Source organism: Cryptomeria japonica, chromosome 8 (genome assembly GCF_030272615.1).
Source record: "Cryptomeria japonica chromosome 8, Sugi_1.0, whole genome shotgun sequence".
NCBI classification, from domain to species: domain Eukaryota; kingdom Viridiplantae; phylum Streptophyta; class Pinopsida; order Cupressales; family Cupressaceae; genus Cryptomeria; species Cryptomeria japonica.
The window spans coordinates 399,148,421-399,220,509 of record NC_081412.1 but is presented as its reverse complement, the minus strand read 5'-3'; the positions used below and the strand labels follow the sequence as shown (position 1 = coordinate 399,220,509).

The window sequence follows — 72,089 nt, the reverse complement described above, 5'->3', positions numbered from 1 at the left end:
ACTGCAAGTGTTTTGACATCACTTAGGGTTGCAACTCTTTGCCCGCGGATCAAGAAACCTATATCTGAAGGCATGGAGTTTATTAAAAAACATTTAAGATTGTCATCTGAGGGTTTCTGATTAACCGGAATTTTATTCACAATCTTATCATATTTTTCTACAAAGTCCCTCATGGACTCCAGGATCTCTTTCTTTAACTGGGCCAATTGAGCTGAAAGAGAGTGTTCATCCTCTGCTACTTTGAATCTTGCCTCAAACCTTGTTTTCAACCCCTGCCAATCTATTATTGCATTATTGGGCAGGTGATAGAACTAATCTGTTGCTACTCCAGTTAGTATTTGTACAAATAGCCTTACAGCAACATCCTCATGTTGAATAGCTATTATCCCATAGGAAACATTGACCACATTCAAGTTCTCATCAACAGTGGTCTTCCCATCACCACTAAATTTTGGCAAGTGATCCCTTGCTCCTTTGGGTAGGGGATTCAGATTTAAACCCAAGTTCAGTGGACCTACTACAACTCCCCAGGGATTATTTACTGTCATTGGGAGGATCATATTGAGAGGAGTTGGATTCATTATATTGGATAAAGCAATACCATGCAAGGTCAGAGCCTGACAAACTGAGGATACAAGAAGTGAAGGAGATGAAGAAGGAGGCCTACTTCTTTCTCATCTTTGAGGTGAAAAGATGGGCTGAAAATTTAGGTTATGCAACTCTTGGAAAACAGAATCAACTATTCCCTCCCGCCTTTGGGACCTAGTATATCTTCATGACTCCAGTCTGTCTAAAATACAAAGCTTTGATGGCACGCAAAAAGATTCTTTAAAACTGGCAATCCAATTCTTAATACTTTGTAACTAGGCAACCAGTCTTGTAATTCGACTTCCCCAACAAAGTCACCAAAAATTTGTTGGTTAACATATTTGCCCCCTTTCTTCAAATTATATTTTTGTTTTCTTTGAATTACAATATGACTCTTGTACACCCCTTAATGAAAGGAAAATAAATAAACCAATAGTTGGGTGAACTGATTATAGGCTCATCCTCTGCATTAGAGGGAAGCTCCTCATGAGATTTGCAATGAATTTTTATGCAGAAAACTTTGAAATGAATACACTTTTCACTAGAAAGCACGAAAGGCTTTTGCATTCATTCATCAACACAAAAGAATGCTTTCAAAACAAAACTGAAAGAATATTTTGAAGATCTATTCCAAATAAAGAGCTCACAGACTCCTACTTCCATGCATGTTCATTTCATAAACTCAAAGCAAAGAAAACTCATAGTAGTATGAGTACTAATCAATTCTTTCTCATGTCTCACGGGACAAGGGGGATTAGCACAACTCAATTCATGATAAATTTACTTGCAAATAAAGAAATCAATGAATTCACAAAACACAGAAATGACTGATAACAAAATGATATTCTACACTTTAGCAAGTATCTCAACAGAGATAGCCAATTCCTCAAATACACAGATTTAAATATTGCACACTACAACATTTCATTAATAAACTAATCATATTTGTCTTGAGAGATTCACGGAAAAATAGATTGTCCCTCCAAATCACAGTTTTTTGGACCTTTACATAAACTTACTTACTGGCATAAATAGCCTCCAGGCTCATAGTTTGTTATAACATAACTAAAACTTAACTTTAACCATAGGTTAAAGAAAACATTTTCTTAAAACAAAAGAAACTAAAACAACAGCCATAAATCAACTGACAACTCATCCCCTTGTTTATTTAGGACTCCACCGTGGTAGAGGAAGCCGCTGATTTATCTTGTTTTGCTACATAACTATGCATGCCACGCCACTCCAAATGTGTTGCCGAGAAGTTCAGGATGACCTGGAAATAGGGGTGTCCAATATGTAAAATGTGTTGCTTCCAGACCTCCTTGTCCATGTTTACCTGTGACACCTTTGCCTTGTGTGCCTCCAAATGATCAGAACAAACCGTGAGCATTGACTCTATCCTAGCCTCCTTCGAAAAATCATCTGTAGTCAAGGATTTTGTCTTCCTGATGAACTGTATCCTTTCTTGGAAGATTTTCGCCATATCTGTAGCAGCTTCGATTGTCTGGGCATCATCTTTCATAAGTTGGATGTCAATGCACTCAATATCTTTCTACATTATGTCGATTAGATATGTCAACCCTTTTAACAGTCTGGTGGATTCCTCGTGGCCCTATTTGATAATTGAATTTCGCCACTCTACGTTCTTCTTCGACACATATAATACATTGTCATCCAAACTCTCCACAGGTTTTTCAGCCAGGAACTTCATTACACCAAATTTTTGTATATCATTCATTTGTGCAAGTATTACCACCCACTTAGTCATTTCTTTCTCCCAGGCAATAGCTTCTAATTCCAATTCCTTGCTCACAGTCATAGCATCTTCATACACTTTTACCAGACTGACAATATAGTCTGATCCTTGTTGTATTATGAAATCAAGCCATTTATTGAACATCTCTGTCACCATTTTGTTCCTCTAAACCTGATCTAATATCTTTTGGTTCCTTGGAGACTTGGGATCGAAGGATACTGCCACTTGTGACAAAGGTTGGGGATTTGGATGGTGTATGGCATTAATGTATTCAGTCATTTGGGTGATGATTTGCTTCAACTCCTTTTTATCTTTTTCATCCTTCCATGATCTGGAAATCATCCTCTTTGTGGAGGACTCCAAGTGTTTGACATCAACCACTCGTGAAGCAACCCCCAAATCAATTTTATCCACTGTGAAGTTGTCTTCAATAGCTTTATCCAAGTATCTTCCTGGAATATGTTTAGCTATCTCGGTTGTCCAATGACCTGTTGTCTCATCTACCTCAAGCATTGTCTGTGTTTTGAGTCTCTTTGGCTTGGATACTTTTTCGAGACACTTGTTGATCATATCTTCCATAGGGATTGTGATTGGGACCACATTGTGTTTCTTCCCAATGGAAGCCTCTAACCATCGTGGAGTGTTTGAAGGTTCTTTGGGCAGGGGATTTATATGGGTACTCGATGAATTGACAATAATAAGGGTGTTCATTGGATCAGTTCACCCTCTGGTTCTTTACTTATGTCCACCTCTTGTACCGGGGGTTCATTCAATTCATGTTGATCCATTACTGTTTCAACTTCTTCACTTGGATCCAGGTCCACAACGATTTGGCTCAATGTTGGCTCTTTTCTCTTCTTCTTGCTTCTTGACCGAGTTACTCGGGCTGCTGAAGAACCTAACAAATACCTTTTTGATCTTCTGGGTTGGATTTTCCCAACAATTAACTTCGAATCACCTACAACATCAACAATTTCATTAGTGGGAAGAAATAGGAAGTTGAGTCATAGTATGTGAATCAACTCTTAGTTCATGGGTAGACATAAGCGACCCTTTCTTAAATTTATGGTCTCTTAACCATTTCTCAGTTCTCCTTATAACATTGAAAGTCCTAGTTTGAATGTTATCATCTTCCTTTTTATCCCAGTCAATCTAAGGGATTGGCTCTCCTTGAACTTTCTTATTGAATTCAGGGTCTAGAACATTCTCCCATGTTTCCTTCTGTACTCCAGACACATTGATGGGTAGCCTCATGGTGATTATTTGTTGCAGAGTAAATCTTGACCACAGTCTCCTCCTTACTTCATATTCATCACTACCATTTTCCCAGTAATCTTCCAACTGGGGTTCATGACATAAGTGGTCATCTATTTTCCACGGCATAGCCCCTGCTATCAAACTTATGTCTAGCAACATAAGGCTGCAGATTCATATTTTTAAATTCCAACTCCAAATTTAAAGCATCGGACACAGACTTACAGTTGTAGTATCCAAGTTCAATGGGAAAGACAACTCTAGATTCACCTTTTGCCCCTAATATTTTATCAATATGAGCTAGTTGTCTGCTCACTTCAATGAGTACATAGTTGTCATAGGCATACCTAGGTAGCTTGAATGGTTCACCCTCAAAACCACCTACCCGAAGATAGGTAAACCTAGGAAATTGAATGAAGAATCTACCATATATACTTATCAGTTCCATAGCTTCAGCCGACATCCTTTTGTTTACATCACCCTGCAGTTCAAAATAAAATCTTCCTGCAAATACACCATTCCACCTATAAACATGCTCCATATATTTCTGTTGTTGTAACAAAGAATAGTATTCATAGACTTTCATACCATCCACCCACGATTCATTGAGCAAGTCGTGTCAATCTCTGGTATAGGCTAATATGTAGAATAAATAAGAGGACATATAAAAGCTAGACATGCCGACAAAGTTTCTCAAACCTTCATGGAGTCTTTCTACAATTACCTATGCCCAGTCAAGATATCTCTCACCTGATAGAAGCACCTGAATATAAAAATACATCCAGTCCTCCCAGTAAAAGGAGTGTGAATTCCCTTTTAGCCTATTCAATAGTATAACAATGTCTCACACTTATGTGATGCAGTGATCTCTGGTAAGGGGTTTTGGCAGTCGTGACCCACCCTTTTGAACTCTCAGGAGACAGTTTCTTGCAATTACACTTCTATATGTACTTTTCTTCTCAAAGAAGAAAGCGTATGAGGTCCCAATTGACCAGTCCTCATATGACTCCTTGTGCGGGATTCCCATTGCTGCCATTAATGTTTCCCTGTTGATTCCAACTAACAACTCACCATTGTTGGTTCTTATGCACCTATTCCCAGCATCATACCTATTCATACAAGCTATTACCAAATCTGGGCATGGTGCAGCTAGTGAAAATGTGATGGCTTCAACGAGACCACTTTTTATAATTTTCTCCATCATTGAACCAGCTTCAGGGTTTTGGGCTCTTTCTAAGAAATCCCCTAGGTCGGCATGAGCTAGAGAAGTATCATCTAATTCTAGCAATATGCTCACCAAGCATGATATCCGACCAAGTTTCGGCAGTATCGGCCTCATAATGCCTACTTATACTTTAATCAAGCAATTCTAAAACAGGATGAAATTCTACTCCAACAAACCAAATATTTTCTTCTTACATTGACAAATCCTCTGAACTAAAGAAATACAGCATAGGGAAATTGTCTGAACCACCATGAATATGTGAAACCCTCTTAGGAAAGTAGAACTGAATTTACCTTCGACACCTCCAATTCGTTCAATTATAGCAACTACAACCCTTACAAATTATGAAAATGAATTCATATATCTTTTTGAACAAACAAGAAATAACCGAGAAAAACTACACACGCTTCATAATGATTCATTTAAACGTGTGAAGTAACTATGATATGATTGAAAACCTAACACTTTCTTAATTGTCCATCACCTTCGCACAAGTAGTTAGTCCTCATGATTACTTTCCAAATTTAGAATTTTAAACTGTTAGATGTTGGGAATATTCCTTCTTACCGTGTTGCCTCCAGTATTATCAAAGGGCTTAGAATCAGCTTGGAGTGAACCTCTTGAACCTTGAACCATCTCACAAAGATTTCAATGATTCAAGTTCATTCGATGAGAACAACAGTGAACTAGCGGCTCAAAACAATATCGGGAACGAGCAATAACCATGACTAACGGGCAAAGGACTTTGAACTTTGAACCGTTGAACCGAAAAATACAAATGGTTCAAGATTCAAGTTCAATACTGACTTAAACACATTTACACTTGCTCGTTAAATAACATTACATAGTCGCGACTCGCACAAAAGGACTTTTTGGACCTTGAACCAAAAAAGGTTCACGGGTTCAAAGCTCAAAACACATAACAGCAACATGCTTGCTTTAGTGAAGATAAAGGCCGCTAAAGACATTACCTAAAGCGTGCTTTGAACAATGAACCTTTTGAACTGTTTAAAGGTTCAACGACATGAGTTCAAAACGAGGAAATACAAAGACCAAAAAAGAAAAGAGAGACCATAAGGCAACCCGCAAGCTTGAAATTTTTAATGAAAATTTGAGGCTAACAAATAGAAATAAGTGAACTGAGGAAATTTGCATCTCCAAATGCATGAGGTCGATTGTAAGATAAGCTCAGATATCAAAAAAATAATTTACAATGGATCCGGTCAGGCATCTCTGCAACACTTTATCCAACCTGTCAACACAACTGCTTGCAGCAGATTTGGTAAGTGATTACCACAACTTTGTCTTTAATCTGCCAATCTAATTGTTTGTAGCAGATCCGATAAGGGATTATTGCAACACTATAACTGCACTCGCACTTTTCACATTTATACACCTTTTCTATTACACACATCACACTTTTGCTACTCACATATCTTTATCTCTCTTCTCTTGTTCACATACCACACACACTTCATCCACACATCCACATACATATGCATATATATTGGTAAGCACATATACGAAGATATTATGTCGGCCAAGCATAAAAGGTTAATGTAAATAATGAATTGCTCGAATCAACACTCTAGTCAAGCATGCCTCGACCAAAACCAAGTCAGTCTTCACAGATCATCTACATGCTTTCACTTTAATTACCAGAACACACGCTTCAATTACCAAAGTAAAATAAAAGTTTGCCAGACCCATAGACATGATTTCCAAGCATAACGACTTCCATCTTCAAGATATAGATGCCATATATTCTAGAGCATAGGATTCATAGATCATATTGCAATACAAATATTTGGATAGAAATTCAACTATCACAACTAATGCCAACACTTGATAATAAGAGAAACTCAACCATGACTAGTAAAACACTAGATTCTGAAGGAAAGGGTCTTTTAGACACAATGTACCACTAAGAGGGGGAGGGGGTGAATCAGTGGTTCTCAAAACTTTCCCCTTCAGCTCTCCTTTGTGAGCATACCCGTTTGTGAATCAAACACAATACAGACTAACTCAAATACACATACACACAAGGAGACATCACATAACACCAGCATATACGAGGAAAACCCAGGATGGGAAAAACCTTAGTGAGCAATGTTGCTGGTCTACTGCTCCAATCCAACCTCACAATAAACACAGTTACAAAGTTTAGGGCAGCAGTCCAAGGAGCACCAACCCCTGACTTTAGAGCACCAACCCAAGGAGCTACAACTCAGTGTTCACAATGTAAATATCAAATACATAAGTGGTTATCTTGTTACAATTGGATCTTGCAACCATTATATATATCTTTCTCTATCAATGAGATACCTTCTCTTCTTCACCAACTCACTTCTTTGTTGCTCTTCACCTATTGCTTCTCTATTGATAAGTGCCACCAGTTTGTCTCTCTTCAGCCTCCTTCACTTCTACTCTGTCAATATGAATACTACTGGCTTTTCTCTCCAACCAGTTGAATGCTTCAACTCGGTTCTCTCTTATTTCCACTCTCTTCACAGATGATCATTGAGCACTTGGTTGATTTGCTCTTGCTTGCAGAAGTCTTCAACTTCGCAATCACCTCGTATTCTTCTATTCAGTAGCCCTAAACATTCTCTTCGGCCACACACTTATAGTCTGGTTTTCCCTTCAAAAACCAATTCAAAATCTAGCTGGTTAGGGTTTCCTCACCATTCTTGAGGCAAACCAGATCCAATCAGATCTTGCACGATCTGATCTTTCTGACATCCGATTGCACAACTCTGCCATATTCGCATCTCCTAGATCCCGCCTTCCATCTCTAGTGACTTGCTTTTTATCCTAATAGTTGATCCCTTGGTCAATCATAAAAGATCTGTCGTGTTGTTTCCTCTGTCGCCTTGATCTTCTCAATCACTCTTGGCTAACTCATAGTTGTCATCCACACCTCGAGCCCCAAACCCCTGCAATTTCTCTACAGCATGTCTCGTGATTTGTGTGACCTTTCATTAAAGTCGACCAACCCTGCAACAACCCTGTCGATGTACATTCCATATTGATCCAAACACAGTTTTGCCACGTTGACCCCATGTGGCATCCATATCGACTAACTATCAGCTTGGTACTTCAAGTTAGTCCAAGTAGGATCATTGACCAACCACTCTACCGCTTCCTTACTTCTGTCGGTTTTCTAACCTTTCCTATCTCAACCATTCTACCAGTTACCTTATCATATTTGCTCTCATCTTGAACTGACGATGGAACTCTCAAACTGGTCTCCAAACTGGTAAATCCAAAGTATGTTCATTCCCACAAGTAGGAAATCTTCTGCAACTGCACCTTGCTTATATAACCGGTGGACTTATATACTGGTTACCACTCTTCATGACACCATGTCATCAACCTTCACAAGACTCCATCTTCTTTTAGTGAGGTCAGATTCCTATGTTTTCATCTACTCAGCCTTTCTTCCTAATCAATGTTGTTCCTTCCTCTACCGGTTTGTCAAGGTGACAAACACTTCACACTTCCTTTGTATTGGCATCTCAATCATGCCTTCCATCTCTTCACTCTTATCTCTCCAAACTACAATGCCCTTAATGCATAATAGGAGATAAGATCCACTTACTTGGTGGAGTAACACCATCTGCTTCCTTCCATATGCTCATGTGATTTCCCTGTTGTGCAATATCTCTCCAAACAGACACATGTGAATTGATGTGAGCACATTCATTGCCAGTCATTGCTTCCCATGATGATTGCATCTTCATCTGGTGGGAGTCATGTTGTTCTGCAACCTCACAGCATACCAGTTCATTCTTCTCTTCCAGTGTTGATGTGATTCAGGTAATATTTTGCCTCTTCATCACAAACAACTGCTCAAACACCTTTCTATCTCGTCACACAAGACAGACACTAACTTGTTGCACTGGTGACTCCTGAGGTCATCTTCCTTACCATTACCGGTGTTCTGCAACACAAGGGGATATGCAAGACTTCTTCATAGAAGTGTTGCATATACATCTCTACTACCGATGGTCGTCCCATACCGGTTGACATCAATGACAACACAATGCCAACAATCTCCCCCTTTGGCATTGATGTCAACATATGTAGTATCCAGCATACTACAGAATTATTCTCCCCCTTTGACAAAATGAGAAAGGGTACTGTCAAGATATTATTTCTCTTTGTATGTACCGGTCACTGACAGGAAAATTTTCTCCCCATTTGTCTTCATTGGATGTAACACTTCCTATGATGCCACTTGTTATCTTATCACCAGTTGTTACATCTTCTCAAGTCACAGCACTTGAGGTGGGGAACATAATCATCAACTGACACCAGTTGAGTATGCAAGTCTGATGCATACCAATTGTTGATGTGTCAGTGAAATACTACTCACCTGTCGGTCAACCTGCAACACCTCTGCAATTTCCATCTCCTATAGTTAGGGTAGTCAATATTCTTGCAAATTCAAGCAAGTCGACTCTTCATTATGAGACTCTTCATGATGAGCACTTGAACTCCCCCTGAGTCATACATCTCAGGTTCTTATCTTCGGTCAGGTACAGTACTGAGACTCCAATCTTCTCCATATATCGGTTTAGTTGTTTATGTGTGATCATCAAATGATCCTTCAACTCCATTGTATCCACCATAGCCTATGACATGATCCTGGACTTACGCAATGCCAGACAATGCTATCATCATGCCAAGAATCAAAACCGGTTATCCCAAAAGCATGCAAGCCTGCATGATCAACCACGGGGCCAACATATGTCAATCAAGGCATTTCCAATACCACCTGAGACATAAAATCAACATTCCATGCTACCAGGGTTATTGCAATGATTCCCAACGTCATTTTCTTACATAACCTGTTTTGCATTCATGTTGGTAACATCCTGCACATACCGGTTAACACCTGATACTGATCAGTAGGTGTGTAGACAAGGCAACTTCTACACACACTTGTCATCTTCTTCCTTCATACCGGCAACAACATGGTTTTTTATGTTGCCTTCATTACTGAGGGGGTGAATGATAAATTTGATGTGCTACTCCCCCTAAGATCCTGCATCTCTTTTAGACTTTAGGAGATATCACCTGTACATTAAATGCACAAAGCCGGTCCATGGTCTTCTTCCTCCATACCTGCTTAATCTCATTCTTCTCCCCACTTTCAGACTTGGGAGCAGGGTTTGCCTTCTTCTACTGATGGGCCCTTTCTTTTCTGGTCTCTGCATTACAACCAGAAATAGTGCTATAGTAGCACACAGCATCCATGCTAACCTCATGACAAGGGAACTTTCTAGTGTACTAGTTCACTCTTCTTCTTCTTGTCATGTCATTGTAGCCATTAGTCGATCTCCTTGGATACCTTGCTAGAGCAGGAACACCACTCATCTTGTTCCATGCAGGTCTTTGCCTTCAATATGCTCTGTTTTCACTTTTCTACAGAGAAAGGCCATTTTGTCGACCCCCATGTGACTGCAGGTTCCTCTTCTTGCACTCAAACTCTCTATGGCCAAATCCATTGTAGTTATAACAAACAATTTTTGCATAACTGGGAGACGGGTCATGCATGTATCTACTTTTGGGTACACCTTTCCCATAAGCATGATTTTTATGAGATCCTACATTATCCTTTCTGGATCTCTTTCTACATTCCCCTACCATATAGCCATAATCATTGCATGTAAAGAAGTAACCAGTAAATGATGGCATATGACTTACAAATTTAATTTGCCATGCATGATGAGATCTTGTCGGTTTTGCATCCCCATATTTTCCTTTTTGAGAATGGACCCTTGGTTGTCCATTCTGAGCACCTCTTTCATCTGATCTCTTCTTCTTCTCCCACACATGCTTCCCCCTGTGGATGGTAGCATTTATTTGCCCTCTGTCGGTGGAGGGTCTCCTTTGTTGCTTCCTCATCTTCCTGCTTCCGGTGAGGTTTTCTTATCCTATCTTCCCCTTACCTTTGGGATCTGTATGAAGATACCTTCTTGCAGTATTGATCTTCACTTTTGTCTGCAAGTCCACACCAGTTGTGGTCAGGACAACCTTCTTTAGAGGAACATTTCTAACTAGAGAGGTCTGGCCTTTGTTTTCTTCAAGTAGCCATTGAATATTTTTATCTTTTATTGATAACTCAATGCTGAAAGAATAGTACCAAATCGGTACTGAGAGGGGGGGGGTGAACCAATACAGACAAAAACACACTCTTAAACCGGTTTGTCGGCAGACACTGTGCATTGAAAAACAAATAGTAACACAGGTCCTAAAACAAAGTACAACCAGCAAAAACCCAGAATAACTGAGACAGGCATAAACCGGTTAATACCTATCTTCTCATATAATCTAACACTTCAATTCCATTTCACCCCAATACATGAACAAGTAATCTACCATCAAAGATATACATATGAGCAACTAGATCAACATGATTCACCACTTGACAGAAAACAACAAAGCATCACATGAAGAAGACATCACACATGACACACATATTTTTCACGTGGAAACCCAACAGGGAAAAACCATGGTGGGGATGAATACCCACAAGCTTGTTTTTGAACTCTTTAGAAGTCCACTCTGTTAGGAGCCTTATCCGGTTAAAGACTGATACAATAGGTTCTATTAGGAACCGATCCTATTAGGGATCACCCAATCAAGGGATGGCAAGAACACCCGATTAAGGGTTAAACCCTATTAAAGGTTACCTTGTTAGAGGATTTCAAGAACTCAATTATTTTGAGTCACCCTGTTAAAGGATTTATAGCAAGCCGGTTAAAGCTACCCTATTAAGGGATTTTCCAACTGTTGAGGTGGTTAGAGATCAATAGGTATTACAATGATCTGGTAACATCACTCAATGCCAATGTAGATCTTCTTAAGCTCCTCTTCACCTTCTACACTTGCACTTTGCAGGTATCACTTCTCTCCTTTTGGTCTGGCAAGGATCACGTATCCCTTCTCTTGGATACACACACACAACTTTTTCCAACAACCTCAGAAAGAGACACAACATCGACCTTATAGGAAAACAGATAGGTCGGTAGCATAAACCCTAAACCCTAAACCTATTAGGTTACGGAATTCAAACGGTTCAATCCTGACCATTGAGCACACTGCATTAAATGCAACAGTTCTTGATTCAATCTCAAGACATTCTCCATCGTCCATTTTCCACCGATTTCATGGCGGCTGATAACCCATCACACATTATCACCGTTTTACAGACTTCGCACATTCCCGAGGTAGATAGGAACAATCTCCTTCATTCAGGATCCTTCATGCACACAAGGCTTACGTGGCAACACGATCTATTCTTCGTTACCATGCTAACTCATCACACAAAGTCACCGGTTGAGCCACACAGGCTTGAAGCACTACAACCGGAAACCCTGAAGTTGAGACTACCAACCGGTAGTCATACAATGCTTCCATGTGCAGATTCCCATAACCATATGTCGGTTCACCTTGAACAAACACACCGCTTCACTTTGGCACAAATGTCAGTTCACAGTGTTATACCGGTTCTCACATATGTCGGTTCTCACCTCTTCAGCATATTGACATCAATGACAACATACAATGTTATTATGTCCTTATATCGGTTCACATAATGCCAACAATCTCCCCCTTTCGCATCAATGGCAATATGCAAAGATATCTCTCTGCTTCACATCTTCTCCCCCTTTGACAACAATACCAAAGTGGAGGCACAAGCTTCCCTTTTCCATTATGTTGCTCCCCCTGAGGAGTAGCATCCTTCAACACATCAATCCTGAAGAAAAATTTGACTATGCAATACTTGACTGATGTGGAGCATATACCTTTAGTTTACCTCTCGAAGGGGCAACACCCCTAATTCACCCCTTAAGTACATAAATGTATCCTTTGGGAGAGGCTTGGTGAATATGTATGCTAATTACTCCTGACTGAAAACATGTTCCAGTGCAATCTCTTTGTTTTGAACCTTTTCCCTCAAAAAATGATACTTAAGCTCAAAGTGCTTGGTTCTAGAATGTAAAACTGGATTCTTGGAGATATTAATTGCACTAGTATTATTGCAAAATATACTTACCGGTTTAGATACAGGAACTTTGAAGCCATTTAATACATGCTTCATCCAAATTGTCTGAGTGCAGTTCATGAAAGCTACAACATACTCTTCTTCCACTGTAGACTGAGAGATACAACTCTGCTTCCTACTCATCCATGAGACCAGTCTACCACCGAGAAAGAATGCACCACCGGTTGTGCTTTTCTGGTCATCTATATTGCCTACCCAATCAGCATTTGTGTATACTTTCAAGTTGAAATCCTTGCTATATGGATACCACAATCCATAGTCAGTAGTTCCCTTCAGATACCTAAGAATTTGCTTGACTACAACCAAGTGGGATTCTCTTGGACTTTTCTGGAATCTTGCAATAATGCCAACTGCATGTGCAATATCCGGTCTGCTATGCACTACATAATGCAACTTACCAATCGTTGATCGGTATTCCTTCTCATCAACCAATGCTGAGTCATATTCTTTGGATAGTTTACAACCGGTCACCATCGGAGTACCAACCGGTTTTCTATCTTCCATGCCAAAGGTCTTCAACACCTCTTTGACATACTTGGACTAAGTGATAAAGATTCCTTCTTTCATCTGCTGGATCTGTAGTCCAATGAAGAATTTAATCTCCCCTATGAGTAACATTTCAAACTCTTTCTTCATCTCATCTGCAAACTCATGACTCATCTTGTCATCTCCACCAAAGATAATGTCATCAACAAATACCTCACAGATCAGGATCTAATCTCCTCCAGACTTTAAGTAGATATTGCTATCTTCACTTGTTCTCTCAAATCCAATCTTCACAAGATGGGAATGCAGACGCTCATATCATGCTCTAGGTGCTTGCTTTAGACCATATAAGGCTTTATGTAGTCTACATACCATGTCACTATCTTCAGATAGGGCAAACCCATCTGGTTACTCAATATACACCTCCTCTTCAAGTACACCATTTAGGAATGCAGATTTTACATCCATTTGATATACTTTGAAACCTTTAAAAGTTGCATATGCAAGAAGCATACGGACTCCTTCCAATTTGGCTACAGGGGAAAAGGTTTCTCCATAGTCTTCTCCTTCTTCTTGAGTATATCCTTTGCACACCAATCTGGCTTTGTTCCTAATCACTATGCCATCCTCATTCAGCTTATTTCTGAAAACCCATTTGGTACCAATGACATTTTTATGCTCCGGTCTAGGTACCAAAGACCATGTACCATTTTTCTCTATCTGATCAAGTTCTTCTTCCATTGCCTTGATCCAGTCTTCATCTTTATGAGCCTATTTGAATGATTTAGGCTCAAATTCAGAGATCATACATGAGTTTTCTCTGACCTTTCTTCTTGTAAGGATTCCTGCATCCTTATCTCCTATGATCTACTTAGGATCATGATTCAACTTGACATACCGAGGAATGGTCTTAATGGATTCCTCTTGATTTTCTTCTTCATCCTCATCTCCATCAGTATCAGCATCTACATCTACTGGTGTAGGAACATTGTTACTGGTACTTGGTTGACTGACAACCGGTTCTCAAAAGGTTACAACCGGTTCATTTACCGCTTGCTCACTGCCAGTTTCCTCAGTTTTCTCAAAGGTTTCATCAACTTTTACATTGATGCTTTCCATAATTCTCTAAGTCCTATTGTTGAAACACTTGAGAGCTTTGCTCTTGGTGGAATATCCTAGGAATATTCCCTAATCACATTCTGCATCAAATTTGCTCTGGTGTTCACTCCTCTTGATGTAACATTTGCTACCAAACACTCTAAGGTAGCTAACCACAGGTGTCTTACCGGTCCAATACTCATAAGGAGTTTTATCCTAACCTTTCTTGATGAGTACCCGGTTCATTGTATAGACTGCAGTGCTCACCGCTTCTCTCCAAAAGGTGTGAGCTACCTTTCCTTGAATCAACATGGTTCTAGCTTCTTCAACCATGGCCCGATTATTCCTCTCTGCTAGGCCATTCTGTTGTGGAGTCTGGGGGGCAAACAGTTGCCTCTTGATGCCATGTTCTTCACAGTACTTGTTGAATTCACCGGAAGTGAATTCCCATCCTTGATCAATTCTCGGGCACTTGATCCTTTTACCGCTTTCCTTCTCCATTAATGCTTTGAAAGCTTTGAACTTTACAAAGGCTTCATACTTGTCTTTCAAGAATGTGACCCACATCATTCTTGAGCAGTCATCAGTGAGAATCATGAAGTACCTATCACCCTGCACACTTCTAGTTTTCATAGGACCACACAAATCAGTATGCACAAGATCAAGCAAGTTGTCAGCAGTGAAAGATTTACCTTTAAAGGTTGAGGAAGACATTTTCCCCAATTGACATTCTCTGCACAAGGTATTATCCGGTTTGCTTAGCATCGGCAACCCTCTAACTTCCTTGATCTTACTAGCCTTCACAATGTTATCAAAGTTTACATGGCAGAGTCTCCTATGCCATATCCAGCTATCATCAAATTTAGCCATAAGGCATGTACTTATATCTGCATTTAGCTGAAATAGGTTACCTTTGGTCTGCATGTCGGTGGCCACCAATTCACCATTCTTTCCTTTGATTCTACAAACTCCATCCCTGAATTACAGAGTGAGACCACTGTCATTCAGCTAGGCAACACTCAGAAGGTTGTGTTTGAGACCATCAACCCAATACACATTGTCAGCACTACTCTTTCCATTTGGAGAGATGGACCCTCTGCCTTTGACCATGCATGGTGCATCATTGCCAAAGCGAACCACACCACCATCATACTCTTCCAAGGATAGAAACTTGCTCTGGTCACCAGTCATATGGTGAGAACAACCACTGTCAATGATCCACTCATTGGAATTATCAAACCGGGAGACAAGAGCCTTCTTGTCTGACACATCTTCCTTGATAGCAACAAATACAATATCTTCATTTTCTTCATCCTATGATTCCTCTTCTATGACACCTTCATCAACTGCCACAAAACAGTTTCTCCAGTTTCCTCCTTTGAATTTCTTGAACCTTTCCGATTTGTCCTTGTTGTCGCCATTAGGACAGTTTACAGCAATATGTCTTATCCGGTTGCAAGAAAAGCATTTCAAAGGTAGCTTACCTCTGTATTTGTTGATTCCTTTAGGAAGTTTCCTGGCAAGGAGAGCTTCAAATGCCATCAAAATCTCCTCATCATCCATTTCTCTGCTCTATCTTGGTTCACCACTAGTGCTAGTTTCTTTTCCTTTTCTAGATGGTATAGCAAAAGCTTTAAAAGTTGATTCAGTCTTTTGAACACTGCCATCAAAACTATCTAGCTCATAGGCTGTCAACTTTGCAATGATAGAGTCTAGGGATACCTTAGTCTTGTCTATTGATCTCAGCTCCTAAATAGCAGTAACCCTTATTGCATAGACCGGCAATAGGGATCTCAGGACTTTGCTTACCACAATGGAATCTTCTATTTTACCACCTACACTCTTAATATCTCCAACAACGGATTTGATTCTTATTCCATACTGTTGAATGGTCTCACCTTCAACCATCCGCGTATCCTCAAACTTCCCTCCAAGGCTTTCTTCCTTAGCTTGTTTTACATGTTCATCACTGCCATAGATATTTTCAAGAGTATCCCATACCTCTTTGGGATTTTCCTTATCTTGGACATCAATAAACTCAATGTCAGATAAACTACTAATTAGGGCTTCCATGACTTGCCCATTCTCATGTATCTCTCTCTTTTGGTCATTGGTGAGAGTGTCGATAGGGGCAACATAGGCATTCTCAACATAGCTCCAATGTTGAGCACCCATGCTTCTGATGTATATCTTCATTTTGTCTTTCCATATACTGAAATTTTCTCTGTTAAACTTTGGACCTTCCCTCTTCATCATTAGACTAGGATCTTTACCTCAAGCGGTTAAGCTTATAGCACAGAGGCCCTGGAGGATGCTCTGATACCAATTGATAACTCAATGATGAAAGAGTAGTACCAAACTGGTACTGAGAGGGGGAGGTGAATTAGTACAGACAAAAACACACTGTTAAACCGGTTTGTCAGCAGACACTGTGCATTGACAAACAAATAGTAACACGGGTCCTAAAACAGAGTACAACCGGAAAAAACCTAGAATAACTGAGACAGGCATAAACCGGTTAATACCTATCTTCTCATATAATCTAACACTTCAATTCCATTTCACCCCAATACATGAACAAGTAATCTACCATCAAAGATATACATATGAGCAACTAGATCAACATGATTCACCACTTGGCAGAAAACAACAAAGCATCACATGAAGAAGACATCACACATGACACACATATTTTTCACGTGGAAACCCAACAAGGAAAAACCATGGTGGGGATGAATACCCACAAGCTTGTTTTTGAACTCTTTAGAAGTCCGCTCTGTTAGGAGCCTTATCCGGTTAAAGACTGATACAATAGGTTCTGTTAGGAACCGATCCTATTAGGGATCACCCGGTTAAGGGATGGCAAGAACACCCGGTTAAGGGTTAAACCCTGTTAAAGGTTACCTTGTTAGAGGATTTCAAGAACTCAATTGTTTTGAGTCACCCTGTTAAAGGATTTATAGCAAGCCGGTTAAAGCTACCCTGTTAAGGGATTTTCCAACTGCTGAGGTGGTTAGAGATCAACAGGTATTACATTGATCTGGTAACATCACTCAATGCCAATGCAAATCCGCTTAAGCTCCTCTTCACCTTCTACACTTGCACTTTGCAAGTATCACTTCTCTCCTTTTTGTCTGGCAAGGATCACGTATCCCTTCTCTTGGATACACACACAACTTTTTCCAACAACCTCAGAAAGAGACACAACATCGACCTTATAGGAAAACAGATAGGCCAGTAGCATAAACCCTAAACCCTAAACCTGTTAGGTTACGAAATTCAAACGGTTCAATCCTGACCGTTGAGCACACTGCATTAAATGCAACAGTTCTTGATCCAATCTCAAGACATTCTCCATTTTCCACCTATTTAATGGCGGTTGATAACCCATCACACGTTATCACCGTTTTACAGGCTTCGCACATTCCCAAGGTAGATAGGAACAATCTCCTTCATGCAAGATCCTTCATGCACACATGGCTTACGTGGCAACACGATCTGTTCTTCGTTACCATGCTAACTCATCACACAAAATCATCGGTTGAGCCACACAAGCTTGAAGCACTTCAACCGGAAACCCTGAAGTTGAGACTACCAACCGGTAGTCATACAATGCTTCCATGTGTCGGTTCCCATAACCATATGCCGGTTCACCTTGAACAAACACACCCTTCACTTTGGCACAAATTCCGGTTCATAGTGTTATACCGGTTCTCACATATGCCGGTTCTCACCTCTTCAGCATATTGACATCAATGACAACATACAATGTTATTATGTCCTCATACCGGTTCACATAATGCCAACAATCTCTAGCTGAGAGGCTAGATCTTCACACCGACATTTCTTGGTGTCTTCTGCCTGAGTCTTCAACTCTGAGATGCATTTCTCAGATTCTTCAAGGCATTTGACCAACTGGTTTTGCTCCACAATAGCTGGATTCTTGAGTAGCTTGTATTCCCTTCTAACTCTATTGAGTTCTTCAAGTGTATTTACAAGCTCTCCTTCAAGGTCAACTTTTGCTACTTCTTCATCATCAAAAGGGTCTTGATGGCAAGATCTATCTGCCATGTCTTCCTCTTCATCATCATCACTACTCAACACATCTTGTTGAGGAGAACTGTTTTCCCAGCCACTTTCATATTCTTGGGCCACGAAGAGTTGAGCTCCTCTTCATCACTTCTACGACTGTTAGCAGATCTATCTTCCTCATCCAGATAAATATGAGAGGTATTTCTCATATTTGCTTTGATTTCTGGTTCTATAGTTGAGGGTTCATTTCCATAGAGCTTCTTCAATCTTTCCCATAAGCTCTTTGTTGTTTTACACCTGTCCACTTGTGAAGAGACATCACCGGTGAGTCCACTGAAAATATCCTTCATGGCTTCTTCATTGCACTGGTTTCTTCTTTCTTTTATAAATCCAGTAGGAAGACTGACCTTTCTAGGGAGACCATCAACTACTAATATCCATACATCAAACCCTAAAGAGGATAGGAAAACTTCCATTCTGCGACTCCAAATAGAAAAATTTGAGCCATTAAATATTGGAGTAGAGATAGACACTAAACAAACCATTGTGTCCCTAAGCCGGAATCTACCCAAGTTGGAGAGCACTCTTCTAATTGGGAACCTAGCTCTGATACCAATTGTTAGACACAATGTACCACTGAGAGGGGGAGGGGTGAATCAGTGGTTCTCAAAACTTTCCCCTTCAGCTCTCCTTTGTGAGCATACCAATTTGTGAATCAAACACAATGCAAACTAACTCAAATACACACACACAAGGAGACATCACATAACACCAGCATATACGAGGAAAACCTAAGATTGGAAAAACCTTGGTGAGCAATGTTGTTGGATTCTACTGCTCCAATCCAACCTCACAATAAACACAGTTACAAAGTTTAGGGCACCAACCCAAGGAGCTATAACCCCTGGACCGAGCTACAACTCAGTGTTCACAATGTAAATATCAAATACATAAGTGTTTATCTTGTTACAAGTGGATCTTGCAACCATTATATATATCTTTCTCTATCGATGAGATAGCTTCTCTGCTTCATCGACTCACTTCTATGTTGCTCTTCACCTGCTACTTCTCTACTGATAAGTGCCACCAGTTTGTCTCTCTTCGGCCTCCTTCACTTATGCTCTGCCAGTATGAACACTACCGATTTTTCTCTCCAACCGATTGAATGCTTCAACCCGATGCTCTCTTACTTCCACTCTCTTCACAGATGCTCCTTGAGCACTTGGCTGATTTGTTCTTGCTTGCAGAAGTCTTCAACTTCGCAATCACCCCATATTCTTCTATTCAACATCCCTAAACATTCTCTTCGACCACACACTTATAGTCCGGTTTTCCCTCCAAAAACCAATTCAAAATCTAGCCAGTTAGGGTTTCCTCACCATCCTTGAGGCAAACCAGATCCAATTAGATCTTGCACGATCTGATCTTTCTGACATCCGATTGCACAACTCTGCCATATTCGCATCTCCTAGATCCCGCCTTCCATCTCTGGCGACTTGCTTTTTATCCTAATAGTTGATCCCTTGGTCAATCATGAAAGATCTATCGTGTTGTTTCCTCTGTCGCCTCAATCTTCTCAATCACTCTTGGCTGACTCACAATTGTCATCCAGACCTCGAGCCTCAAACCCCTGCAATCGCTTTGCAACATGTCCCGTGATTTGTGTTACCTTTCATTAAAGTCGACCAACCCTGCAACAACCCTGTCGATGTACATTCCATCTTTATCCAAACACAGGTTTGCCATGTTGACTCCATGTGGCATCCATATCGACTAACTGCCAGCTTGGCACTTCAAGTCGGTCCAAGTAGGATCATCGACCAACCACTCTACCGATTGCTAACCCTTTCGATCTCAACCATTCTACCGGTTACCTTATCATATCTGCTCTCATCTTGAACTGTCGATGGAACTCTCAAACCGGTCTCCAGACTGGTAAATCCAAAGTATGTTCATTCCCACAAGTGGGAAATCTTCTACAACTGCACCTTGCTTATATAACCAGTGGACTTATATATCGGTTACCACTCTTGATGTCACCATGTCATCAACCTTCACAAGACTCCATCTTCTTTCAGTGAGGTCAGATTCCTATGTTTGCATCTACTCAGCCTTTCTTCCTGATCAATGTTGTTCCTTCCTCTACCGGTTTGTCAAGGTGACAAACACTTCACACTTCCTCTGTACTTGCATCTCAATCATGCCTTCCATCTCTTCACTATTATCTCTCCAAACTGTAATGCCCTTAATGCATAATAGGAGATAAGCTCCACTTACTTGGTGGAGTAACACCATCTGCTTCCTGCCATATGCTCATGTGATTTCCCTGTTGTGCAACATCTCTCCAAACAGGCACATGTGAACTGATGTGAGCACATTCATTGTCAGTCATTGCTTCCCATGATGACTGTATCTTCATCTGGTGGGAGTCTTGTTGTTCTGCAACCTCACAGCATACCGGTTCATTCTTCTCTTCCAGTGTTGATGTGATTCAAGTAATATTCTGCCTCTTTATCACAAACAACCGCTCAAACACCTTTCTATCTCATCACACAAGTCAGGCACTAACTTGTTGCACTGGTGACTCCTGAGGTCATCTTCCTTATCATTATCGGTGTTCAGCAACACAAGGGAATATGAAAGACTTCTTCATAGCAGTGTTGCATATACATCTCTACTACTGATGGTCGACCCATACCGATTGACATCAATGACAACACAATGCCAACAGGGTCTTCCAGAAATTACTCTTGTAAACAATACATGCCTCACTGCTCAATATCACATACATACATATCTTCCACTGCTGCTCAGAATGCTACATTTGGTCCTAACCGGATCACAATGACAACATTCACACAAATCTAACATTCTTATCATATATAATTTCAACCTTCTTAAGTGAATTTCAATTTTAAAATTTCACTTAAAATAATTGGAAGACTTGAGTAGAGAAACAAATTATCCATTTTAGATTGTTGTTACAATGCAAGCAAATGTGAGAAGGAAAAAAAATAAAAAAACACAAAACACCCCCCTTTTTCACTCAATGGAAGAACCTCCAAGAAAGTATAATTTGACACTATATTTTGTGCAATTTTAGGTGCCACTTGTCAAAACAATTAAGTCGTCTTTATCTTAGTACATCACATATACCAAATTTGGTCGCATATAAGAAAGCATAACTTTTTGATAAGACCAGATTGATAATAATTCTACAAATTGTGTGAAAACTTAATACATTTCTTAGAAGTTGAACTGAAAAATGTTATTTTATAAGCCCGAATTGAACCCCAAAAGTTTCCAAAATGAGAATAGCTCAACAATGCTTACAAGAATCTACAATTTTTGAAAAAAATAGATACTATAATAAAAAAAATCCTCCACACCATTGTGAAGCTCACGAAATTAGACTCCAAATAAAAATAATTCTCATAAAAAATAGACCAAATGACTAAGTTACGACCTTTCAAGATTAGTTGCTAACATCAAAACTCTAATAAATAGGGGAGTCAAATTGGAGGAAGGGATTGATGATGTCATTTTATATTCAATAGTTGAAAAAATTAAAAAAAATTGTTGGAATATTCCCTCAACTACCCATAGATTCCAAAATTTATTCTATAAAAAATCATTGATTTAGCATCAAAACTATTATTTTGAAGAAAACTACCTTCACATGGTTGAGAGCAGTTTTGAGTAGTTGATTCACTATTTTAAGTGTATCATATAAATTAATTTTAAAAAAATAAAATAATATATTTAATTTTTTTATGATCATATTAGTGCACCAACTTGCACAACAATGACATCGATGTAATATTTTTTGTTGTATAGGGAATATTCTCTACAATAGTATTCGTATAGTCGACGGCAAATTTATTTTGGTGCATCAAGGAAAAGTGCTCCAAATTTGATGAATTGTTAGTTGATCCTTAGGTTCTTGGATCATTTGGACATAATGACAATGTCATATTTGATTAAAAATTCTCCAAAAAATTGTAACTACCTACTAGGTTTAACAACCACCTTCCAACTTCAAACCCTTGTAGTTTTGGCCTCACATGTCCAAGATTTGGACAAATCAAAAGAATAAAATGAATTATATGGACACCTTGAACTCGATAGTGAGCTCAGATTTGCACCAACATACTCAAGTATGATATTGCAATGTAAATACACAAAGTGGAACCCCCTAGAATCCGGTACCTATCATTTTTTATTTATTCTCTAGATCATCATACAATAGAAAAGTATGCTCAAATTTCAAGATAAAGAAACATTTGCACTCAAGATATTCTTAAATACTAGCTAAAGGCACTCAACAAGATCTAATACCATATAATGTTTGACTATGGAGATAGCTACCTAGGATATAGAGGCCTATTGAAAAGTATAAAAAAATGAGGCATATGAAAAAAAACAAATTATATTATGTGATGTCCCCATCTATGACCTAATAATGATTAGCAATTATGTGATCAATGGTGACAACCTTGATAGAATCCTCAATTAGATAGAAGTTAAAAGAAAACAATTTGTATGTAATACTAATAGTTAGTTGTATATTTATATCAATTGTAGCATAGAGACATCGTGAAAAATTGTCTCATTCTATAAGACTTCACAATTTTCCTATAAAGCTTCCAAGTAAAACATAAAAGATTCTATAACATCTATCATACAAAGGAAAAATGATGAAAATGAGGAGTAAAATGAGGAGTAACATATTCCCCCATCATCATCAAGACAACACGAAAGCAACTTGATTTGCATGGATATAACAACTCTTAAATATCAGTTCCATTCTGATCATACATGGAGACAACTTCTTATCAACATCACCCATATAGCATCCATTCCCATTTATCAGTGTCAAAGGAGGGCCAAAAGAATATTAAGGAAAGAGTAATATATAGGGGAAGTCGGCAATCTATAGAGTCCAAGTATATGATCATACTAGTTAAAGCACCAACTAAATTGATCAACAATGTGTATCGATTGAAGAAAGACTAAAAAAGATAAACATAATATCCAAAGAATATCAATTAGCATATGATCATACTAGTTAAAGCACCAACTAAATTGACCAACAATGAGTATCGATTGAAGAAAGACTAAGAAAGATAAATATAATATCCAAAGAATATCAATTAGCATTATCAAATGCCACCAAGAATAATATATGTTGGAGTTTGAGTAAGCAAATATTGATTAAGGGAACTAACCCTTCCATTGGTTAGTTATTCACATAATGATTGTATTAAGCAAGCATCTGATTACATGAAATTATATAAACATGTGATCCGAGGGATGCGATTAGACAAACAAAAAATCATTAATCCTTGTTTATGAAAGAAGGCGATTAAGGGAGGCACTTATTCACATCTAAAGAATGTAACCATTCGAGTTTGCATGATACACAATGAAGATCGATTCCATTCTCCCAAACATCATTGGATTTTATTTTTATTTCTTATTTGTATCTCATAAATATCCAAACCACAGTGGACAGTCCTCCCTTGTGCCCTAAAAGTCGTGCATCAATTTCTATTTCATCCTAAATAAACACAGGAGAGCATTATTATCTAAAGCAAATTTGGGGGAAAAGTGAAGAGAATAGAGAGATTTGTGCTTATATGGGTTTGGGCTGTAGAAAAATATGAGAGATTGTAATCCACAGAGACCTGGACGTATTTGTTGCAGGTCATAATGACGGCTGCACAGACATCGTCTACCAAAGACATTATGACACGGGTAGGCCAAATTCCAGAATCATCCTGTAATTGAATAAATGTTTATTAAGTGGGCGCAGAGGAAAATTATTTCTAGGGTTAATCAGGGAATTGGATTTCAAAACATACATACCACAAGACGAGGAGGTACTTTGAATGTGCAGAGGGTGCGGCCTTCTTGCAGTTGATCGATTTGCAGGCCTCTGAAAACGAAGTCTTCGTAAATGTTGGAGGAATCAAGGGATATGGGTGCTTCTCTTGTATTTATCTACTTTATATTCTCAATTTTTTGGAGGGATTGAAGCCATTTGTTTACCCTTTCGCAGGGATTTCGATCCTTCATTGTTAGCAGGATTAGCTGCAGTTAGTGGTAAATAAATTCAAAGTGCTTACAGTAAAGCAGGTTTGACTGTAGGAGCTTAAAAGGCCCTGGTCATTGTGAATGTTTAGGTGAAAGGGGTCCATTAAGTTCATGCATGTGCTTAAATTTGTAGTAGGACAATTGATTTTATGCAAACTTATTGTAAGAGCTTAAACGGGTTTAGTGGTAGTGATAAGGAAATGGTTATGGCCCCACAATGCACTGGTCTTATAGTGTATTACCACAATGCACCGGTCTCATAGTGTATTTTATATCAGACTTATAAAATATACCATTGGGGTTCGTGCATTCTGGTGGCCCCATAGATGACGTCATGGTGATAACAAGTGGGTTTGACGTGGTGATAATAATGAGCAGGTTTGACATTTAGGGGAAGGGTTCCATTAAGTTCATGTATCCACTTTTCTAATGGATGGCTTCTTTTCTGACCATTCTTTGGGATAGCAAGGGATTGGAAAAGGGGATGGCTATATAAGAAATAAGGAGAAAATTAAAATATATAGAAAAATTTCATATATTCTTATGATAATATTGATAAAGCATTTATCATATACATTATAAATCCTTAATACATAGCATGTGTTGAATTAAGAGTTCATATGAGAGTCAAACAAATTAGCAAATATCAAAACTTAATTGCTTTCATAATCCATTGTCAATATACATGTGATTTAAAAAATAGCACACAGGTTAAAACGAAATGCTAAAAGACTATAAATTCAACTACAATATGAAAATACAAAAACAAAGAATATTTCATTTCATTTCCTTCTCATTCTAGGTTGAGTTGGGGTTTGGGAGTTATTGGCATGTGAATCTGGTTTTCTTTATCCAACATGGATAAAGAAATTTTTTAGGATTCTCTATATTTCTGAAAATGTTTTTTTAATGGGATGGCCAACTGTCCCTGAGATGGTTGGGGGACATCACAAACATCCCTGCCAATCCTCTGGATAACTCACCATCCCCTTTTGTTTTCTAGGACGTCCCCTAGATTCTGTGACGTCCCATGTTTTTTCAAAATTTGGGTACATTCCCCATCCTCAAAATTTTGTGCCGTCCCATGTTTTTTCAAAATTTGGGTACATTCCCCGTCCTCGAAACATTTGTTTTGGGTACATTCCCCCGTCCTCGAAACATTTCTGAAACAAGGATGCCTCACAAAATGCTGGGGACACGTCCCCAGATTTTCTTGGAAATATCTTATTAAATTGTGAATAGAGATAATAAGGTGAATTTTGGAAGCTAGATTTATCAATATGATTTATTTGTAGAACAAGCATGTAACAACTATGCATCAGCCCTTGATTAAAAAGAGGTTTTGCCTCAGCTATTTGTACGTCATGCAAGCTAGGCCATATGATTTGAGGTTTGACAGATTTGGGTTTACCCTCTTAACTATGTTCATATTATTTTAGTGTTTGAGTTCCGTTAATTTTCAGAATTTAGGGTTTCTATCCTAGTACTTTCTGTTCAAGCTATATTGACAGCTTATAGCCATTAATACAATTCTTTATAGCATGTAATTGTATATAATTTGCCTCCATTAAAAGTTTAAAACACATTGAATGCTGCAATTTCATGTGCTCACTCCATGACCCAATTTAGTGTGTTCCCCCAGATCGATCCTGTGATTTGGATAAGTTGCACCTGCATATATGGTAGTTGTGAGACTGTTTGACGAACTTACATCTCTGGTTATCATTTCCATAGGCTCCCTTATGTTGAATTACAGCTAGTTGCTCGAGCAGTCATAAAGCTGGTGACCTGTCTGCTGGCAATGGCTACTTCTTGACTGCCTGCATGATTACAACCACATTCACTGTTCTACAGCATCTGCAGTCATTATTGAACTTCTAGTTAGAACTTGCAACTGTACTTATGTATTTTTAAGTTAAACAAGTCAATAACGCATTTGTGGAATACATGAGTGTTGCACTTAACACAAAGCCATTCATAGTGCGTGGTTATCTTTGTATCTTATTTGATGGATTGTACTAGGAAATTGGAAGTTTAACTCCTTGTCAAGCGAATCAGCATCTCACGAATTCACAATATTAAACAATATCTACATAAGTGGGTGGACTAACTTTTTGAATAGTTGCCGACTGTTACAAGAATTGATACGTGCATTATGTGTATGTGTGCAATCTAAGGAACCAGCAAAAATACTTGGCCATTTGTGTAGCAAGAATATTTACTAATCCTACATTAAGTTAGTCACAAATCAGGCTGTATCAGAACACAATGCAGTTTGATTTGAGTCAGAGACCTAATACATCATGCTCTTTCTTCATTTCAGACGGGAACTTTATTAAATTTAAAATCTTGTCTCCATAGCACTTGGGATTTCTTTTCAGTTAACAAGACACAATAGTGTATATACATTTCCATTTATCAACAGTGATTACTACTGCTCCTGAATATGCAGTTACATGCAGACGTCATAGACTTCTAATCATTAAGAACCTCAAAAATACACTCATCGGATTGAACTATATTTGATGTTAGAATACCAAATGTCCAAATACAATGCTATCTCCATGCCACAAGTACAAAAGAGGAAAAAGAAATTGGAACAAATGAACATAGCTTCTTAAAGCTAGTTTCTACAAAGATATTTCTATCCATGTTGCAGAGTTCAATATTGCCAAAAACTCTGATTTCAAAAATTTTACATGAGCAGATGCCAACATACAACCACATACATAGGACGGATGAAAATTGTAAATCTGCCTAAATACTGCTCACTTCTCTATCATTATTCTCTTGTCCATGATTGGCAGTGGCATGGGCTGTTGAGCCTCATGTGGATGATTAGGCCCTTTGTAAACTTTCAAATGTGTGAAAAGTCGTCTACCCAGCTGCAAATAAAACAAAAAAAACATAATAAACGTATGTAACATAAAGGCTACATTGCATTTCATAAAAGCAATTAAATAAATGATTAATAGTAATACATTGTCACATAACTGTAGATAGAGAGCACCACAGAATCCACTAGTGTACTTTGAATATGGGGTTTACTCATTTCAATCCTAGGGCTAAATCTGTAAAACAGAGATTAAAACAGGTAATATTTAAATATGGACAGAGGCGAAGGTGGGATATAATACCTTTCCAAGATAAGTGTCATGTCTGTAAACAAACATTTTAGTAAGTCTAATAATGACAGTGAATCATTTGACGACTCTTATTATGGACAACACTGTAACCTATACAAATGCTGAGATTGTATCCAGGAATTTGAGAAAATTTAGATCAGATTGAAAGGAACAAGAGGAAAAACAAGAAGCTTATGTGAACCTCGACCCACAAAGAAGAAAATGTGAATATCACACCAATTTGTCAGTGTTGAAAAGGCCCACATTCCATCGGTCAGATATAAATATTGAGTCTCAGCACAATGTCAATAAAAATAATATGCATTATATGGAGTCATGCACCCTGTACCGATATACTTGTATTGATGAGCTAAGTCACAAGGTTCGAATTCAAATTCGAGTTCGGCAACCATAAATTTGGATGAAGTTCAGCAAGGGTAAAAATTCGGAAAAAAAAAATCGGCATTTAATTTGCCTTATATAAATTTATTTATTTTAAAATATATGTAATATATCCACAATGCCAAAAAGAATGGAGTCATGTGCAGAAAGATTGAAGTCACATGGCGCAGCAGAAATGCAGCTCATCTTTTTCCGTGCCACTCTCAAACAATCAGCTCCCATCATTTTTAGGAGTCAAACTCACTCTTCTGTGTTTATAGTGAAGTTGAGCAAAGGTTTATAGAAAAAAATAGTCAAAAACCCTAAAATCTGTGTTTCAAAACCCTAAAAAAAGCTTTCTGAAAATATTTTTTAATCAAAACCATGTCTGCATTTCCATACAAACATCAAGAAAAATATCAACAAATTTTATGGAAATGTTTGAAGTTTGCCCAAATTTGAATTTCATTCACAAAATTCAGCAAACTATGTGCCACAGCTGATAAGCACTTTGTGTAACATGGCTTCACTATTAATCTTTCATATCATAATTTTTCTATCAAATCTGCTGATAGAGGCATTTTGAATGCCACATCTCATGCCAATGATGTAATTGTCAATGCTAGTGCCCTACATCTTATTAATGAACTCAAAAATCAGTAATTACAAGACTTTGACATATAGCTTCTTCATCACTACTAGGGTATTAAACATAATAAAAGTATCATGACACTTTTCTTGTAGTCCAAGAATGCACAAAACTTGTAGCAAAGATCAACATGTAGGATTGCAAGTAAATTCCAACTCCAATGGACACAGATCCCAGGTTTAAGGAGCAAACATATAATCAACCAATTGATGGACAACTCTATAAATACTTCCATGTAGTACATCTAAATTGCAGAACTAGGCATAAAGTCAGTTATGCAGCCAGTAGGTGGCAAAAACAACTCTCAGGTGATTATACAAACCACGCTTTGAGGAAATTATCCAGATTGGCTAGTGAATGGGGTCCTAAGTGAAGCCAGCAATTTGTCCAGGAACTTTGATGGCTTTTCAATGCGTGTACTGCTTTCATTAAGGTAACAGAGCACCACATTGCCTAGCCAATCATAGCATTGATATGCCAACCTTGAAGGCAGCCCAAGACCAACTAGCTCAGCTAACCTTGAAATCATTGTTATGAGGTCAATGTCCCCATCATATTCTAAACCTCAGCATTTCTAGCATTTACTAATGTTTCATACAACCCTGGATGTTTATGTTATAATTTATGAGAGAAGACCTTGCTGCTGTTGGGGGTTAATACATTGAATGGCAAGAAACAAATGTATACCTACCTTGGGGAGTTGTGATCAACCAAAGGGCTTGGGATAGCCGAGGCTCTTTTCCTGCTGTGGTGACTTGTGTACATGTGTCAGCTGAGGGGTCACTTAACCCTAGTTTTCTTCAGATTTCGTTGTGTTTTAAAGGCACTATAACATATGCTTTTCTGTCATGTGGTTTCAGGTTAGAAAGGCCAGTCCTATGATATTTTGTAAGAGGAATCAGAAGAATTTGAAACATGTATAAATTTCGTATTGCTAAAAATTAATTGCAACTACTGTAACCTCTTCTTTGTCTTCAGAAGATTTTAGGACTTTAAAACTTAGAAGATTCTAGAGAAGTCCTGAATTTCCATACAATTTGAGAAACACCTCCAACATAAGAATTGTTCAGAAATTTTTCGTGTTTAGTTAGTTTATGGTCTCCACTTCAAAAAGAATGTATAAAAAAGTCAAAAACAATGAAAAAGAATCAAGACATACACGTCCTTTAGGAAGCATGCCCCTGACTGCATGTTCAATAATACGCTCTGGAATTCTCTTTTGCAGGCAATCAAAGGTTTCCTCCTTTAACCCACCAGGTCTACCCGAGTACCTCTTATACACCTTTTGATTCCTCTTATTTCCTGTAACAGCTACATTTTCTGCATTCACCTGTTAGCATTGCATTTTCATAACCATTAATATGCAAACATTCAAGAAATTATAATGGTTTACCTCTGATGTTTAATAACGCATGTTGATACTGTAAGCAGTAAACACAGAAATTCATGGCTATTATAGACCAGAGAATACCAAATAAACTTGAAAGTACTTGGGAAGTTATTAAAATATAACAAACTATGATTATAATACTTGCATAATGCACTCTTGATGACCAAAACTTCAAATTAAAAGTACTGAATTGGATTAGAAAGGAAATCAGAAACAATTAATCTGTAAAGAGAGTTTACATTCACAATAAACAACATTTTTGTTGACAAATAACAGATTAACAATTTCCATTCTACAGACTAATATCATGTTCAAAATATCGCTACTTCATAAATGAAAGGAATTTGGAGAAATGGTACCATTTAAGGGAAGGAAATATTATCAAACTAGAATAGAGGTTTAAACCACATCAGAAATGAATATGTGAAAAGAATAAGGGAAGTGTCTATAATGAAAACTAGAAGCAATTTAATAAAGCATGTAGACCAAAGTCATATAGCAATACATCCCCAATCATCTACAACAAAATCCACTGAGCTGAAATAGGACATTATATTGTTCCACAGCGGTACAGACGAAGTCCAGAGGGGTTCTGCAACATTTTCTCTACAAGATGTAAAGACAAGGTCTCCTGAAAAGGGGAAAGAAAAAAGTGGCTACAAACTATTGAAATCAGAAGTATAGCTTTTAACCATAAGAAAATTTTGATGGTAAGTAGAAAATTTTAAAAAGATTACAAATGGTACGTTTTTGTCTCATTTATGATTATATCATTCAAGTTTTTTGATATGCAGTCAGATTTATTCGTTTCAAAACCTACCCATGTCATTCAAATTTTTTTACCTTCTATTTTAGCAGTTTTTTACTTAATATTTATATGGTGAAGGGTTTTTCCCATATTTCAATATGTACAGTATAACACAATTTAGTCTAGCAGTAAGCTTGCCAGTTGACTTTGCTCCTGTCTTATAAAAATCAAATAGATTTTTAGCTGTGATAATGTTCAAAAATCATTCACTGTTGGTATGATAAAGGCCCAGGCATTTGTAATGAAACCTTGCTCATGGTTACTTGTTATTTGGACTGCCATGGTTGAACTAGGACTGAAAATTAATTAATTTTCTCGAGTCAGGTTTGTGAAAATAGTTCACACAGATTAATTGCACCATTGAGAACTGTGCCAAAATCCTAAACTAAGTTGCACATGGGTGCACATGCACATCAACTGCAAGCGTAAATCAAGTGCAAATATGGCAGGCTCCCTATATGCATAAATGCTAAAAATTATGAATAAGAACAAGAAACTTTGAAAAAGCAACGTTGCAAACCAGTTCAATGATTTTTATTTTTTGATAAAAAAGAATTATAATACTTGAGCACAGAAGCAAAATTCCCAGGTAGATAACAACAGGGCCATAACAAGGGACTAGAAACTAAAGAGCACAGCCAAGACAACAGACAACACGTCTATACAGACTTAAGACTCTAAGAGTAATGATTTTTCATATATTGGATTTAAGAGTACTGATTTTTCATATATTGTTTCTTATAAATATAGATGTGAAGGGCTACATATTTTCATTTATTGTTTCTTCTAAATATAGAAGTGAAGGGCTACATATTTTTAGTTTACCAGGTGGACATGAGAACATTGCTGCTTTGCCTTTGAGGATTTCAAGAACTGGAGTATCTTCCATCATACAGGGAAGAGCTCTTGTTTCAACCAGAAGCCTCTTCAATTGGAGCCCTGGGATTGACATTCCATTTCTGCAAGGGCAGAGGGTAGTTAGGCAAAGTGAGGTTCTTGCAGTGGTGACTAGTTTAGAGCAACCTGTTGCTTCTTGTGCTGTATCACTTTAGCAAGCTCTCTTCTATCTTTATCATTGGTCAGGAGTTACTCAATAAATTCTGTACACACCTAAAATTGTCATGTCTAATTAAATAAATATTAAATAAATATCTTTATTTATTTAATTATCTAAGCCTAATTCTTCTATTAATTAAATAAATCCTTATTTATTTAATTAATTCATTTATCCTTTTCTAGCCTTATTTCTCATTTAAATAAATACATTTATTTATTTAAATTATCTTTTTTTTAAATTAAATAAATATCTTATTTATTTAATTGATCCCACTTCTTCTATTAATTAAATAAATTTTTATTTATTTAATTAATTCATTATCCTTTTCTACCTATGACACATGTCATTCATCCCTTAATTCATACACTACCTACCTTTTCATTATTTTCTTATTTTCTTTACCTACCCTTTAATCATAGCCGACCATTTATCTTTTACATCTCTCAATCTTATCCCTCCATTTCATATAGTGTCTTCTATATAAGGAGATGCTTCCTTCATTATCAAACCCTAACTCAATTGCACAATCGACTACACTACGCCTTTTGCACTTTCATATGCGATCCTACTTGCAACCACATTTTCATTCTTTGTTGAGCTCTTGTGCACATAAAATCTGAGAGCAAATATATCAAACAAGATCAATGGAGATAGGAAGAATGGAGATTCAAACCCTTTTGGACATGTGATGGTATAATCTTTGTGATTTCATTCGATTTGCATTGTCTTAGGTAATCTTCATATGTTATGGTGGATCTTTGTTGTTGTTAGGCTGGGGTTTTGTGGTTGAATTCATTTAGTCTTTCAATATTGTTGTTTCCATTTTCACCATATACATTTTGGCACGCCCGGTGGGACTCTTGTCCCTTTTGCATTTAACATCTTTTGTTGCAAATTTTGTGTTTTGAAGTTGCAGATCTAACATTTCCGACAACATTTTGATATTTTCGCGTCTGCGTACTTTCGGATCGCGTTTTTTATTTTCTACCGCATCTGCGACATCTGGAATCGCGTCTGTGTCCTCGACAGTATTTTATTTTTCTGTAGATTCCGAGGTCGCGCCTATGTTCCCTAGTCGCATTTGTGGAGTTTTCAGGCGCGTCTGTGTCCAGGAGCCGCGTCTGTGTTCTGGAACCGCGTCTGTGTCGGCTTTACGCGCGTCTGCAAAATTGTATAGCGTTTGTGTTTCTGATAACTGCTTCTGTGTGAATTTGTTACAGATTCAATCATCATAGGAGATTTTGGTAGCTCTTTTGCAGAAGCTATTGGCAGTCCACTCGTTTATTTAACCAATTTTGAATTGCCATCTTGTTGTCCCTTAAAGCATTGCACATTAGTTACAAGCAAGTTAATGCATCTTTGTTGAGCAGCTTATTCTTCATATTTTGCCTCTAGAGCCTTGGAGAGTCCTTGCAAGCTGTGATTGATGTTAGCCAGAATGATATAAATGGGCATTGATATCATGGGGGTTTGTGATAGCATTGACACTCTGGGTGGAGGAAGCACGAGTGTCCTCCTTCCAATAGAGAAAAAGTATTTTTTACCTTGATAGCAATAAACAATTTACTAGTGATTTTCAAGGTTCATTGTTCATTACTTCATAAATTGTCACAAATTCAATCATCAGAAATCAACAAATACTCATCCGGTATTGAATATTGAACAAAAATATGGATGCTGATATCTAAAGTAAAAACACATTCCAAATTCAATACATTTGTAATTCAACTTACAGGGGTTTTGGGAACTGTTTTTGGAAGAGCATTAACTACTAAAATCACAATCCCAAAAAATCAAACACCAAATGATGAAATTCTACAGTGGTATAGTGTCTTTTCTTATGATAGCTTTGAGATTTACTGAGGAGCACAACTTCTCAAACCTCCATATAACCCGCTAACTCCAAAAATGACAATGAACATAGGCACAAAAAAGCCCACCAAAACATGGTAAAATTCTAGCTTTGAAATCCTATCCAGAAAATCAACATCCTAGACCCTAAAAATATTGCTACAGCGGGGTCATGAACACCTAGAAATTTTCAACCAGTGCATACAGAGAAATTCTTTTCTTGAATATTTTAACACTACATTGTCTCATATGCAGGTCAGCATGAATCAACTTAAGACTTTGAGTTCTTGGCCCAAAAAACTGGCTAGAAATTTATAAAGCAAGCTATGCCCAATAATGCAACCAAGCATAGACATAGAAGATACCAAAATAATTCCATCCTAAAGGTGTGTAGCTACAAACCACACTCAGATACCACTTTGTCATTGCCCAACTTCCATCACCTACAAAGGGGCAAATCTCTCCATAAAATTTGACACAAAAAATATCAAGCTCTCAATCTAATTATTCATTTGCAACTGTTATGTGCCATTCTAATGAAAATTATATGCCATAACCAAGCTAATATGATTCAGAATAATTTATTTCCACTAGAGATATCAATAAGATATTAATATATTTGCAATAAACTAAATAGGCTCTTGGCCACAAGATATAAACTGATAAGCTATGAAACAGAAATTTTATGGATTCAATATATTGCAAACATAAGCATTCAGTAGTGTTATCAGTGACTCTAGTTTCCACTACTCAATTACCTAAGTCACAAGATTTAACATTATCCCTCTGCCTTCAAACAGATTAATGCCACAGAAATGCCAATGAGAAAGCATTGTGCTTAAGAATGCCTGAATAAGAACCTTTCTGCTAGACAAGCAATTTACCTTTCTGAAACTAATCCAACCAAGGGTTTTTTATTGATGGCAACAAAAGAAAGAGGGACGCATACTCTCAAACCACTACAACCAGTTTCCTTGCCTTCATCTCCAGCTAAATGGTTTCCATGACTGTAGATTGTCAATTATCATAGAACTCCCCACAGCGTCTGCATCAAATAATTTCTTCTCTTCCAAAAGTTAATAGCCAAACAACACCCAATCCTAACCTCAAGTTAGTGAATATATGGGAGAAGCCAAGTTGACCAAAGTAAGTAGAGAAGTTAATGCACACTACCAAATCTATCTGACTGTAGTAGAAGCAAATGTGACACGAATATTGGATTACACCTAGAAAAAATATGAGGTTCCATTTTCAAATGTTACCCTTATTAAATGCATTTGAGTGAGCTCATTTGCTAATGGAGATTTCCCCTCTCACCATTTACTCAATTTACTTCATTTTCATATCAAGGCTCCCTTAGTAGACCCAAACCAACCTAACCTACATATTCACGATTAATCAGACCTGGCCTTTTCACATTACATCTTCCGTTAAAAATGAATAAGAAAAAATAAAGTAAGCTAAAATATAATGCCATTTACTACATAGAAGAGTGAATGTTATACCAGATGGAAGCTTTGCATTTGTTATCCCATTTCACAAAACCAGGATGTTATTACAAAATACTATTTAACATAATGTTTACATGATTTTAAGTCCAGTAGACATGACTAGGTGGTAAAGACGGAGCATTACCACGATGAAACCCAAACTTCAATTCCACTAGAAACCATGGGTATACTCCTGAAGACTAATGCAGTGAAAGGAAACTGCACACCATGAGTGCTAGGGGACCAAGCATCCATTTGTATCCCACGGACCAAAGAGACAGTAAAACCTCATTGACCAATTTTGGAAAAAAAGCACAGCTTTAAAAACATTTAACAATATCAAAATGGAGATACTTTTTCTTTTGTAAAGAGAGTTCACAATGAACTCATAGAAGATATACTGTTAGGACATACAGTTTCCACAGTTCATGAAATTGAGTAGAAGCTTCTAGAAAAAAATGTCTACAGAATTTTGCATTAACATTTTAGATCACATCCTGTGATCCATCATGAGGATGTAATAAGATCTACAATTTTTTCTTTGATATTTGCATACAAATATACAGACACATTAGAAAAAGAAAAGGAAGTACACTAACAAATGAATCATTCCATAAACCTAATGACATACTATAACAAGAAAAGAAACATGATTGTAATTGTAAGCAAGAAAATGCTTTGATTCTTTAGAAAACTAGCTGCCTTTAAAAATTCACAAAAAGTAAGAGACTAGGCAATGAAACTTGATAGTAAAAAAGAATGCTGCAACCTTTACCTCCAAGGTACCTCTTATATTTCTAATTATTATTCAATGAAAGTATTTATGGTGTAATTATTGGCACTGAAAAGCACACATGCTGACACATACCACGACAACATATGCTCCCATGTCTACACTTGGAGTATAGGTTGGTAGATTCTTTCCTCGAATATGTATAGCTATGGTTGAAGCTAGCCTTCCAAGGACTTTGTCAGTGGCATCAACAATATACCACGTTTTTTTGATATTTTCATGATCAGCTGCCTTTGGATACCAAGTTTTCTTCGAGATAACCTACACAGAAAAGCAATGTACAATCATAAAGGCAACCAAAAGAAATAATCTGGCATTCTGCATCCATTGGAGATCGATAATCTGATAAAACATTGGTAATTCTCTAGTTCATTAGATTCGAATAAACAGTACTTTTCTTCAAGAAAGTCTGGAACTAATTTATCCATCTGTCTATCCTTAAAAACAAACAATTATTCCATTGGCTCAGCCAAACATATTTAGTTTTCTCAGATAGCAGAAATAAGAGAAGAACTGCAAGCCATTTAAAGCTCCGACAAGAACTGGGTTTGTATCGTGTGCAATAACCACAAATGAAATCACCAAAAACATTTTCTATCGTTCTTAGAATACAATTAAAATCACAAAAAAATTGCAAAATAAGCAGTTAAAAGCAAAGAAGTACAGAAATTTGGAAGGGAAAATCAGATTCAACTTACAGGGCCAAGCTTTTCGATTTCTTCAAATATCTTGCGGTACTCTTCAGGAATGTAATCGTCTTCGACGCCTGGTGCTTGCATTGTTTTTATTAAGCTTTGGGATGCTTTTGTTGCTATCCTGTCTCTCGTGACATGAATTTCCCTTTCTGCGAAAGATTTGAATTTTGGGGAAATGTGAGATAAAGAACATGTGGGTAGTTTCGAAATTGACAGGGATGAATTTAATCTTCGAGTGCAGGGTGTGGATGCAGTAGAACAGGGACTCGCCATGGCCAACATTTTTGTTTCGAGTTGCCTTCCTTGTAACAGTTCGCCCCGCACTCACATCTCCTTTGGTGATAGCTAAATGGGCAAAACCATATAGTTCAGAGTTATGCAGAGTTAACTATAGTATGTAACCTGTGCTATATGCAAAAGGATAAGGTTTAATTTGAAAAAATATGTGCAAGGGAAATAAAACCTTTTGCTAGGATTAATATACGCTAATCAAATAAAATGCATATAATTCAACCTCTTCAAAATTAATGCTAAGTTGGAGTATTAGATAAACTAAAGTTAATATCAATTTAAGAAATTAATGTGATGGATAATGATATATAGTTATAAAAATGTTATTGAAGATATTTATGATATAGGTATTAAAATTGTTGTTCTAGAACATATAAATAGCAAGTCTTCATTTAACCTTTGTCTTGTATTCTATATAAAATTGTGATTATTTTTTAGTTGAGTAGAAAATTCTAGGTTGTTTTTATAGGTGTGGAACTATTATTTGGTCCATGGATGTAATCCTACAAGTTACACATAGACTAGCTTTGTGATCATGATAAAGATCGGTGAGCAACAAGCAAGGTTGCAAATGTCATAAATGATTATTCTTTGTTTCTTTTAGTGCAACGATCAAAGTACTCTTGTAATAAATGCTCCTTTTATATGAATGATCATTCAACAAATGCTTGATGTGCTTGATTGATAAATGAATGTGCATTGAATGCCTTTAAATACAAGTCCATGGCAATGAGTCACACCATATGTGTACTAATTTGACTAATGATGAACAAGAAATGGGTGAGCGTCTGCCAAGATTTGAATTTGAAATTTAGAAACTAGAGGTCAAATATATGTGTTTGAGATCAATCTTGGGCCTAGAATTTGACCCAGATAAGGGAATGTAATAATATTAAGGTGGGAAATGAATGTTCAAATGTCGAGTATGCAACAAATCTAAAATATATGGGAGTACATGTAGGTATGGTTAGATATGTGGGAATGTGTGTAAATATAGATAGGAGAAGGATTAGGGAAGAAGCTCAAGTTCAGACAAGATTGTGTCATTTATCAATATGTAATTAGATCAAGGCATTCTCTCAAAATGGGCCAAGAATATATGGGAATTGGCATGGGTATACAAATTTCACTATTATTACCACCACTTTGGGGTGCATGTGAATCCTTAAATGATCATGCAACTCAAATTAATTAACCAATGACAAGTATGCATAAAAATAAAGTATTAGACTTAAAAAGGATATCAAGTCCATATAAAGTAATGGACCCCACACAATATCATCATGTGTTCATTGTCTTATGTCTCATAGATGAAATAGACATAAAATACAAGCTTGCTTAACTATCTAGGAAATCAAAAAGCATGCAAATGAGAAGGGTTAGGGTTAGAAAATTATGCCTATATAAAGTTAATATGGCATGTTGTTATAGGACATATCAAAGCCTACCACCCTATATGGTAAATCTTCATCTAGACATAATGGTGAATCTATGTGTAGCATCTTTCATTACCTAAAAGCTTAATAATAAGAATGATGGTGATAATAGATGTCTCATGTAATTGGGAGAGGAGGGGCAAATATTAACTGAAATGTAAATGTAACCATGCAACTCTTGTAAAGTAATAATTGTAATAAGTGTGTTGTGTATAATGAGCAAGTAACCTGTCTATAATTATAAGTCATGAAGATCGTGTGGGTTGGAGATGCATCTCGAATTATAAGGTTGCATGTAGCATGGGAAAATGAAAATGGTGATGTGGCCCTTAATGTCCAAGAACACTTGTGTAGATACAAAGAGAGATAGGATGATCATATGCCCCCAATGTGACATCCAAGAGCATGAGCACATAATAATCGAGATGAGGCAATATTTCTCTAAAGCTATCATAAATATAGGAAAGTAGTCTCAAGGTAATGTGTGGGAAGGAATGCTACCCCCCAATATAAGTGTTGTAACTTAGACATGCCTCATTTTGCCTTAGCAAAATAAGGACCCCTTTTTTCCTTTCATGTTTTTCTTTTGTAATTATTTACTTTTGATTTACCTTGGAGAATGACCAAGGATTTTGGTACTTCAAAAGACTTTTTGAGTCAAGAAGAGTTTTTATTTTTAGATTTTTGCATGTTCATATTTATCTTGAATTTTATGTCTTTTCTTTCCATTTTGTGTTCCTTTTCATGTTTTGTCATTTTAGACTTTTACTTATCAAATTTCTAGTAGGAGGATCCCTACGTAGTGTTAGGAATTAGGTGTTGTCCACCTTGTATAATGTTTGTAATGTTTAATTTATTGTTATATGTGTGGTGCACCTAGGGGGACCTAGAAGTGTGTGCATCACTAGGAGTTAACATTTTGGGGGCTATTTTATGTGTTGTATGTAAGTTGTAGTTATATTTATTTAATATTTGGGAAAGTTATTTAATAAAGTACCCAATATTGAAGTAGGGGTCAAGGGTTTTGTAATCTCATGGTTTTATGTAATACCACTTGGTGCTTGTATGTGAGCTTGTTTCTACAAAATCCTTATTGTCCAAGGTTGGCTAGTTGGTCATTTTGGGCTAAGGGGATAGGAGCATCTCTTATTTGGCATTTGTGAGGGTTTGAGGCATTGCATGGGATGTGTATTGCATGCTTGTTCACATAGAGTGATTGTAGAGAGCTCGTGTTTCAAAAGTGTTCATGGAGGATTCTGAAGATGTATTGTAATGACTTCATTAGTGAATAATACATGAGTGATGGATGGTTTTAGAGGCTACGTTTTTTTCTCTTGAGAGTTTTCCCAAGGTATTGTTTGGAATTAGGTATTATACTATTTATAATGTATTATTTATTATTATCTATGTGGTGCACTTAGGGTAACCTATATGGGTGTGCATCACTAGGAGTTAACATTTTTGTGGCTACTTTATGTGTTGTATGTTACATGAATTGTATTCCTAAATGCATTTATGTAGATAGGGACCATACAGTCTTGGGCCGGTGTTGTCCGCCCAAGGGGTATTAAAGTGAAAACTTAGTACCCAATATTAAATGTGGGGTCAATGGTTTGTAGTCCCATAGTGCTAGTCACATAGTTTTACGTAATACTACTTGGTAGTTTTGTGGGAATTTATATGAAAGCAACCACAAGGGTAGTTAGTTAAGGTTGGATAATTTGTGTCGCACCCCTCTTTCATGAAATTTTCATATATTTTCTTAAATTGCATAAATAAAGATGTGGTGATGTTATTTGAAGTTATTGAAAGTTATTGAAAACATATGTTGATAGATTAATAGAATAAATGACATAAATTATAGCAAATAACGTTTTGTTATATGGATACATGGTATGGTAAAAAGACTATGTCTAATTACCTTCATATGTCTAGGTGGATGTAGGAGATTTAATCACCTTTAGTGAAGGGAGGAAGAGTATCATCAAGGAGAGGGACGCAGACACAAAAGGAGGTCAAAGTTGACATCATTGTCAAGATCATTGAGATAAGTAATCTTTTAGGGTTTGATCGGTTACCCTAGAGTTGTAGAGTCAAGTAAAACCAATTAGGATAGTAAAACCACCAATTACACAAGATCAACCTAACATTTAAAAGAGGAAAGTAAACCCAATAGATCTAGCCACAATTCAATTAGAGAAGATGGTTGAGACACTAATAGAATTTGCATGTTTATTGTGTTGGGTGAATATTTTGTCACTAGTGTACCAATGAAAAAATATATGATTCACTCACAGCTATGTTGAGAAATTAATCTCTCCTCTCGTCAAAGGGAGGTTCCCTTTGAAATCTCTTCTCTAATTAATACGAAATTAAAATCTGTGGGTTAGTGTTGGGCATATAACTCTCTTTTTTCAGAGTTAATGTATTCTCCCTTCACTTTGTTACAAATTCCCTATCACTTCGGTACTTAATAAATTAACAAATTTATCCAACAAACTATATCAAGATATTATAAACAAGAAGCACAAAGTCTTTCTTGAATATAACACTAACTAAACTATTTATCACAATGATAAGGAATTCAACTTGCAGCTCAAAGTCTTCAAGTATAATTCCTTAATCCTAAAAACTACAAGCAATGGTAGCAATATAAAGCCTACTACCAATCACTTAACAATAGAAAATTTCTCAAATATTCAAGGAGCACAAAGTCAACTTTCACAATTCAAGAGCTCTTAAATCCACTTAATAATACTTCCTATATCAAGAAATTCAAGAACACATATAAGTCATGAATGTAAGAACATCAACTCATATAAGCAACTCTTTTTAAACACAACACAAAGTTTGGGATCAAATAAAATCGCTTTCTTATTTTGCTTGATCAAATTTTTACAACAAAGCTCAAAGTCTTAGTTGAGGCAAAAATTTAGTAGAGTTTTGCTTAGCATAATCCAAGATCCAATATACAAATGAGGGTTCCCCTTATATATAATAAAAGTGGAGAAAAATGTGGGCACAATTGACTAATTCAACTGCACAGTCCCACTTGACTACATCTACAGCAAAAAGAAAATATGCAACTACGAGAAAACTTGCAACATCTAACAATGCAACTACATGAAAAGAAAATGTCAAAAAGGGACACTATTCATTTTTCTCCTCCTCGTTGGATTTGTGGAATTCCTCGAACTTAGTCAAGATGGCCTCCATCTCTACTTGGTTCGACATCTGGGTAGAATCTATGATCACACGAACATAGGAGATTGTATCCTCAGCCTCTACATATTTCTTATTCCCGTCCTTCAGCATGGATGCAAGGACCTCAAAACTGACTTGGATCTCTAGTAACTTATCGAATGCACCAAGTGAGAAGTCATGTCTCGTGCAGTGATCCATTAAGGACAAAAATTCTTGTGTGATGGCATCACTAGTAACAAGATTATGATTGTCATCATACAGATAACAAGGAAGGTCAACAATCCTGGCATAAATGAGATCAATCTCATCATCACCTTCCTTCTGATCTCGATCGAGCTCTACTATCATCAACCTTATTGTCTCTTTCTTGTAAGACAATAGCGACAAGATTTGGATATATTTTTCCCTTGAAGGAACCACTTTATTTTCAACGAGGACGTCAATTCTGAAGTCCTCCATTTTGCTCCAAAGGATTGTACTTTTCTCAATATTTTCAATCTCCTGAGATAATGAAGTTTTGACACTTTGCATCTGACTTTGGATCACTTCAAAATCCATCAATAACCCAACTGTTGAACTTAGGAGATGATACCCTTCTGACTTCAGTCGTGCAATCCACTCGGCCCTTGGCTCCTACCTGTTCAATTTTATTAAGAGCTTCAGTGTCCATTGAGGATCCTATGGGCTCAACTTCCTGGGAGGATTGGGTAACTTTCAGAAGAACAATAGTTAATTGTTCACATTTGTGTTTTAATTCATTCTTCTCATCCCTCTCTTGGTTAAGTCTCTGTAACAAAGAGTTTAAAGTCGTCTGAGAATCCAACTTAACACTCTCATGCGTCTCCTCCCCAAGATCTACGATTTGCATGATGTAATACTCAGGTTGTATATCATCTTTATTCTTATCCGATGATGGCACCATGACCTCAACATACTTCCTTTTAGAGGTTGGGACTACTAACACATGGGAAACAGTCTTCAGCTTCTTTGTTCCCTTGGGCTTCGGAGGAACCAACTACTCAAATTCAAACTCATCAGGCGAAATCACCTATGTCTTCCTCTTAGGTGCTACTACCTCCATCCAAGGTGGTAATTTAGGATTGGCCAGTGGAGTAGTAGCTTCTTATTGAGTCTCACTTGGTATTTCAGGAGCATACAGGCTTGAACTGGCAGCAGTTATAGATGTTGTTATTGATATCAATGCTAAAGTATCCAGTGATATACCTGTTGATGTAGCAACAACTGCTGATGCTAACCCTTCTTCAGTTACGACCACAGAGGAGAGAGTGGAAGGTGCAATGGAAACAATTTGAGTAGTAACCAGAGGTGGAATTTCTATTATAACCGTCGTAGTAGAAATAAATTCAGTGCTTACCAGAGATGGAATATCTATTATGACCACCGTAGAAGGTAAATTCATCATTTGTTGTTCCACGAACTCTTGCTCCATAGCTTCAGGAAACTCCAATATTGAAGATTCAATGGTGGTTGAAGGAATATCATCCAAGCTGGAAAAGTTGGATAGTGCGAAGAATTGTTGAGCAATCTTTGACTGAGTCATGCCCATGCCCATGCACAGGTCCTCATCATTGAATTCCTCTTCCTCTTGATCAGAATCAAAATCAATGGAATGGATAATCACTTCTGAATGAGTTGGTGCCTGTGAAGTGGTTGGAACATTAACTTCACCAAGATGTGATGTTTCTTCAACCTGTGCTTCCTCTTGCTGAGGAATTTCACCTTCTTTCGTTTCCTTCCCTTTATCAGTATCTCTAGCAGTCTGTTGTTCTGGTTCCTTTGTGGCTGTCTCCTATGCTACTGAAAATGATTCAGCTTACTTGGACCCTTTAATTGTGAACTTGATTTTGGATCCTTTCCCCTTGGATTGTGTTGCAGGGGCCAAGGATAATGCTTGTGAATCTGCTTTGCCCTTGGTTCTTGTTTCAGCCACAGATGTCTTACCAACTAGGCCATCACTATTATTGTCATCTCTAGAACTAGCAGGAAACTGTTTCATTCTAAGATTCTTTTTTAGCAACCATGCATTGGTGTTTGCCAAAATAGGAGAGATTCTTTGAGTGATAGACTTACTTTCCTTTTTTGACCATTGCACCGGTGGAAGTGGAGAGTCGACAATCTTCTTTTCAAAATAGACTAGATCTATTATGTCATCAATGTCTTCCAGGGTCATTGGGATCTTTTCCAAATCCAAGTTTTCAATCTATTCCAGGGTAAGATGACTGAAATTCATCCTTCTTATATCTTCTTCATCTTTGCAGTCCGCCCATACATCCTCAAGCCTATAGACATGGGTGTAACTCCTCTTGAGCTTGTTCTTCATGCCACAAAAATCAAAATTATTTCATGCCTTGAATCTTCTCATAGTATTCTATTGCATTTCTTCCTCCATGTTCTTGGCCTTGGGGTTAGTTATAACTGAGTACCTGCCAATAGATTCTGGGAACTTCAACCCAGTCTTATGTGCTTGCGATTTTTTTTCATGCACATAGATCAGTTGCCGACACAACTCCATGAGAATGATCTTATCAAAATGATACCTTGGTAGAATGAAGGGTTCAACTGAGAAACATCTGATCCAGATGTAACTGAATGTTGTGAACTGTAGAAAAACACATCTAAAATGAGACACCCTGTTATATGCAGCCTCTGATTTTCTTTTCTTCTGCAGGATTTTATCAAACATGCACTTCCACACAACAAAGAAGGCATCATTAACTCTTGTAAAGTGGCTACCTTGATTCTTGATTGTGAGTTGATCATAGTATTCCCTGACAAACACTAATCTCCTGTCACCTTTAGTAGACAAACCTGGATATTGCCTCATGGAAGCAGCTGCATAAACCAGGTAAAAAGTCATATAAAATTTCAATGTCACTTTGACTTCTTTCAACTGTGCACAGAGTGCATCACTGATCTGCTCACCCCAATCAATCCTAGCAGCCCCTTTCCTAATTATATTTATGTAATAACACATCCAACTTTGAAAGTAATGAGTCCTTTAAACCCTTCACTCTTGCCAACACGATGACCATATCATTGTACTCATTGAAGTCACTCCTGTGAAAATACTTGGGCCATCGCGAGGTGGTAGAATTTCTTGCAGAAGAGAGGTACACAGTATTGATCACTTTCTTGCATTTGACCTCATTTTTCTCATAGTACTCTTGAGCACTTTCTTGAGAAATGTCGACTACTTTCTCGACTGAAGAACCTTTGAAAACACTGTTGAAGAAAACACTATAAAGAGGCATGATCACATTTTCATCAGCATCCCTAACCTGTCTTGTATTTGGATCGAAGTGATCTGCTACTGTAAGTACAAAATCCAGATCATGAGCTGCAACTGGGAAGGAAGCATATTTATGCAACTCGGATTTGATCAGGTTTGTTACGCGGGGAGGAGCTTTCTCAACTTGATCAATAAAATCCTACATACTGACATGTCCAGTTTCTATATGTTTGATCTCCTTTATGTCTGAATCTACTGAACTTTCTGGGTACAAATTCAAGTACTTATCATACTTGTACTTCATCTTCTTTGCGGATGTTTTACCCCGAGAAGATTCCAACTGACTCGAAGAAGGCTCTGATTTGTTGTGAGAGGGCCTTGACATTTGCAAATGACTACATTCAACACTAAGGATTAGCTTGTTTGATAGTTATCATCATCAATAAAATCAAATTTTATCAATTGGATCGAATAATCGAACTTGGAACATGCTTGGGAGCAAAACTAGCAAAAAAGACAGGTCAGGGAAAAAAGTCCGATCTGCACCTTAGGAGTCAAAATTTGCACATCTTAGATAAAACATCTTACTTGCACATTGGACTTTAAATTTCAATGTGCAAATTGGGGAAAAAACATTGGCACATCAGAATTTAAAGTTTGATGTGCAAGTTGGGGGAAAATCACTAGCACAACCATCACATCGGACTTTAAAGTTTGATGTGCAATGGAAGGGCAATCCAATTTACATGTCGGGTTTAAAAACCCTATATGTCAATCGAACAATCTCCCCTCGCATAAAGCTTGTGGATCAGGTAATAAAACCCATCATGTAGACTGTGGAAAAGGGAAGATTGAAATGATCTCTCATGGATTGGGAAAATTAGAATTTAATGTCTGATGAGCCTCCGATCAACAGAAACCAAAGGAAATAAAGGAAGAAAAGAAAGAACACGATGCAAGGGAAGAACATGAAAGAAACAAATAAAAATAGAACAAAAACCTACCTCAATCTGCCATGGTGAACAAAAATCTAGTGGAGATCCGACAAATCCGCAAGGTAGGCGAGCGAAAATGGAGGAGGAAAGAGGAGGCACGTGCAGAAGAGAAATTGCAAACAAGAATGAATAAATAAACTTCAAAAAATTAATAAATAACTCCTAATTTAGCAATTAATGCGGCCATTAATTACCAGTTATGCAGTGCATGTCGGACTTTAAAGTTTGACGTGCAGGACTAAAACCTTTGCAAGTCATACTTTAAAGTCTGACATGCAACTTTTGACCGAACGACCTGCAAATCGGACTTTATAGTCTGAACTGCAGGGGAAGGATTACCTGCAGGTCGGACTTTAAAGTCTGATCTGGAGGTATAAAACTAAACCTTTGCACATCGGACTTTAAAGTCCGATGTGCAATTACCTTTAAAAAGAAGGAACCCTGCATGTTGGACTTTAAAGTCCGACCGACAGAAAAAAAATGCAAATCTAAAAAACTCAGAAAACAATAAAAATGAAAAGCGAAAAGCTAAATGAGCTAACTGATGGAGTTGATCAAGCTCTCCCAGAGATCATAAGGTACGAAACAAAATAGTTTCGTAGGGTTGCCTCATGATTTTGGCCGCATTGAAATCAAGGACAACAAAAAAATAGAGAATTGAACCAAAGCAATGATAACAAAATGTTTCAGACTTCACACAAAGCCACATATAAAGATTTGAGAAGAGAAATTAGATCACATCCTCTAGCTGAAAATTTGAGTTGAATTGTTGGACCAAGAAGGTAGGGTGACCTAGCCTTGCAACTTTTGGATAGGCAAGTTGGATGTTTTTTAGATCAGGAAGATGCACAAGATTCATTATCAAAAGATTGGGTTGAATTCTTGGGACTAGGATGGTGGGAGCTACTTGCTCCTTCACTTTTCATGCTTGTAAAAGTTGAACCTATTTGTCGTAGTCTATATTAGAATCTTTGATTGTAGCACCCGAATCAAATTTTTGCACAAAGAAAGAGAAAAAATTGTTGTGGATAGGGGTTTTCCTTGGGTCAAACCTTGGTTTAGGAATTAACCTTGAATTAAATTGAAATAGGAAATGCAAATACTAAAGTAAATGTTGAAAGATATACCTCAAATTTGCAATGGTTGATAGAATATTGATGATGCAATGCTATTTAGAAGTGATCACAAATGTTGAATGCAATAACATGACAAAAACATGAACATAAATGACCTAATCAAACACACATTCTTTGATGTGTCTTTAATTCATGATGCTTGAAGGATATGGTTGGATGAAATGCTACCTTGAGTGCTTGAGAATGCTTGAAGACGAAGGCTTGATAGATGCACAAATGAGCTATGGTATATTGTGGATGTGAAAATGAATTGATAGGATGTCCTTATATAGGGTCCCCTAGGTAATTACTGATTAGGTTGATCTCCACTGGTCAAGTGGAGCGACGAGGACCAAAATCCATCAACGACGGGAAATGCTTGCCCATATTTGAAATCGGTCATATTTAAGGAGGACCAGCGCGGTGGAGGCTCCTTGGTCCAAACCAGGATGCCCCAATGCACTTGTCCTAAAAAAAAAGACAAACAAACTAGTAAATAAGGACAAATTGTCCTTGGATGGGGTCCACTCAATTATGCAACTAGGTGACATCATATTTGAAGTTAAAGACAAGCCAAAACAGACCTATGGGGAATGAAGATAAGACATGCTAAATTAGGAGAAAAAATATGAGTTATGAACTATACAAGGTTACACTTTATGACACTACATTCAACCCCCACATTAACGGGAGTATGAACCTACGCAAATACTCATGGTAAAGTAGAAAGATGAGGAAGGGAGAGAGGAGCATGTAGGAGCGAGATTACAAAGAGATAATACAACACTAATTTCAAGCAACCAAGCCCCCAATCTTAGGATCTCAACTCACACAACAACATTCAAGGACACACAAAATAAGACAAAGATTAAAAAGCAAAACAAATAAATATAAATATAAAAGATACACACAACAAAGGGGTTATTACTAAATACTCCATGCCAACTAATTGAAGAGACCTTAGTAGTCAAAATGTCTCAGCCACTAATCTCACTCTTGGAATACTATTAGAATAACACAAGTAGTCACATGAAAATAGAAAGAGCATGCATTGAGTGATGAACCATGATCCAATAAGTAGCAAAACTATGAGCTCATGGGTAGGATAAAGGAGAGAACACGGGCGCCACAAACTACCAAGTTGTGTTATGTTAGGTGATCCATGAGAATAGAAGTAAGAGAGATAGGGGAATTCACAGGCTAGTAATTATCTTTAAGGTACGTGATCCATGTGGGAACATGAATACTCATAGGACAATAAGTTGTGTTATGTTGTGTAGAGAAGGAGAGTTAGAATAGTCTAGCAAGTTGTGTTATGTTGGTTCCACTCATCTCGAAAATGTTACACAAGGAGGGTTGTATAATCTAGCAAGTTGTGTTATGCTAGTCAACCTACCTTTAAGAAGTTGAAAGGTTTATAAAGTTGTGTTATGCTAGTCAACTCACCCTGTATGTTGTCGTCTAGTTTCAGGAGTTAAACATCTCATCTAAGACTTTAGGCCTGGTTTTGAGTTCATGCAATAACCAATCTGAGCCATACAATTAGAAAAAAAAAAAAATGGTTTTCGAGAATGAAAACATCTTGTCTAAGAGCTAGGCCTAGTTTCAAGCATATACACCTCGTATAAGACATACAAAAGGACAACCAAGCAAGGAATTTTTCTAAGAAAACCACAATTTGAATTAAAAATATGGTATAAGGAGGGCATGATGTATGCCCCCCCTTAATATGTCAATATAGTGTTATGTTGATATCTTAAGGAAGATAGAAACAAGGATACACACCTTCATCACCAGGGAGATATTCTTCAAGCAATAATGTAGATAAATCCAAGCTAAAAAGGCATGACTCTTATAAGTAAGGAAAAGATAGTTGTAAAAGAGATATCGTGCAACAATTGTACAAATGTTCTTAATGAATGATAACACACTTTTGAACCTAAGTGAGGGGTTTATTTATAATAGACATACATCGTTGAGTGAAGAAGAGGTTGTACTTAAGGATACACATGTCTTGCATAAGAGATAATCCCTGAGCAAACAAACAACTTCACACAAGGAATGACATCGTATCATAAACAAACACCACTCATCATTGGAAAAGTGGATCCTTAGAAAGGATATGAGATAGAATATAGAATCAATGTCTCCCAAGCATAGGGACAAAGAGAAAGATTGCACTCCTTCTAAAGAGAGATTATAAATAGAATATGTACCACTTCAAGCAAAGAATAGATCCTAAGTAAGGAAAAAACATGTACTCACATGAAGGACAATTCATTGTGAGAAAAGACATCAAGTTACAAAAAAATACAACCCAAAAGAAGAGGCAATCTTTGAAAAAGAGAGAGAGAGAGAGAGAATTGAATATATTATCCTTTCCCCTCAAGAAAGGAGACAATAATTATTTTATTGTACACGTATGATTGGAATTGAAGATGCATCACCACACATGACAAAGAGCCCACAATAAAGTTAAACAACTAATGTCATAGGGTAAGGAGCAACATAATAAGGTGAATGGTGTAAGAAATACCTCTTCACTAAGAAAAAATTCAAAATCAATTGTAAGAGCTATGTGAGATAGATCATATTGGTCTTGAACAAATTCAAAAGCTTTACAATTTCCAAGAGAATAAGAATAACAACGATGAAAATAACAATACTCATCATCCTCTTTGTTCTTATTATAATATTTTATGAAATAAAAATAAACATGCTTATCATACTTAAATCTCCAAAAGATTCTTGTAGCTAATTTTTCTTGGATGTCAATATGGCGAGGTCTAGTCTCTTGAGATGTAGGATAGGGTATTCTAGTGGAAGGAGAAAGATTGTTTCCTCGAGGAAAAATAATTGGCAAAGAAGGGGGAGGATTATTTGATGAAGAAATATGTTTGGATGGATGATAGTTTCTATGTCTTGAAAAATACTCCTTGAGCATTTGAACCTTACGAATATCCTCTATAGATGTTTGAGAATTAGGATATCATATGCCTTCTTTGGTAAATTGTGTAGGAAGGTCTATAGGGATCCCGATTCCTTGTTCACATTTTCCAAGCACTTGTCCCTTAGAGCCTTGTTTTGAAATCGTATATTATCCAACCACATAGGATGTTCTCAATTGTGAACGAGAAGGGCCCTTATTATGGATTTATTCAAAAAAAATTGTGTAAAGACAAGTTAAAGGGCAAAGGAATAGGTAGACGAAGAAGGAATATCCCTTGCAGGGAGATTCTCCTTTCTATCATCATTATTCACATCCTCTTTGGTAGATTGGGAAGAAGGATCCTTATCATCGAAAGATTCATCTTTGCTTAAGGTCATGTGAGGAGAAATATCATGAATAAAATGCACAATATCATCTTGCCTACAAATATATTGATGATAAAGATAAGCTATAAGAGAATAAGGAGAATCTATAGAGAGTGATACACCAACATTTTGACCCTGCGCCCCTTCCATCAAAGTATATGTATCAGAAGAAGATGGTGTCATGTTGCTCTTAAATGACTTCTCTCGATTGGAGAGACCATTGATAGAAGTATTTATTATTTTCTCATTCCCATGAGACACCCTAGGAGAGGTACAAGTGTTATCCTTTTCAATGTCATCTCTAGGATTGTCATTGTCTATGAAAGATTTTATGTGGTCTACATATGCTACCCATTTTCTTGAAATTGTCACCATAAAGCAACATACAACATGAATAAAAGCTTTGAGAAATGGTTTGCAAGTAGGAAATATCTTTGAAACTCTAATGATGTCACATGCAAGATTACCAAGAATGAAAATAAGTAATGTAAAGTAAAAGAAACCATTATCCAATACATTATTTTGATAAATGTAACTAAGAAGCAATGTAATCACATGTGAAATAGAAAACCAATCAGATTTAGTGAATTTGATTATGAAACACCCAAAATCAGATCTAAAAAGGAAAATCATAATTAATGAAATGTAAGAAGCGTTAGGTTCACCAAAATGTAAGGTGGTAAAATTAGGGTTCCACCAATTAGGATAGTAAAACCACCAATTGCACAAGATCAACCTTACATTTAAAAGAGGAAAGTAAACCAAATAGATCTAGCCACAATTCAATTAGAGAATAGGGTTGAGATCCTAGTTGGATTTTCTTGTTTGTTGTTTGAACCCCTTTAGAGTTGAAGTTGTATTTGAATTGTAAAGTTGGATCTAGGGAAAAACAATATAGATTTAAATCAAAGCAGTGATAATAGAATGTTTCACACTTCACAGAGAACCACAGACAAAGATCTAAGAAGAGAAAGTAGATCAAAATCTGTGGCTAAAAATATAGGTCTAATTGTTGTGACCAAGAGGGTAGGGTGACTTGGTTCTACAACTTTTGGATATGCAAGTGGGATGTTATTTTGATAAGTAAGACACACAAGATTCACTATTAGAAGATCAGGCTAAATTCTTGGGACCAAGGTGGTGGGAGCTACCTAGTTCTTTGCTTTTTGTACTTATAAAAGTTGAACCTATTTGTCATCATCTACTCCATTGGAATCTTTTATCACAACACCTAAATCAAATTCCTGCACACAAAAAGAAAGAAAAGGGTTATGGATAGGTGTTTGCCTCGTGTCAAAACCTGATTTAGGAATTAACCTTGAATTGAATTGAGATAGTAAATGTAAATATTAAAGTGAATTCTAGAAGATATACATAAGATCTACAATGTTTGATAAAATATTGATGATGCAATGCTCTATAGATGTGATCACAAATGTTGAATGCAATAACATAACAAACACATGAACATGAATGACCTAATCAAATGCACATGCTTGTATGAAGATTGATGTGACCTTGCTTCATGATGCTTGAAGTATATGGTGGGATGAACTAATCCCTTAAGTGCTTGAGAATTCTTGACAAATGCATGAGTGCTACAATATATTGTGGATGCCATTTAAATGAATTGATAGGATGTCCTTATATAGGGTTCCCTAGATAAATTACCAATTAGGCCAATCTATAGTGGTCAAGTGGAGCTATAGGGACCAAAATCCATCATGGAGGGATTGCCCACCCATATTTCAAATGGGTCATATTTAAGAAGGAATAGGGCGATGGGGGCACCCTAGTACGGATAGGGGAACCCCAATGCCCTTGTCCTCCAAAAATAGGATAAACTAGCCAACAAGTAAGCAGGGATAGCCCCAAGATGGGGTCAACTTAGTTCAATTAGGTGACATCAAATTTAGAGCTAAAAGGGGTCAAAATGGACGCAGGGGGAATGAAGATAGGACATGCTAAAGTAGGAGCATGAATATGAGGTGTGAATTGTACACGGTTGTAATTTACTTGACACTACACATACATACATACATACATACATACATACATACATGCATGTATGTATGTATGCATGTATATTTAGATATACATATATGCATATATGTGTGTATATTACATGTATATGTATATATATCTATATATACATATATATAATATATGTATATGTGTGTATATATAAACATATATACAATACTATATGTATATTAATATATATCAAATGCTTCTCATATATATATGTATGTATGTATGTATGAATATATACATATATATTGTAGCATCTTAAATTGTAACCATTATTAATGTGTCCAATTTCACAGTCTCCTAGCACCTCATTTTGTCTTTCTCTTTCCTCTATGTATTATAGAACCTATATTGATTTAAATTAATATTAAGGGTCTTATTCCTCTTTATTACATCATCACACTCTTATTTTGGCCCTTAATCCTAGGTGCACCCCTTTTTATTTTATTTTAATTAATCCTAATAATGTCCTAATTTCAATCTTCAAGGCACATTTCCACATATCTAAACACCTTGGACTGACCTACAGTGTTGGATTTGACTTTATAATCATGATATCTTGCATCCCTAGAAAATTGGAAAAAAGTGAGTTAGACCAAAATGCTAGCATTCTGGTATTTTTTCCCAAATTTAGAGAGCTTAATTTGGTGATATTATAATGTTCAAATCCCACTTTATGTCATTTTTTATTAATTCTAAGCTGGCCTAAAGGTGATTTTAATTATGAAATCCCTATATAAGGCATCCCTCTCAATTCATTTTCATAATCTTATCATATGAAAACATAATAATCAATTCAAGAGCAATTATTCTTCCTCGAGAGGAAATTTGATTCAAGGAGCAGGAAATTACATCAAGGCATCTTCACATTATGTTCCGAGTATGATTTTATAATGGATTTTTTATGATTTATCATGTTTTGATTAAGTAAAAACAGGTATTTGAAAGGTCCCCGAACCTTTTACAAGCCAGGAGAACAGAAAAACATAAAAAAGTGCCTGATCACTTCAAAAAGTCAAAATGAACCCACCGGATGGGCTCAGTGTAAAACATCATTACATAATTACATAAAACTTGGAACAGACAGCAACAGGAAAGCAAAAGACAGCAAAGAGACAGAACCAAGGACAACAACTGGAACTAAATACTATTCAGGATCTCCTCAATGTGAACAACCATTTGTTTCATGTTGTTTGTTGAGGTCTTCATATCCTCCAACTCACGACCTTCGATGTCGACCTTATGATTTATCATGTTATTGCATCAACAAATGAAGGACTTATCCTAAAGAGAATTGCATCACCTATTGAAGGTATAATCATCCGCATTCAAGCATTTCAACCTTGCTCTCAAAAGGAAAGCTTTTCCAATTCAGTTCAAGTTCAATTTCTATTTCAATTAGGGTTAATTAAAAACTCGGGGTTTGATCTATGGAAAACCTGTATCCACAAAACAATTTCCCTTCTTTTGGTGTTCAAGTGGAAGATTTAGGGGCTCTAAAAGTGCAAAAGGATGGAGGAGACAAAGACAAACTAAATTGGCTTTTGCATAAGTTCTAGAGACCTCTCAAGACTAGGGCACTATAGAGCGACTAGGGTGCTCATAGAGGGCCAAGGTGTCCAACATCTTGGTCCCGATAATTTTTCTGAAATTAAATTAGATACAGGTTTCAATCCTTTTCTTATGCTCAGATCCCACTTTACAACTCTATTTGACTTTTGCAACATTCTATTTTCATCATTTTCATTTCAATTTCTCATTATTTGTTATAGATTTAACATTTGCAATTCAAAACCTAATTCAAACACAATTTCAACTCAAACAAAAGGGGATATAGGACCTCAATCAGAATTCAACCTTCTTCTTAATAGAAGTGAGGTTGGATCTATTGAGGTTATCCTCCTTTTAATGTAATGTTTGTGAAAGTTAGTTCATTTTCTAGTTTACAAAGCACAACTTGTGAAACCATAATTTTTCATCCATTACATTTTGGTGAAACCTACTCTTCTTACACTTGCATATTTATAATTTTGAGTTTTAGAACTAATTTTCAGATTTAGATACTCTAATTTCATAACTTTATTTAAAATAAAAATAAAATAAATCCTATTTTATGCCTTTTTGTGTATTTACATTAGATTGGAATAGTTATCATTTCTTTTAAAAAATATCATATTATTCTTTCCAATACTTTCATGCCTTTCATAATCCATTTTCTTTTTATGAATATCCTTTTGAATAAGTATATAGTAGAGAAGAACTTCAGGAGGATCTTGTGGTTTCCTTTATCCTATGCCCTCACCTTATAAACCATCCTTTTGCCAAAGGATGATCAACATACTGTGAAAGCCATTTAGTAGTGATGAACTTGAGATGTTGGATGAAAATCTTGATGACTTCACTCTTATCTCTGAATCATCTTCTAAATTTCCAAAAACTCAGAAGGATATTATGATGCATGACAATCTATTTTATGAACTTTTACCTTCTCTCAATCCTATTTATGAAGTAGCTTTTTTGATAAAAGAAGGAGATGTGGTTGACAATCCCTTTTAATAAGATTTATGTTTTAGAGATGAGGCCCTAATGAACCATGATAATTTCTCTCCTAAATACTCTCTTAATCATGAAGATAATTTGGTGCAATAAGGGATTATTAGTTCACTTCTTTTACAACTCTTCCTCTTAAGGATGAAGTTTTGAAAATTGATGTTGATCTTTCTCCTAAACTATGTCTCTCTCATAAGAATATCCTAGAAGAAGAGGATGAGATCACAAATACCTTCCATACATGGTACCTCTCCTAGAGAAGAAGTGTGATGCGCATTGATTTACCCTCTCCCAAATTTGGTCTTACTAATGAGGACACATTTTTTCAAGAAGAGGTTATGAGCATTTCTTTCAAATATCTCCCTCCTAAGGATGAAGCTTTGAAGAATGTTGTTTATCTTAATATGTACGTTCCTCATGAGGATCATTTGGTGCAAGTGGATGATAGTGTAGCTACCTTTCCTAGTGATACCATACCCTCTTTTCATTTCAATGGATTTCCTACTAGAGATGAGGCATTAATGAGTCATGTTTGTCCTTATCCTAAAGCTTGTCTTACCCATAAAGATACTTTGGCACAAGAGGATGAAATCATTAGCAATTTCCTTCATGCTCTCCCTTCTAAAGATGTATCTATGGAGAACAAAGAGATTAATTAATTCAAAACCATTCATGTTTCTAGTTATGACAAGCCTAAACCCAAGAAACCTCCCAACACCTTAAAATTTGCAAGATGCATATGTGAAAGAGGTGCTATGGAAATACAACTAGAACAAAAATATGGTTATGAAATACATCAAACATATAATGCTTCTATCGAAAAGAAAGATATCAATGTTCTTCTCACTTTCCTTCCTTCCCCCCCTCATCTTAAGAAATTTTTTGACAAGGGACTTGATATTGTTGAGAAACTCCATGATATATTAGCTAATATCTCCCTTTCGGACCTGATTAAAACTTCCCCTTCACACCATAGGTTGATCCAAGAAGCCTTTCATAAATTATTTATGCATCCATCTTCTAAACTAAATGATATTACATTCTGACAAGATGAATTACCTTTCATAAAGGTTAAAAATAGAGGTGATCCCCTTATGATTACTTCTTGTATTTATGAACAAAACATAACAGGTACCTTAATTGATAATAGACCAACACTTAACATTTGTTGTGTGACTTATTAGATAAGATAAATTGGGATCATTCTTCTATTCAACCCAACCCTCTTTGTGTTTGTGACTTCGATAATGTTCCTACAGAGTCACTTGGTATAGTCATATTACCTATCAAAGTAGGACCTGTGACTTTGCATACTCTTGTTCATGTCATGCCCAACCATCTTAATTATAACCTTCTTCTAAGTAGATCGTGGATTCAAGCTATGAAATCAGTCCCTTCTACTCTTTATCGCACAATCAAATTCATATATAATAATGAGCTTCGCAAAATCCAAGCCAATCCTAATCCTTATGATTTTATTCATGATGAAGTAGGATAAATTTGTCCCTTTAATATTATGATTCCTTCAACAACACAATATCCTATCAATGATGCTTCCTTAGCAAAGAATTGAGGTACATTAAACTTTCTACCTTCTTTCAATAGGTATAAGATCACTCAATCTAGGAATGAAGCCTTGAAGGAGCCTTGTGCGTCATTTATCCAGACTTACTCTAAATCAATTCCCACCTCTCCTTCAAACACATGCCTTGATGATGATGGGGTCTCTTTATAATTTAACACTAAGAATGAACCCTCTCCTTTAGACATTTCAACACATATATTTAATTCTACACATGGATACAATGGACATGGTTTAAGATGGATACAACAAAGTTTCGATGGTCATGAGAAATCTACATCACACTTTTCCAAATAGGGTCTCATTTCCAAAGTCCTCCTTTGTTGGCATCCCCTCTATTGTCTATTACATCTATATCTTCTTACAACTTCTCATCACAACAAGAGAGTATTTTGTATGAGCTTCTTAAAGCCAACTTGTTTACTATCCCTCTAAAAAATCAAAGAAAGAATTGTAATAAAAAAGAATTGTAATAAAAATCAATAGAATCCTTCTTTTTGTAAGTATCAAAAGACCACTTCCATGCCACTAATGAATGACATAATTTAGTAGATAAAATTCAACAACTTATTGTAAATAATACCATTCAAATACCAGATCACAATGAGTTGTACTCTCATCTTATTCCTTCTACATAACATTAGTGGTTGTTATGTTACTCCTCATTATGTGACATCAATGTAATGTTGTAAATTGCACCCCATGCAATTCCACATCACATAGGTGCCTTAATTTAAGATAATTGGAAGCATTCTTCATCTCCTTGTCCATTTGTCTGTGTAGACTACCTTGTCAACTTAGGATTTCACCTTTTCACAACTATGTTGATCATTTGACTAATGGAATCTAGCCCGTTGTGGAGGTGAATGTGCGTTGTGTAGGAGCCCCACAAATATGCCAATCCACAGTGGTCATTTAAGCGTTACACTTGCACCTGGAAGAGTTTGTAATGCCTCTATATGTGGCCACCAATGTCCCAATTCTTCTTTGGTCTCTATATCTTGTTCATTTGAGCCTATTTTGGGGATTATTGACCATTTTTGAAATATCTAAGCTCTTTGTATTCTTCTTGACCTCTTAGACATGATTTTCAACATTCAACATCCACCATTACCATAGCTTTTAGAGTCTTGGCTACTCAAATTCATTTCAGGTGATAGCTTCTTGGTTGACTGAAGGTGAGTTCTCTCTCCTTATTCATTTGCATCTCATCATTTTATATTTTTTGTCTTCCATTAAGCATATATTTATTTTGGTTATCTAGTTATATTTTTATCATTTTCTTTATCTGTGGCTATAATATGGGTTGTCCATGGAGGCAGAAACACCAAAATGGGGGTCTAACTGAGGCATACCCCTAAACAAAACCCCCAACATTTTCTCTCTTATCTATGTGTATATTTACTATTGAGGAAGGGAGATTACTTTGTTGGAGGGTTCAATCTTGGACCAGTTGTGAGCTTTTCCTCTCCCTCTTTTTCTTTTCATAGTTGTTGTCATTCTATACATTCTATTCTATTCAGCACAACACCTTTTACTTTAAGTTTTATTATATTTATATCTGCTAAACAACTTTTTAACTCTGCTCATACAAGATGTTGGTTCTTTGCACTAGTGTCCCAATTTTGCGTGTTTGTTTTGATAACAAAGGCTTAGTAGAGGTTGTCTAGATATATATGTTGTTTGTCTATTTGGTTTTATAGTTTGCATCCCCAAGCTCACCTTTAGCTCCAATAAAGTGAGGTAGAGCGAAGGTTGATTTGTTCCTTGAAGTTCATCACTTTGAGGGTAGCAAATCCCATCCTCTACATTTTGGCGAACCCAACATGAAGGCCAGCTGCATTGTTATTTCTTTTAGTACTTGTTTTGTAGTTTCATTAAAAAAAAGAAGTAAAAATATATATATAACAAACAAATTTGCACAAACTTCTTTATCATCAAACATGGTAAAACTCTATAAAACAAGTCCCTTATTACATCCTCATAGAGAGGTCGAAGTGTTGCAGATCTTGTCTATGAGCTTTATGTCCCAAACTGTCACAGGGGTTGTTGTAAGGAGAACTTCTAGACAGAGTGGTCCTCCTAATTGTTATAGCCCTACCCAACTAGGTCCAATGTTTGTAGATCCTAGTGACCCTTTTTCTACTAGTCCTCTTAAGAGCATTATCATAAGGGGTTCTTCTACATATGCTAAACAACAAAATTATGAGAACAATACCCAAACAAACACTCCAATAGATCCATTTTGACTTTGACTAGATCGATTCACTAGAGAACTTGAGAGATTTCGAAGGAATCTGAAATTAGGGAAATGTTCCCCCTTAGGCTAGAAATCAAGAAAATGTTATCCTATATGTTCAAATCTAGACTAATCTAGGTCCCCCCATTTATCTTGCGCTTTCTCAAAGTGTTGAAACTTGGCCAATGTGTTTTATTGTCTAATTTCTTGTCAAAATCAAAACATTCAAAACAAGTACATATCATCAACTGATCAAAACAAAATCCTCAACCAAGAACAATCTTACACAAACATCATTGCTTAGGGTTTGGAAAATACATCAAGAAATCTATCTACCACCATTTTAAGAAGAAGAAGCCTAGTGAAAAGAAAGTCCAAAAAAGAAGAAGTTTTGTGTACAAAATCGTAAGCCCTTATCGAAACATCAAACATTTATACACTATTATCAAGACTTTGAAAATGGATTTACAACAAATTTTGAGATAGAACCTTTGATATAACAATATTTTTTCCAAAGAAGAGCTCTATCACAATCATACAATAGAATTCAATACATTCTACCATCTTACATTCCACAACTAGAAATATCCTACTAGAGACTCCCAAGTTTGCGCTTTCAGTAAGAATCCATCACCAAACTGTACAATCCATTCAACTTTCAATATTAAACAAGTATTGTCCTTAGTCTCTTTTAATCTTTTACATCTTATCAACAATTCAACTTATTAGTATATTTATAAAAGCTAGGATCCATCATCCTAAGAGGTCATACTAGTCATCTATGGTAGGTAAACCTAACTCATGAGTGTACCCTCTCATAGTTAGTTAGATTGTGGTTGTCAATCACAACACTCACTATACCTTACCTAAAAAATTGTTGTACACCAAACTAAAGATCTTAAGAGTACTTTATTGATAAAATTGTGGTATCAAGATTCATTCACTCACAAAAAATAATTCATCTAATTTTAGTCAAATATTGGAGTTATAGAAAGAGTTAGATAATCATATTGATCACAATCCCGCTTTCATACAACTAATTTTCACATGGCTGAGACTAGATCCATGAGGTGTAAGCAATTAGAATCATGACATGACTCAGAGGATGACGGAACTGTCAATCCCTTTCACCATAAATAATTTGCAGGAGAAGAATATTCACAAACTCCTACACAAGAGGAAATAGAAGAAGCAAGTAGTAATCCTAGGCTCAACAAGATCTTTGACATGATCCTTAAAGGGAATACAAACACTCACTTTCTGAAACTTGCACAAGGTGTAAAAATCCTTCCTTACTATGATGTTTCCCAAATAGTAGAAACAAATGATCAAGCAAAAACTAGTCATCATTGAAACAAGGATCAAAACGATCACATACAACAAAATACCCATAACTATGACTGCAATCAATACCAACATGATGACTATGGTTATATCTGTTGGCAACAAGTCAATAAACTAGGGGGGTTGAATTAATTTTCTCACAAACTTTACTTAATTCAAACACAATTTCAGATATGATAATAAATAGTGAAAGCATAAATCAACCCCACATCAAACACACATAACACCAAGTTTTTTGATGTGGAAAACCCAGTTAAGGGAAAAACCGTGATGGGAACCTACATACAATGAGATAATACCCTATTAGAAGTATGTGAAATATTACAATGGGGAATACACATGCATTCAAGCATACTGCCTAGAGCTCACTACTCAAAACACATAACAAGAAGGGATACAACCCTAAGGAAGACTCGCTGTCTTACACAAACATTTGAATTACATTCAGAAGATCATGAACTGAGCAAGTAGCATCTCCTCATGCCTGGATACAGTTCCAATTAAGCACAATCTAATCTACTCTACCACATTTCTTCACACTTCTGAAAGATCAAAGCATTTGTTTGCACACTCATCTGATCACACACATTTGGATATACTCACAGATACCACACAAATATATCTCTCACATGATTATTACATATATTTATACAAATCATCAACCTATATTTCAAGGTTGGCTCAACACACATCACACATTACAAGAATATAACCACACACGCTACAACTTAACATACAGACCAGAACAATGTCAGCTAAGACATACTATGGACCTAAACCAACACCTCAAACATGAAACACCTCCAACAAATAAGCCTCAAACATCTGCAACACGCTACAATCATTCGGTCGGCCAAGAACATCGCATAACACAAACATACTGAAGAAATCATCCACAACAAGCACAATGATCAATGTGGACCAACAACACAGATAAGACCCGATCTAGAAACATCCACAAGCATAATGAATTACCATAGCAACAATTGCAACATCACCACTTACTAGAATCTCCATTATCATCATACCAAACCTCAAGAACACTCACTGAACTGACTATCAAACTGAAAGATTCACTTGTGAACCTCCAAATCATGAACCATCTAAATTGAAGACACATATGAATGTCCCAAACACTCTACAAAATCCACAAACCAAGATATTGCAATGTGGAGAAAAATCCAGAACACTGATCAACACAAACAACTAAAAAACCAAGTGACATGTAGTTGGTATATCAGATCTCATAACTCGATCAAATCATCATGCAAACCTCTAAAACTTTAGATGAATCAACTAGAGATACTTATCTCAAAACCCTTTAATCTGCAATACACTTGACAAACCAACTTATCTAACCTGATAGCAACACTGGAATGCATAGAGGAATATGTTGACATCAATGACAACACATCATTCCAACAAACTTCTCAACAATATCCAACAATATCCTACCCCCTAACATAGAGATGGATATCTTAAAACAATATATCAATAATATCTCCTAACAAATAACAAATTCAAGGAGATCACATAAAAGGTATTTTGTAGAGGCATATGTCCTTATTCATTTGACAAGAACATAATCATGCCACCTTTTCCTAGGAGCTTTGAGGCTCCCAAGTTTGATAAATACAAAGTAAAGGGTGATCCTAGGGATCATGTCTAAGAATTTTACACAACTTTCTTAGAGGTTGCTCACAATGAAACATACTTAATCCGCCTCTTTCCTCAAAGTCTAGGAGGATCGTCTATGAAATGGTTTTCATGATTGCTAGGTGGAATCCAGAGATTTGCTGATTTAGTTCAAAACTTTGTTACCCATCATGCACATAACATAGAACACGATGTCTCCATGGCTGATTTATACAACACTAAATAAAAAAATGGAGAGTTATTCTCAACATTCTTGCAATGATGGAGACACATTTCTAGCAAACATTCCTTCCACATTCCCGATGAACAATTAGTCAAAATATTCATTTCAAACTTAAATGAAGAGATGGAATTCCACTTGGAGATCGAATGTTGAAACTCTTTTGAGGAGGTGATAGCCCAAGGACTTAAAATTGAGAAAGCTCTTATAAAAAAGGGTTTGGTGAAAATCTTCAAAGGTAACAAGACGATCCTCACACAACTTGCAATAGTGATAAGCCAAAATTTTGGTCTAAAAACAAGAACATTGTCAATGATGGCATTTTTTATGCTAGAACCGTGAAAATCACACAACCTATTATGAAATTGTCAGGACCAAACATGAACACCAACAATAATCCCACAAAAAACCAAGTGAGAAACACTCAACAGGATGTACCTAAAAGTAGGTACACTACATACAAGCCAGATTGGACCTACACACCTTTTAAGGAACCCATTGAAACAATGTTAAGGAAGCTGGTATCATCCAATCTTATCATGCTTCTGATAACATCCAACTATGAGCCTCAAGTGAAACCTACCTGGTGGAAGGATAACAAATATTGTGAATTCCACAAAGGAAAATATCATAGATCGAACAACTGTCCCTGCTTGAAGAACATCATCCAAGATCTTATTGATTGAGGAAAAATTGAAATTGATGGTATCAACCATAAAATCTCAAACATTGACCATACAATATTCAAGAATCCACTCCCTTCATATGAAAAGGGAATTACCTCCCATCAAGGGAAGAACAATGACAATAATGCCAATTATACACGAGCATCCCATGATTATACTGTCAACAATATAACATAAGATACTAAACACATTGCAATGATAACCATCAAAGCTAAGAATCCTAAATGCAATGTTGTTACCCGTCATAGCAAGGTCACACTACAAGCTGTGCCATAAAAATGTCATATAGTCAAAAGCAATATAACCTTATTGACCATATAAAAAAGATGTATGCACTAATTTCTATCCTTGAGCTTTTATGATTATCACCATTGCATAAAAAAACCTTGGACAAAGCTCTCCAAGAAGCGTTAGTCCCATCCAATATTAATATTAATCAATTTCAAGCCATGGTGGGCAATCTCAAATCATCTCATTGCCTCATTTTCATTGAAAATGACGATTCATCCATACAACAACTGCATAATGCTCCACTTCACATTGTCGATTTCATTAACAAACACCAAATCAAGTGAGTCTTGATAGATGGCGGAGTTGGTCGGAACATATGCACATTGCAACTAGTAACAACACTGGGATACACAAAAAATGTAGTGGATGTTAGAAAGAAGATCACCATCAAGGCCTATGATGATGCAGAATGATCCTCCAAAGGATGTGTCACTCTACCAATTAGGTTGGGACATGTGGTTAAGGAATCAAGGATGTCGTTTACCAAGTCCTAGATCTACCCCTTCCATAGAAGCTTCTTCTAGGAAGACCCTGGATACATTTCATGGAAGCAATAGCTTCCATCTACCATCAATGCATCAAGTTTTTGCATAATGGAGTGGAAAATAATTTTAGGTGATGCTAATCCATTTGCCTTTTGCAACAATATAAGACATCAACTTGGTAATACTATTCCTAGCAACAAAGAAGCTACTTCCTCATCGTCCTATGTTAACCCCACTTCTCTGACCTGTAATCCAATCCATACACCAAATACCAATAAACTGATGAAGGTAAAGGATGAAGGCCTGTGAGAATATAACATTAGCCAACTTTTTAGTGTTGGTCAACTTCTAATTTTACCCTAGACATATGGCAAACCTCAACCTTTGCAATAGACGTCCACTACAGCTAGCACATGTACACTTGCAAGGTTCACCTCGGGAAGAAGCCAAGATGAAAAAATATTGAAGAAGATTTGGCAAAGTGGATCTACAAAGAGAAGTCAACCAAGGATAAACAACCTATACAGATATCAACAGAAAGCTATGGCAAAGGCTTCACAATGATGCAAAAGATGGGTTATGACAGACATAGTGCTTTAGGCTTACAAAAACAGGGTGTACAAGAACCTTTGTAACCTTCATTATACTCTAGAAATCAACTCAATGGACTAGGATACAATCCAAGTCATGCAAGCACTTATCAATCAAAATCCCCAAATATAACAAACAAGCAAAAGGGTTGTGTTGTATATGTCTATTACTCCAAGGTTAAACTATCATCCATTTTAGACACACAAGCATCATCAACAACCCCATCAAATACGACACCTTCAACAACTGTTGACAAAACTTTACCTAAAGATTTGCCTGTAAGATGCAGTAACAGAGATCTACAAAGTGATTATGAGATAGGCTCACATGAATATGAATGGGATTCTTCAGGTTGAATGGGATTCTTTTGATACTTTTGAAGATAAAAGAGCCAAAGGAGAGGCATGGATTGAAACTTTCTGGGATCATGTGGTACACAAGTCATAACATCCTTTTGATAGAGATGTATCGCCTGCTAAGCCTAAATATGAAGATGAGAGTAACAACGATGACCTCAATACCTTCATTCTAACCTTAAATGCCACATCCTAGGACTGTAACCTAGTCGATGACATAATGCCATTTATACACCCACAACTCATTGATTGGGACCAACAAGATCCCCCGCGCCTAGATGTGTTCCAAAATAATGATGCTATCATTGAATTCCTTGAACTTTGGGATAACACACTAAGAAGGGATCACAAAAATGAGTTTTCTATTAAACTCAACAATGCAACTTACTTTAGAGAGAATGCCAAACCTTTCAGTCACAAAAATATAACAATCCAGAATGGATCTTCTAGTGAAAACCACACTACAACACTTCTAGGTCCTAATAAAGTAAAAGTAAAGGATGAATCCAATGGTGAAAACCTTTCTGAGGCACTTGAGGATGGAAGGTTTGACATTCTACCATTCATCACAAATCAGGAAAGATCCTCTATCCTTGTGGAAGAAACAAACAAAACAAGAACCTTTGCAACCTTCATTATAGCCTAGAAATCAACTCAATGGACTAGGATGCAATCCAAATCATGCAAGCACTTATCAATCGAAATCCCCAAATATAAAAAACAAGCAAAAGGGTTATGTTGCACATGTTTATTACTCCAAGGTTAAACTCTCATCCATTTTAGACACACAAGCATCATCAACAACCCATCAGATACGACACCTTCAACAACTGTTGACAAAAATTTACCTAAAGATTTGCCTGTAAGATGCAGTAACAGAGATCTACAAAGTGATTATGAGACAGGCTCACATGAATATGAATGGGATTCTTCAGGTTGAATGAGATTCTTTTGATACTTTTGAAGATAAAAGAGCCGAAGGAGAGACATGGATTGAAACTTTCTGGGATCCTTTGGTACAAAAATCATCTTTTGATAGAGATGTATCACCTCCTAAGCCTGAATATGAAGATGAGAGTAACAATGATGAACGTTCTAACCTTAAATGCCACATCTTAGGACCGTAACCTAGTCGATGACATAATGCCATTTATACACCCACAACTCATTGATTGGGACCAACAAGATCCCCCACGCCTAGATGTGTTCCAAAATGATGATGTTATCATTGACTTCCTCAAACTTAGGGATAAAACACCAAGCAGGGATCACAAGAATGGGTTTTTTATTGAACTCAACAACGTGGCTTAATTTAGAGAGAATGCCAAACCTTTCAGTCACAAAAATATAACAATCCAGAATGGATCTTCTAGTGAAAACCACACTGCGACACTTCTAGATCCTAACAAAGTAAAAATAAAGGATGAATCCAATGGTGAAAACCTTTCTGAGGCACTTGAGGATGGAAGGTTTGACATTCTACCATTCAGCACAAATCAGGAAAGATCCTCTATCCTTGTGGAAGAAACAAGTGAAATAAATCTGGGAACAACAAGAAATCCTCACATAATACACTTAGCAACATCATTAACTCCAGAAGAAGATCCTATTTTTTCAAAATTATTTCAAAAGAGAGAGATCAATTTTACATGGTCTTATGAAGACACGCTAAAACTAGATCTAGTGATGCATCACTTGACAGTAGCAAAAGGATCCAAACTAATAAAACAAAAGCTAAGGAAAATGCATCCTCAAATCACACTCTTAGTAAAGGATGAACTCAAAAAGTTGTTAGGTGTTGGTTTCATCAGGCCAATTGACTTTGCAGAATGGATATCTAATATTGTACCGGTGGCAAAACCAACTAGGGGCATCCACATTTGTACTAATTTCAGGGACTTAAATGAATCTTGTCCAAAAAATGACTTCCCCTTCCTAACATTGACATGATTGTGGATATGATTGTTGGACATGCAATGCTCTCATGGATGGATTTTCTAGTATAACCAGATCAAGATAGCACTCAAGGATCAACACAAAACAACCTTCACTTGTCCATGGGGCACCTACTGTTGGAGCATGATGTCATTCGGCCTAAATAATGTTGGAGATACATATCAACGAGAAATGACCACTATCTTTCATGACATGATGCATACTTTGATGGAAGACTATGTAGATGATATACTAGTAAAATCCTTAACAAGTGACAATCATCTAGAAATCCTGGACAAGTTCTTCTCAAGGCTAGATCAATACAAGGTCCATTTGAACCCAAAGAAATGTTTTTAGAGTAACCTTTGGGAATCTCCCAGGATACATTGTCTTTGATAAAGGAATTGAAGTTGATCTTGCAAAGGTGAAGGAAATCCTTGAAATGCCACCTTTAAAGAACATTAGTAATCTAAGAACATTGCAAGGGACATTACAATCCATTCATCGGTTCATCACTCAATTGACTGATAAATGTCATCCATTCACACATCCGCTACACAAAAACATTCAGTTCAAATGGGATGAAAAATGCCAACAAGTATTTCAGCAATTGAAAGACTACCTAATGAAACCACCTTTGTTAATACCACCAGCTTGAGATAGGCCCTTATTGTTATACATATCAGCTACTGCTACTGCCTTAGGGGTACTACTAGCATAGCATGATGTAGAAAAGGAATGCACAGTTTACTATGTCTCCAGAACATTAGTAGGGTATGAACTCAAACTATACCCCTATCGAGCGTGCATAAATTGTGATGGTCTTGGCCTCACTCAAGCTAAGACACTGTATGCTAACAAATAAAATCAAGCTCATTGCAAAGAATGATCCTCTGAAGTATTTCTTAAGTAAAGCAACTCTAACTGGTCGATTGTCAAAGTGGGTCATGATCTTGAGTGAATTCGATATTGAGTATGTGGACCGCAAGGCAATTAAAGGGAAAGTGATAGAAGATCATCTGGCAAAAGTCCCCATTGAAGGTAATTACCCACTCATATCAACCTTTCCTAATGAAGCAATATTCATAGTAACATCTACACAATAGTGGATTCTCTACTTTGATGGATCATACACTCAACAGGGTTCAAGAGCGGGAATTATCTTAATCACTCCTCAAGGTGACAACATTCCAAAGTCATACATGTTAACATTTCCATGCACAAAAAACATAGCAGAGTAGGAAGCCTTGATCACAGAACTCAAAATGGCTATATAGTGGAACTTGAAGGACCTACAAGTCTATGGCGACTCTCAAATAGTATTCGGGCAAGTAAATTATGAATACCAAACTAAGGATGAAAATCTCATGCCTTATAAACGTATGATTGATAGTTTCAAACCCATTTTCACAACTATCACTTTTGAGAAAAATCTACGGGAACAAAATAGAGTTGCAGATGCAATAGCTACAATAACCTCTCTCCTAGATCTACCACAAAATTCTACACACTACAAGTTGTTAATTGAATAGTCATGGATCCCCACTTATGATATCCCAGAATACAAAATATTATGTCAAATCATTGCTCCCAATTCCCCTTGGCATGGTGAATTCTACGCTTACCTTCACAATCAAATCCTTCCACCAAACCTATCTAATAACTAACATAAGACCTTCATACGCCAATCATCTCGATACATAATCATTACTGATACCCTATATCAACAAATGTTTGACGTTACTATCCTACGATGTTTAGAGCAAGGAGAGGTGACAACAAATGTACAAGAGGTACATGAAGGTATTTGTTGATCTCACTCTTGCGGCCCACCCTTGGCTAAAAAGATCATGAGAACAAGATACTATTGACCTACAATGGAGAAAGACTCATATTATTTTGTCAAAAAGTGCAAGAAATGCCAAGTTCATTGAGACTTGATACATGCACTAACACAAGAACTACAACCTATTGCAACACCATGGCCCTTTTGTCAATGGGGAACTCAACCAGAGTTTACTTTAGTGGTGAATATTTGCCAATGATGAATATTTCACGTTGGTGACCTGGAAAATGGCGAATATATTGTACCGACCAGGGGTGGCCATGTTACTAGGAATTTATAAATATTCGCCAAATGCACGACCCAATTGCACATTGTAATTGTATCTATGTGAAGATTTCGCCAATAGAATCCACGTTATCCACATGGTAAATTCAATTTTTTCTCATACACTCTCTGAGGTTGCCTTAATAGATGACCATAATTCGCCTATAGCCATATAAAGATTTATTTGCCAAGAGGACCCAATTCGCCTGGCATTTTGCAGGCACGTGTCTCCATTCACCCCAATTTTCTCCAACTCTATTATATTTGCCAATTAACTAGTCGACCCATAATCGCCTCAAAAATTATATAAGACGTGTTACAGTTAAGCGAAATTTGCCAAATATTTGTTGTATGTGGGGAATGAGGGCAATAAAAGCGTAAAAGTCGGATTCAAAAGACCTACACACCAATGAGACTCTTGGTGCAAGTATAGGAACTATTTGAAATAGTTCAACTTCCCAAGGGGTGTCCCATTGTTCTCTATCTCACAGTCAATGTTTTACTCTTAGATCACTGAGCAAAGTGACTTAGGAATGACAACTCCAAGAACGAGTGATGTTTGATTTATATGCATGAATGCATTCTAAGATGTATATGACATTGAAATTATGATGATTAAGCTAGTATAAAGATGATGCTATGATAAAGGATTAGCCAATCTATCCTAACATCATATACTAGTCTAGCATGGATATTCTATGATATAAAAATGCTTCTAAATGCTATTATGATGATTTAACAAAGAGAGGCTAAAATGCTTAGTAATTAGACTATAATGTAGATGCATGAAAGATTATTGATTGAGCAAAATGACTATAAGTTTGATGCACATAGACTTAATTGTGAAAATGAAGAATAAGAGATCTATTTATAGGGAAAATAGGGCAATAGATGGTCAAGATTAGATAATCTTAATAACAGCCAGGATTGAAAGTTAATCAATCCATGTTCACAATTCTCACCAATGAAATGGTGACAATTGTCAACAAGAGGTTGCTTGAGAGGATATGTAAGAAGCATTAAATGCTTGAGAAGGCATGAAGATTACCCTAGGAGGTAAGGGTTAAGGTTAGGTTAGCGTCATCCATTGGATAAAGATTTTACCCAAGGGGTAAACTCTTGTGCAAGGGTTAAAGGGATAACCAAGGTTAAAGCCATGAATGCTTGATGAGACCCTTGGGTTAGATGAGGGTTGAGTTAGAGAGAAAGTCTCTAACCATGCAGTAAGGTTGAGTTAACCATTAATGGTTAGGAAGACTTTGAGGGTTAACTTGTCGAAGACATAAAGCCTTTAATGGTTATGGAAGATTTTGGAGGCTTTGAGAAGTGACTTCTCTTTGCTTAGGATTGTGACAATAGTTATAAGAAGAATTAGGCTAAATTGGAATTGATTAGAAGAATCTAGAAGGGGTTTAGGAGGCAAGTGGGAGATGTAGGAAAATGCAAGTGGAGGGAAAAGGATTTTAATTATAATAAAATTACTTTATTTCAACAAAATAGATGCAACTTGCATAAATACAAGTAGGGGATTTAAATACATAAATTAGATTTATTTATTTGCAAGGATGAATATAATTAAATGTAAATTTAATTAAAAAGGGAGAAAGGGGAATTAATTAAGTAAAGTAATTTATTTAATTAAAGGCTAGAAAAGGTTTAGGTGATCTTAATTAAATAAATTGAATAATTCATTTAATCAAATAGATGAATGTGAAGAAATTAATTAAATAGAATTTAATTAATAAGGGAATGGGGTTAAAATGAATATTAAATATTCATTTAGGAAAGTGGTCAGATTTATACGTCTACATTTGTATACCATATAAAATTCCCACCGAATTCACCAAATAAGGATTGGTACAAATACATTCAAAGATTAGTTCTATCTCTACACAATTTGGTCAGTTTTGGGCTCTCTATTCGGATCAATAGCGAAGTTTTAGACCAAGAAAAACCATTGCAGTTGACTGCATCGGTGACTGCTAGTGACCTATTAGGTGAGTGATCATATTTTTGAAGTGTTCTAATATTATTTTGAATTCATCTCTATTTGCTTGCACTGTTGAGTTCATTCTTATTCAGTGGTGACCTGCTAGTGCCAGTAGTCACCTGGGAGACCTCAAACATCTAGATTGTAGGCCGTAGGGCCAATGAATCATATAGTCTAGTCTATTTACTATTATTTTATTTATTTTTAATAAGTAAATAGTTGCATAGGGGCAACACCCTTGTATTAATAAAAAATGGGTGAATACAAGGGCTAGTTCAGTGAGAGCGGTAGGGGGAAAGAACCAGGAAGAAAACCCCCTACCCTATCTCTATTCCTTATACAAAAAGAACCAGCAAGGAGACTTGATAAGTACAAAACACCAGTTGACAATCGTTGAAGATAGCAGAACCGGCCAGAGGCCTTTAAACAAAAAACAATAACCATAAAACAGAGAAACCAGAGAAAGGTGACAACCGAAATCAATGGGAGTCTTTCGAGTCATCATCTACAAGAGCACGGGCCACATCTAGGATTATAGGGCATTTAGTGCCACAGGTCGAGTGAGCCGCTGATTCATCCTTCTCCCTAGGGAGTCGGTAGTCATTAGGGAACCACTCCTCGCCAGGCCCAAACCCCAAGTCATTGCCATCGACCAAATCTCCATTCTCTAGAATACCAAAAACTTCTACCCTCGCTAAATTTTCATCTCGAAGATACTTTTCCCTCCATTCCAACATGAAGCCATTTTGAATGTCTGATGTCTTAAGCAGAAATTCAATATTCTTGGTAATGGCATGCCAGGTTTCTTGAAGAGCATCAAAGTCTAGAGAGTTCACAATCACAAAATTTCTCACCTCCGCCCCGTTGCCCAAGGACATATAATAATTTTGGGGAAGCGGTATTCTCAATTTGTCATCAATATTGTCCAATGCGACATCAATCTCCCCCAGCAGGCGGTGTTTAAACACTATTTGAGTTAAAAGCTTCGCTCTCTTCTTGCTAGTCCCCATGTATATGACCATTGCAAGGAAAAAGGTCAGAATATCAGCATTGGCTTTGTACCTATGATAAGCCATAAGGAATTCCTTCCCCAGTATCCTTTTAAGGTTGTGAAGAATGAGAGGGTGTCGAGAGTAGAAGACCTCCTGCAAATGTTTGTCAGTGATTTCGCCCAGGAAGGCCATCTGCCGACAAGTAGCTTCAAGGAGAATTGGGGATTCCATGGCAAGTCACCAAGCAAAAAATGCAAATATTTGATGGGAAAATGAGGGCATTCTAGTGTTAAGTAGCAAGTCATCAAACTAGGGTATACGGGCGCCAGGCAAGTAGCTCATGCCTATTGAATACACACACATGTGAAATGACAGTGTCCAATAAACTTTCGATCCAAAGTTTGTCAACTTAATGTCGACCATCTTTATTCATCAAGTAATTATATGCATATCCAGATAGGATCTAGTCGTAACTAAATATCAATTAAAAGTACACACATGTCCAATTGCCAAAGGGCACAAACCAGCATAGACCAATAATGACTGTAGGGAGCCACGACTCAGTGGCAAGAAA

General features: G+C 36.7%; 1 protein-coding gene across 1 annotated transcript; it reads right to left on the bottom strand.

Moving 5' to 3' along the window:
- Window positions 1–27,094: 27,094 nt before the first annotated feature.
- Window positions 27,095–37,293, bottom strand: LOC131079444 (uncharacterized). The gene is made up of 4 exons (XM_058017399.2): window positions 36,855–37,293; window positions 36,232–36,417; window positions 29,927–30,097; window positions 27,095–27,497 (listed from the first exon to the last, which is right to left on the bottom strand). The coding sequence occupies exons 1-4, from the start codon at window positions 37,131–37,133 to the stop codon at window positions 27,381–27,383; spliced, it is 753 nt and encodes a 250-aa protein (XP_057873382.2). The 5' UTR covers window positions 37,134–37,293; the 3' UTR covers window positions 27,095–27,380.
- Between the last annotated feature and the right edge of the window lie 34,796 nt (window positions 37,294–72,089).

Bases quoted from the DNA above. Each gene is read 5' to 3' on its own strand.
- LOC131079444 (XM_058017399.2), bottom strand. From the start codon at position 37,133: ATGTTGGCCATGGCGAGTCCCTGTTCTACTGCATCCACACCCTGCACT. The intron at 30,098-36,231 runs GTATGTGTCAGC...CAATGCTAACAG, and splicing joins TGGGAGCATATGTTGTCGTG to GTGAATGCAGAAAATGTAGC. The intron at 27,498-29,926 runs GTATGTCTTGAT...TTTTATTTGCAG, and splicing joins GCATGCTTCCTAAAGGACGT to CTGGGTAGACGACTTTTCAC.